At 46.7% G+C, this 72,089-nt stretch overlaps 2 protein-coding genes across 2 annotated transcripts; both read right to left on the bottom strand.

Annotated features, from left to right (window-relative positions):
- Positions 1-34,373: 34,373 nt before the first annotated feature.
- Positions 34,374-37,019, bottom strand: LOC123075969 (B3 domain-containing protein Os06g0194400-like). Its single transcript, XM_044498454.1, has 6 exons — positions 36,717-37,019; positions 36,448-36,488; positions 36,173-36,344; positions 35,849-36,055; positions 35,347-35,437; positions 34,374-34,588 (listed from the first exon to the last, which is right to left on the bottom strand). The coding sequence occupies exons 1-5, from the start codon at positions 36,957-36,959 to the stop codon at positions 35,402-35,404; spliced, it is 699 nt and encodes a 232-aa protein (XP_044354389.1). The 5' UTR covers positions 36,960-37,019; the 3' UTR covers positions 34,374-34,588; positions 35,347-35,401.
- A 5,667-nt stretch (positions 37,020-42,686) lies between these two features.
- On the bottom strand, positions 42,687-45,774 carry LOC123075968 (pectin acetylesterase 5). The gene is made up of 11 exons (XM_044498453.1): positions 45,374-45,774; positions 44,837-44,969; positions 44,630-44,709; positions 44,463-44,552; positions 44,221-44,345; positions 44,062-44,122; positions 43,744-43,797; positions 43,571-43,648; positions 43,379-43,484; positions 43,132-43,277; positions 42,687-43,010 (listed from the first exon to the last, which is right to left on the bottom strand). The coding sequence occupies exons 1-11, from the start codon at positions 45,665-45,667 to the stop codon at positions 42,900-42,902; spliced, it is 1,278 nt and encodes a 425-aa protein (XP_044354388.1). The 5' UTR covers positions 45,668-45,774; the 3' UTR covers positions 42,687-42,899.
- Positions 45,775-72,089: the final 26,315 nt, after the last annotated feature.

The following is a 72,089-nucleotide window of genomic DNA, read 5'->3' as shown; positions in this document are numbered from 1 at the left end:
AATTCATCTTCATAAATATTAGCATCATGGCCACAAGAATAGCAAGCATCATGTTCATCAAGGGATATTTCAATCAAATCATCGGAATCATCATTATCTAAAGAGTCATGCATATCATTATTTTCTTCCAAAGCAACGGTCATTCTCTCAATAAATTCTTTGACATAGACATTATGAGCATAGTTTTCATAGCAATATTTAAGTATGTCAAAATTTTCAGATTCGTAGAGAGTAATATCATACTTTTCAATCAAAGAAGCAACTTCATAAGCACCCTTAAAAGCAACAAATTCTTCAATTTGTTCGATATCATAGTAGCTATAAACACCCTTTGCATAAGAAGATAAGATTTCATTTTCATTGAACTCACATAGGTAGGGGAGGTGTTTTTTAGGGTTCTTAGAGCAACAAGTAAAATCACAAATTTCACAAAGATTCCAAGCATAGCATAGCAAACTATTTATATGATACCATAAGAGCTTCCCCTTTTCAGACAAACGATGACGCACAAAATGAGCATGCTCATCTAAAGATTTCCCATCAACTAGGCTAGTTGGGGTTTCAGCACGAGCGCATAAGGATCGAAGATGATCCAAGTAGAACACTTTAAGTGGATCCATATCAATAGATTTTCAGCAAGCGAAGATGCAAGCATATAAAAGGCACATGGCAACACGAGCAAACAAAAGGAAGAACGGAAAAGAGAGGGCAAATAAAACGGCAAGGGTGAAGTGGGGGAGAGGAAAACGAGAGGCAAATGGCAAATAATGTAATGCGAGGGAGATGAGTTTGTGATAGGTACTTGGTATGGCTTGACTTGTGCGTAGACTCCCCGGCAACGGCGCCAGATCTCGCTCATTGTCGGGAGTCCAAATCTTGACTTGACCTTGCGTAAGCCTCCCCGGCAACGGCGCCAGAAATCCTTCTTGCTACCTCTTGAGCACTGCGTTGGTTTTCCCTTGAAGAGGAAAGGGTGATGCAGTAAAGTAGCGTAAATATTTCCCTCAGTTTTTGAGAACCAAGGTATCAATCCAGTAGGTAGCCACGCACGATTCCCTCGCACCTACACAAACAAATAAATCCTCGCAACCAACGCAATAAAGGGGTTGTCAATCCCTTCATGGTCACTTACGAGAGTGAGATCTGATAGATATGATAAGATAATATTTTTGGTATTTTTATAATAAAGATGCAAAGTAAAAATAAAAGGAAATAAACAGCACAAGAAATAACTTGTTGTTGGGAGATTAATATGATGGAAAATAGACCCCGGGGCCATAGGTTTCACTAGTGTCTTCTCTCAAGAGCATAAAATATTACGGTGGGTGAACGAATTACTGTTGAGCAATTGATAGAATTGAGCATAGTTATGAGAATATCTAGGTATGATCATGTATATAGGCATCACTGATGACCCACAACTATAGGGGATCTATCGTAGTCCTTTCGATAAGTAAGAGTGTCGAACCCAACGAGGAGCAGAAGGAAATGACAAGCGGTTTTTAGTAAGGTATTCTCTGCAAGCACTGAAATTATCGGTAACAGATAGTTTTGTGATAAGGTAAATGGTAACAAGCAACAAGTGATAAAAGTAAATAAGGTGCAGCAAGATGGCCCAATCCTTTTTGTAGCAAAGGACAAGCCTGGACAATTTCTTATATAAAGGAAAACGCTCCCGAGGACACATGGGAATTATCGTCAAGCTAGTTTTCATCACATTTTTCATATGATTCGCGTTCGGTACTTTGATAATTTGATATGTGGGTGGACCGGTGTTTGGGTGCTGCCCTTACTTGGAAAAACATCCCACTTATGATTAACCTCTATTGCAAGCATCCGCAACTACAACAAAAGTATTAAGGTAAACCTAACCATAGCATGAAACATATGGATCCAAATCAGCCCCTTATGAAGCAACGCATAAACTAGGGTTTAAGCTTTTGTCACTCTAGCAACCCATCATCTACTTATTACTTCCCAATGCCTTCCTCTAGGCCCAAATAATGGTGAAGTGTTATGTAGTCGACGTTCACATAACACCACTAGAGGATAGGCAACATACATCTCTGCAAAAGTCGATCAAGGTTGCTCAAGCAATCATCAAAATAAGATCCATAGACGGAGAAGTCGTCCATGAAAACCTCACAAATCTTTTCACAAAAGTCAGAGAATATAGCCATCATGCATCTTTGAAAGGTAGCAGGTGCATTACATAAACCAAAAGGCATACGTCTATAAGCAAAAGTACCAAAATGGCAAGTAAAAGTAGTCTTTGATTGATCATTGGCTGACACAGGTATTTGAGATAAACCAGAATAACCATCTAGAAAGAAAAAATGTGTATGCTTAGATAATCTTTCTAGCATTTGATCGATAAAAGGTGAGGGGTAATGATCTTTCTTAGTAGCTTTATTTAATTTGCGGAAATCAATTACCATCCTATAACCTGTAATAATTCTTTGAGGAATCAATTCATCTTTATCATTAGGAACGACAGTAATACCTCCTTTCTTAGGGACACAATGGACAGGACTTACCCACTGACTATTAGCAACGGGATAAATTATACCTGCCTCAAGGAGCTTTAGTATTTCCTTTCTTACCACTTCTTTCATCTTAGAATTCAGCCTTCGTTGATGATCACGAACCGGTTTGGCATCTTCTTCCAAATTTATTTTATGTTGACATAGAGTGGGACTAATGCCCTTAAGATCATCAAGAGTATATCCAATAGCAGCACGGTGCTTCTTCAGAGTTTTCAATAGTCTTTCTTCTTCATGCTCTGAAAGGTTAGCACTAATAATACTAGGATATATCTTTTTCTCATCGAGATAAGCATATTTAAGAGTATCAGGTAAAGGTTTGAGCTCAAACACGGGATCACCCTTGGGTGGAGGAGGATCCCCTAGGATTGCAACAGGCAAATTGTGTTTCAGGATAGGTTCCTGTTTAAAGAATACTTCATCTATTTCCCTTCTTTCATTCATAAACGTATCATTTTCATGGTCTAGCAAATATTGTTCTAAAGGATCACTAGGAGGTACGACAATAGAAGCAAGACCAATAATTTCATCCTTACTAGGCAATTCTTCTTCACGGTGTTGTCTACTAAATTTAGAGAAATTAAACTCATGAGACATATTACCCAAGCCTATAGTAACAACATCCTTTTCGCAGTCTATCCTAGCATTGACGGTGTTCAAGAAGGGTCTACCAAATATAATGGGACAAAAGCTATCTTGTGGGGAACCAAGAACAAGAAAATCAGCAGGATATTTAGTTTTCCCACAAAAGACTTCAACATCTCTTACAATTCCCATTGGTGAAATAGTATCTCTATTGGCAAGTTTAATTGTGACATCAATATCTTCTATCTCAGCAGGTGCAATATCATGCATAATTTCTTTGTATAAGTCATACGGTATTGCACTAACACTAGCACCCATATCACACAAGCCATGATAATAATGATCTCCTATTTTAACAGAAATAACAGGCATGCCTACCACAGGTCTATGTTTATCTTTAGCACAAGGTTTGGCAATTCTAGCAGTTTCACCGCAGAAATAAATAACACGCCCATCAATATTATCAGCCAAAAGATCTTTAACGATAGCAATATTAGGTTCAACTTTAACTTGCTCAGAAGGTGTATAAGTTCTAATATTGCTTTTACGAACCACAGTTGAAGCTTTAGCATGATCCTTTATCCTAACAGGAAAAGGTGTTCTCAACATAAGAAGTAGGAACAATAGGATCATTATAAGTGATAGTCTTTTCTTCAACTTTAATAGGTGCAGCTACTTTTACTTCTATGGGAGGATGATATTTAAACCACTTCTCCTTGGGGAGATCAACATAAGTAGCAAAGGATTCACAGAAAGAAGCTGCTATCTCAGAGTCAAGTCCATATTTAGTGCTAAATTTGCGGAAAACATCGGTATCCATAAAAGATTTAACACAATCAAACTTAGGTGTCATACCTGACTCCTTACCTTCGTCGAGATCCCAATCTTCAGAGTTGCGTTTAATTCTATCCAATAAATTCCATTTGAATTCAATAGTCTTCATCATAAAAGAGCTAGCACAAGAAGTATCGAGCATGGATTGATTATTACGAGAAAGCCGACATAAAAACTTTGAAGAATTATTTCTCTTGAGAGCTCATGATTGGGGCATGAATATAACATTGATTTAAGCCTCCCCCAAGCTTGAGCGATGCTTTCTCCTTCACGAGGCCAAAAATTATATATATAATTGCGATCACGATGAACAAGATGCATAGGATAAAATTTCTGATGAAATTCCAATTTCAATCGTTTATAGTTCCATGATCTCGTATCATCACATAATCTATACCATGTCGATGCATCTCCCTTCAAAGATAAAGGGAAGACCTTCCTCTTAACAACATCATCGGGTATACCTGCAAGCTTAAATAATCCACAAACTTCATCCACATATATTAGGTGCTCATCAGGATGCTTTGTTCCATCTCCTACAAAAGGATTAGCTAACAGTTTTTCTAACATACCCGAAGGAACTTCAAAGGGAACATTTTCATTTTCAGTAGGTTCAGTAGGTTGAGGAGCAACTCTTTGCTCTACTGGTCGGGGTGAAGATACCCCGAACAAGCCCCTCAGAGGATTACTTTCCATAGTAACAAGTGACAGTAAATTTCAGCACACTATATAAATTTTTCCTTACCAAATTCCACCTACCAAAGGCGCTTCACTCCCCGGCAACGGCGCCAGAAAAGAGTCGTGATGACCCACAAGTATAGGGGATCTATCGTAGTCCTTTCGATAAGTAAGAGTGTCGAACCCAACGAGGAGCAGAAGGAAATGACAAGCGGTTTTCAGTAAGGTATTCTCTGCAAGCACTGAAATTATCGGTAACAGATAGTTTTGTGATAAGGTAAATGGTAACAAGCAACAAGTAATAAAAGTAAATAAGGTGCAGCAAGATGGCCCAATCCTTTTTGTAGCAAAGGACAAGCCTGGACAATTTCTTATATAAAGGAAAACGCTCCCGAGGACACATGGGAATTATCGTCAAGCTAGTTTTCATCACGTTCATATGATTCGCATTTGGTACTTTGATAATTTGATATGTGGGTGGACCGGTGTTTGGGTGCTGCCCTTACTTGGACAAACATCCCACTTATGATTAACCTCTATTGCAAGCATCCGCAACTACAACAAAAGTATTAAGGTAAACCTAACCATAACATGCAACATATGGATCCAAATCAGCCCCTTACGAAGCAACGCATAAACTAGGGTTTAAGCTTCTGTCACTTTAGCAACCCATCATCTACTTATTACTTCCCAATGCCTTCCTCTAGGCCCAAATAATGGTGAAGTGTTATGTAGTCGACGTTCACATAACACCACTAGAGGATAGACAACATACATCTCATCAAAATATCGAACGAATACCAAATTCACATGACTACTAATAGAAAGACTTCTCCCATGTCCTCAGGAACAAATGTAACTACTCACAAAGCATATTCATGTTCATAATCAGAGGGGTATTAATATGCATAAAGGATCTGAACATATGATCTTCCACCAAATAAACCAACTAGCATCAACTACAAGGAGTAATCAACACTACTAGCAACCTACTAGTACCAATCCCGGACTTGGAGACAAGAATTGGATACAAGAGATGAACTAGGGTTTTGAGAGGAGATGGTGCTGGTGAAGATGTTGATGGAGATTGCCCTCTCCCGATGAGAGGAGCGTTGGTGATGACGATGGCGATGATTTCCCCCTCCCGGAGGGAAGTGTCCCCGGCAGAACAGCTCTGCCGGAGCCCTAGATTGGTTCCGCCAAGGTTCCGCCTCGTGGCGGCGGAGTCTCGTCCCGAAATGTTGCTTCTTATTTTTTTCTCGGATGAAAGACTTCATATAGCAGAAGATGGGCACCGGAGGGCCAACAGGGGGCCCACGAGGCAGGGGGCGCGCCCAGGGGGTAGGGCGCGCTCCCACCCTCGTGGCCAGGGTGTGGGCCCCCTCTGGTACTTTCTTCATCCAGTATTTTTTATATTTTTCCAAAAATGACTTCCGTGGAGTTTCAGGACTTTTGGAGTTGCGCAGAATAGGTCTCTAATATTTGCTCCTTTTCTAGCCCAGAATTCCAGCTGCCGGCATTCTCCCTCCTTATGTAAACCTTGTAAAATAAGAGAGAATAGGCATAAGTATTGTGACATAACGTGTAATAACAGCCCATAATGCGATAAATATTGATATAAAAGCATGATGCAAAATGGACGTATCAACTCCCCCAAGATTAGACCTCGCTTGTCCTCAAGCGAAAGCCGAAATCGATAAATATGTCCACATGTTTAGAGATAGAGGTGTCGATAAAATAAAATACGGACATGAGGGCATCATGATTATTCTCATAACAGCAACATATATGAATATTGTCATATGATTTCTTATGCTCAAGTAATAATCTATTCACAATGTCAAGTATGAATCATAAACTTCATTGAGAATCAACAAACTATAATCTCAGTCATTGAAGCAATTGCAATTTATCATAACATCAGAAAGAGTCTATGTAAGAGCTTTCTAGCAAGTCCACATACTCAACTATCATTTAGTCTTTCACAATTGCTAACACTCACGCAATACTTGTGGTTACGGAGTTTTAAATCGGACACAGAGAAAGATAGGGGCTTATGGTATTTCCTCCCAACTTCTTACCTCAAGGGTAAATGTCAACAATAATAGTTCATGCTAGCTTACATCCAATTAGATATATATATCAGGATATTTCCAACACACTGTGCTTGCCAAAGGATAAAATGTAAAAAGGAAAGGTGAAGATCACCATGACTCTTGCATAGGTTAGGAGATAAAAGTAAAAGATAGGCCCTTCGCAGAGGGAAGCAGAGGTTGTCATGCGCTTAAGGGTTGGATGCACAAAATCTTAATGCGAAAGAACGTCACTTTATATTGCCACTTGTGATATAGACCTTTATTATGCAGTCCGTCGCTTTTATTATTTCTACATCACAATATCGTATAAAGATTATTTTCTCCCTCACTAATAAATCATACATATTTAGAGAGCAATTTTTATTGCTTGCACCGATGACAACTTACTTGAAGGATCTTACTCAATCCATAGGTAGGTATGGTGGACTCTCATGGCAAAACTGGGTTTAAGGGAATTTGGAAGCACAAGTAGTATCTCTACTTGGTGCAAGGAATTGGCTAGCATGAGGGGGAAAGGCAAGCTCAACATGTTGGATGATCCATAACAATATACTTTATCTAAGATATAAGAGAACATAACCCATTACGTTGTCTTCCTTGTCCAACATCAACTCTTTAGCATGTCATATTTTAATGAGTGCTCACAATCATAAAAGATGTCCAAGATAGTATATTTATATGTGAACCTCTCTTTCTTTATTACTTCCTATTAATTGCAACGATGACCAAAACTATGCTTGTCAACTCTCAACAACTTTTAATCATCATACTCTTTCTATGTGAAGTCATTACTATCCATAAGATCAATATGATCTCTTTGTTTCTTTTTATTATTTTTCTCTTTATTTTCTTCTCTTTATTATTCACTCAAGATCATAGCAAGATCATCAAGCCCTTGACTCAACACTAATCTTTATTATATAGCTCACGGACTCGATTACATAGAGAGATCATAAAGCAAAACTCACGACTAGATCATACTAAAACTTTATTCTACTAGATCAAGATATTGCCAAAAGGATCAAACTAAAGAAAAACGGTAAAGATAGGAGTGTGATGATGATACGATACCGGGGCATCTCCCCCAAGCTTGGCAGTTGCCAAGGGGAGTGCCCATACCCATGCGATTATGTCTCCTTCTTTGGTGATGGTGTAATATTCTTGGCGATGATGCCCCTCAGGATATGATTCTCCTCCTCGAGCTTATTGACTTGCTTCTTGAGGTCCATTATTTCCTTACGAAGCTTTCCTGTAACGGCTAAGGCTCCTTGCACCCAAGGGTGTTGCATAGCTGCGGGAGAACAAGTGACACTCCTCTTCATATTTTCATAAGAAAGGAATCTAACATTGGAAGGGATAACCGAGTTTGGAATAGCTGAGCTCTGTAGTTCCCCCATCGTGAATCCAGCTCGGAAGCGAGAAGTGACTTCTTGATCCTCCTCCATGGCATCTATCCTCATCAAGTCAGCCTCCATCTCTTCCTCCGTTGCTGGCCAAAGTGGTCAGCGTCGCTGTTTGTCCTTGGTTCCGATGCCGGATGAGACACCCGGCTCTCCCCAACTGACTCTTGAGAAGACATCTTGCTCTAATCTGCAGCAGCAACAGCTCGAAACAAGAACAGAGAATATTTGCGTGATACAGGAGTCAAAACCTTCGGGAGGTTATATAATGAATTTTTACCGACCAAAAGAAGTATCGTGCAAGAAAACGGAGTCCGGAGAGTGCACGAGGTGCCCACGAGGTAGGGGGCGCGCTGTTGGAAATATGCCCTAGAGGCAATAATAAATAGGTTATTATTATATTTCATTGTTCATGATAATCGTTTATTATCCATGCTAGAATTGTATTGATAGGAAACTCAGATGCATGTGTGGATACATAGACAACACCATGTCCCTAGTAAGCCTCTAGGAGACTAGCTCGTTGATCAATAGATGGTTACGGTTTCCTGACCATGGACATTGGATGTCGTTGATAACGGGATCACATCATTAGGAGAATGATGTGATGGACAAGACCCAATCCTAAGCCTAGCACAAGATCGTGTAGTTCGTTTGCTCAGAGCTTTTCTAATGTCAAGTATCAGTTCCTTAGACCATGAGATTGTGCAACTCCCGGATACCGTAGGAATGCTTTGGGTGTACCAAACGTCACAACGTAACTGGGTGGCTATAAAGGTGCACTACAGGTATCTCCGAAAGTGTCTGTTGGGTTGGCACGAATCGAGACTGGGATTTGTCACTCCGTGTAAACGGAGAGGTATCTCTGGGCCCACTCGGTAGGACATCATCATAATGTGCACAATGTGACCAAGGAGTTGATCACGGGATGATGTGAGTTACGGAACGAGTAAAGAGACTTGCCGGTAACGAGATTGAACAAGGTATCGGGATACCGACGATCGAATCTCGGGCAAGTAACATACCGATAGACAAAGGGAATTGTATACGGGATTGATTGAATCCTCGACATCGTGGTTCATCCGATGAGATCATCGAGGAGCATGTGGGAGCCAACATGGGTATCCAGATCCCGCTGTTGGTTATTGACCGGAGAGTCGTCTCGGTCATGTCTGCATGTCTCCCGAACCCGTAGGGTCTACACACTTAAGGTTCGGTGACGCTAGGGTTATAGAGATATTAGTATGCGGTAACCCGAAAGTTGTTCGGAGTCCCGGATGAGATCCCGGACGTCACGAGGAGTTCCGGAATGGTCCGGAGGTAAAGATTTATATATGGGAAGTCTTATTTTGGTCGCCGGAAAAGTTTCGCACTTTATCGGTATTGTACCGGGAGTGCCGAAAGGGGTCCGGGGGTCCACCAAGGGGGTCCACCAGCCCCGGGGGGCCACATGGGCTGTAGGGGGTGCGCCTTGGCCTATATGGGCCAAGGGCACCAGCCCCAAGAGGCCCATGCGCCAAGAGATAAGAAAAGGGAGAGTCCTAAAGGGGGAAGGCACCTCCGAGGTGCCTTGGGGAGGAAGGACTCCTCCCTGGCCGCACCCTTCCTTGGAGGAAGGGCCAAGGCTGCGCCCCCCCTCTCCCTTGGCCCTATATATAGTGGGGGGAGGGAGGGCAGCAAATCCTAAGCCCTGGCGCCTCCCTCTCCCTCCCGTGACACCTCTCCTCCCCGCTTGCGCTTGGCGAAGCCCTGCCGGGATCCCGCTACTTCCACCACCACGCCGTCGTGCTGCTGGATCTCCATCAACCTCTCCTCCCCCCTTGCTGGATCAAGAAGGAGGAGACGTCGCTGCTCCGTACGTGTGTTGAACGCGGAGGTGCCGTCCGTTCGGCGCTAGGATCATCGGTGATTTGGATCACGACGAGTACGACTCCATCAACCCCGTTCTCTTGAACGCTTCCGCTCGCGATCTACAAGGGTATGTAGATGCACTCCCCTTCCCCTCGTTGCTAGATTACTCCATAGATTGATCTTGGTGATGCGTAGAAAATTTTGAATTTCTGCTACGTTCCCCAACAGTGGCATCATGAGCTAGGTCTATGCGTAGTTTCTATGCACGAGTAGAACACAAAGTAGTTGTGGGCGTAGATGTTGCCAATTCTTCTTGCCGCTACTAGTCTTATCTTGTTTCGGCGGCATTGTGGGATGAAGCGGCCCGGACCGACCTTACACGTACGCTTACGTGAGACAGGTTCCACCGACTGACATGCACTAGTTGCATAAGGTGGCTAGCGGGTGTCTGTCTCTCCCACTTTAGTCGGAACGGATTCGATGAAAAGGGTCCTTATGAAGGGTAAATAGAAATTGGCATATCACGTTGTGGTTTTACGTAGGTAAGAAACGTTCTTGCTAGAAACCTATACAAGCCACGTAAAAACTTGCAACAACAATTAGAGGACGTCTAACTTGTTTTTGCAGCATGTGCTATGTGATGTGATATGGCCAGAAGATGTGATGAATGATATATGTGATGTATGAGATTGATCATATTCTTGTAATAGGAATCACGACTTGCATGTCGATGAGTATGACAACCGGCAGGAGCCATAGGAGTTGTCTTTATTTTTTGTATGACCTGCGTGTCATTGAATAACGCCATGTAAATTACTTTACTTTATTGCTAAGCGCGTTAGCCATAGAAGTAGAAGTAATCGTTGGCGTGACAACTTCATGAAGACACAATGATGGAGATCATGATGATGGAGATCATGGTGTCATGCCGGTGACAAAGATGATCATGGTGCCCCGAAGATGGAGATCAAAGGAGCAAAATGATATTGGCCATATCATGTCACTATTTGATTGCATGTGATGTTTATCATGTTATGCATCTTATTTGCTTAGAACGACGGTAGTAAGTAAGATGATCCCTCACTAAAATTTCAAGAGACGTGTTCCCCCTAACTGTGCACCGTTGCGAAGGTTCGTTGTTTCGAAGCACCACGTGATGATCGGGTGTGATAGATTCTAACGTTCGAATACAACGGGTGTTGACGAGCCTAGCATGTACAGACATGGCCTCGGAACACATGCGAAACACTTAGGTTGACTTGACGAGCCTAGCATGTACAGACATGGCCTCGGAACACAAGAGACCGAAAGGTCGAACATGAGTCGTATAGTAGATACGATCAACATGGAGATGTTCACCGATGATGACTAGTCCGTCTCACGTGATGATCGGACACGGCCTAGTTTGACTCGGATCATGTATCACTTAGATGACTAGAGGGATGTCTATCTGAGTGGGAGTTCAATAATCAGATGAACTTCATTATCATGAACATAGTCAAAAGGTCTTTGCAAATTATGTCATACTCGCTTTAGTTCTACTGTTTAAGATATGTTCCTAGAGAAAATTTAGTTGAAAGTTGGTAGTAGCAATTATGCGGACTGGGTCCGTAAACTGAGGATTGTCCTCATTGCTGCACAGAAGGCTTATGTCCTTAATGCACCGCTCGGTGTGCTGAACCTCAGCGTCGTCTGTAGATGTTGCGAAACATCTGACATACACGTTTTGATGACTACGTGATAGTTCAGTGCGTAATGCTAACGGTTTAGAATTGTGGCACCAAAGACGTTTTTGAAACGTCGCAGAACATATGAGATGTTCCGAAGACTGAAATTGGGATTTCAGACTAGTGCCCACGTCAAGAGGTATGAGACCTCTGACAAGTTTCTTAAGCCTGCAAACTAAGGGAGAAAAGCTCAATCGTTGAGCATGTGCTCAGATTGTCTGAGTACCACAATCGCTTGAATCGAGTGGGAGTTAATCTCCCAGATGAGATAGTGATGGTTCTCCATAGTCACTGCCACCAAGCTAGTAGAGCTTCGTGATGAACTATAACATATCAGGGATAGTTATGATGATCCTTGAGCTATTCGCGATGTTTGACACCGCGAAAGTAGAAATCAAGAAGGAGCATCAATTGTTGATGGTTAGTAAAACCACTAGTTTCTAGAAGGGCAAGGGCAAAAGGGATACTTCATGAAACAGCAAGTCATTTGCTGCTCTAGTGAAGAATCCCAAGGTTGAACCCAAACCCGAGACTAAGTGCTTCTGTAATGAGGGGAACGGTCACTGAAGCAGTACTACCCTAGATACTTGGTAGATGAGAAGGCAGGCAAGGTCGACAGAAGTATATTGGATATACATTATATGAATGTGTACTTTACTAGTACTCCTAGCAGCACCAGGGTATTAGATACCGGTTCGGTTGCTAAGTGTTAGTAACTCGAAATAAAAGCTGCGGAATAAACGGAGACTAGCTAAAGGTGAGATGACGATATGTGTTGGAAGTGTTTCCAAGGTTGATGTGATCAAGCATCGCATGCTCCCTCTACCATCGAGATTTGGTGTTTGCGTTGAGCATGATTGGATTATGTTTATCGCAATACGGTTATTCATTTAAGGAGAATAATGGTTACTCTGTTTATTTGAATAATACCTTCAATGGTCTTGCACCTAAAATGAATCTCGATCGTAGTGATACACATGTTCGTGCCAAAAGATATAAATAGTAATGATAGTACCACATACTTGTGGCACTGCCATTTGAGTCATATTGGTATAGAACGCATGAAGAAGCTCCATGTAGATGGATCTTTGGACTCACTCGTTTTTGAAAAGATTGAGACATGCGAACCATGTCTATTGGTATATATGCATGAAGAAACTCCATGCAGATGGATCGTTTGGACTCACTTGATTTTGAATCACTTGAGACATGCAAATCATACCACATGGGCAAGATGACTGAAAGGCCTCGTTTTCAGTAAGATGGAACAAGAGAGCAACTTATTGGAAGTAATACATTTTGATGTATGCAGTCCAATGAGTGCTGAGGCATGCAGTGGATATCGTTATGTTCTTACTTCACAGATGATTTGAGTAGATGCTGAGTGTATTTACTTGATGAAACACAAGTCTGAATTATTGAAAGGTTCAAGTAATTTCAGAGTGAAGTTGAAGATCGTCGTGACAAGAGGATAAAATGTCTGTGATATGATCATAGAGATGAGTATCTGAGTTACGAGTTTGGCACACAATTAAGACATTGTGGAAAGTGTTTCACAATTAATACCGCCTGGAACACCATAGTGTGATGGTGTGTCCGAACATCATAACTGCACCCTATTGGATATGGTGCATACCATGATGTCTCTTATCGAATTACCACTATCGTTTATGGGTTAGGCATTAGAGACAACCGCATTCACTTTAAAAGGGGCACCACGCAATTCCGTTGAGACGACACCGTTTAGAGAAACCTAAGTTGTCGTTTCTTAAAAGTTTGGGGCTGCGATGCTTATGTGAAAAAGTTTCAGGCTGATAAGCTCGAACCCAAAGCGGATAAATGCATCTTCATAGAATACCCAAAACAGTTGGGTATACCTCCTATTTCAGATCTGGAAGCAAAAGTAATTGCTTCTAGAAACGAGTCCTTTCTCGAGGAAAAGTTTCTCTCGAAAGAATTGAGTGGGAGGATGGTGGAGACTTGATAAGGTTATTTAACCGTCACTTCAACTATTGTGTAGCAGGGCACAGGAAGCTGTTCCTGTGGCACCTACACCAATTGAAGTGGAAGCTTATGATAGTGATCATGAAACTTCGGATCAAGTCACTACCAAACCTCGTAGGACGACGAGGATGCGTACTACTTCAGAGTAGTACGTGATCCTGTCTTGGAAGTCATGTTGTTGGACAACGATGAACCTACGAGCTATGGAGAAGCGATGGTGGGCCCATATTCTCACAAATGGTTAGAAGCCATGAAATCCGAGATAAATGGATCTTTAAGAAGAAGACGGACGTGGACGGTAATGTTACCGTCTATGAAGCTCGACTTGTGGCAAAGAGTATTTCCACAAGTTCAAGGAGTTGACTACGATGAGATTTTCTCATCCGTAGCGATGCTTAAGTCCGTCGGAATCATGTTAGCATTAGCTGCATTTATGAAATCTGGCAGATGGATGTCAAAACAAGTTTCCTTACCAGTTTTCGTAAGGAAAGGTTGTATGTGATACAATCAGAAAGGTTTTGTCGATCCTAAGGATGCTAAAAGGTATGCTAGCTCCAGCGATCCTTCCATGGACTAGAGCAAGCATCTCGGAGTCAGAATATACGCTTTGATGGAGTGATCAAAGTTTTTGGGTTTATACAAAGTTTGTTAGAAACTTGTATTTACAATAAAGTGAGTGGGAGCGCTACAACATTTCTGATAAGTATATGTGAATGACATATTGTTGATCCGAAATGATGTAAAATTTCTGGAAAGCATAAAGGGTTGTTTGAAAGGAGTTTTTCAAAGGAAGACCTGGATAAAGCTGCTTACATATTGGGCATCAAGATCTATAGAGATAGATCAAGACGCCTGATGATACTTTCAAAGAACGCACACCTTGACATGATTTTGAAAGAGTTCAAAATAGATCAGCAAAGAAGGAGTTCTTGGCTGTGTTACAAGGTGTGAGTATTGAGTAAGACTCAAGACCTGACCACAGCAGAAGAGAGAGAAAGGACGAAGGTCGTCCCCTATGCTTTAGACGTAGGCTCTACAGTATGCTATGCTGTGTACCGCACATGAAGTGTGCCTTGCCATGAGTTGGTCAAGGGGTACAATAGTGATCCGGGAATGGATCACATGACAGCGGTCGAACTTATCCTTAGTATCTAGTGGACTAAGGAATTTTCTCGATTATGGAGGTGAAAAGGAGTTCGTCGTAAAGGGTTACGTCGATGCGAACTTTGACACTAATCCGGATGACTCTGAGTAGTAAACCGGATTCGTATAGTAGAGCAATTATTTGAAATGGCTCCAAGTAGCGCGTGGTAGCATCCACAAGATGACATAGATATTCGTAAAGCACACACGGATCTGAAAGGTTCAGACCCGTTGACTAATAACCTCTCTCACAAGCATAACATGATCAAACCAGAACTCATTGAGTGTTAATCACATAGTGATGTGAACTAGATTGTTGACTCTAGTAAACTCTTTGGATGTTGGTCACATGGTGATGTGACCTATGAGTGTTAATCACATGGTGATGTGGACTAGATTATTGACTCTAGTGCAAGTGGGAGACTGTTGGAAATATGCCCTAGAGGCAATAATAAATAGGTTATTATTATATTTCCTTGTTCATGATAATCGTTTATTATCCATGCTAGAATTGTATTGATAGGAAACTCAGATACATGTGTGGATACATAGACAACACCATGTCCCTAGTAAGCCTCTAGTTGACTAGCTCGTTGATCAATAGATGGTTACGGTTTCCTGACCATGGACATTGGATGTCGTTGATAACGGGATCACATCATTAGGAGAATGATGTGATGGACAAGACCCAATCCTAAGCCTAGCACAAGATCGTGTAGTTCGTTTGCTCAGAGCTTTTCTAATGTCAAGTATCATTTCCTTAGACCATGAGATTGTGCAACTCCCGGATACCGTAGGAATGCTTTGGGTGTACCAAACGTCACAACGTAACTGGGTGGCTATAAAGGTGCACTACAGGTATCTCCGAAAGTGTCTGTTGGGTTGGCACGAATCGAGACTGGGATTTGTCACTCCGTGTAAACGGAGAGGTATCTCTGGGCCCACTCGGTAGGACATCATCATAATGTGCACAATGTGACCAAGGAGTTGATCACGGGATGATGTGAGTTACGGAACGAGTAAAGAGACTTGCCGGTAACGAGATTGAACAAGGTATCGGGATACCGACGATCGAATCTCGGGCAAGTAACATACCGATAGACAAAGGGAATTGTATACGGGATTGATTGAATCCTCGACATCGTGGTTCATCCGATGAGATCATCGAGGAGCATGTGGGAGCCAACATGGGTATCCAGATCCCGCTGTTGGTTATTGACCGGAGAGTCGTCTCGGTCATGTCTGCATGTCTCCCGAACCCGTAGGGTCTACACACTTAAGGTTCGGTGACGCTAGGGTTATAGAGATATTAGTATGCGGTAACCCGAAAGTTGTTCGGAGTCCCGGATGAGATCCCGGACGTCACGAGGAGTTCCGGAATGGTCCGGAGGTAAAGATTTATATATGGGAAGTCTTATTTTGGTCGCCGGAAAAGTTTCGCACTTTATCGGTATTGTACCGGGAGTGCCGAAAGGGGTCCGGGGGTCCACCAAGGGGTCCACCAGCCCCGGGGGGCCACATGGGCTGTAGGGGGTGCGCCTTGGCCTATATGGGCCAAGGGCACCAGCCCCAAGAGGCCCATGCGCCAAGAGATAAGAAAAGGGAGAGTCCTAAAGGGGGAAGGCACCTCCGAGGTGCCTTGGGGGGGAAGGACTCCTCCCTGGCCGCACCCTTCCTTGGAGGAAGGGCAAGGCTGCGCCCCCCCTCTCCCTTGGCCCTATATATAGTGGGGGAAGGGAGGGCAGCAACATCTAAGCCCTGGCGCCTCCCTCTCCCTCCCGTGACACCTCCTCCTCCCCGCTTGCGCTTGGCGAAGCCCTGCCGGGATCCCGCTACTTCCACCACCACGCCGTCGTGCTGCTGGATCTCCATCAACCTCTCCTCCCCCCTTGCTGGATCAAGAAGGAGGAGACGTCGCTGCTCCGTACGTGTGTTGAACACGGAGGTGCCGTCCGTTCGGCGCTAGGATCATCGGTGATTTGGATCACGACGAGTACAACTCCATCAACCCCGTTCTCTTGAACGCTTCCGCTCGCGATCTACAAGGGTATGTAGATGCACTCCCCTTCCCCTCGTTGCTAGATTACTCCATAGATTGATCTTGGTGATGCATAGAAAATTTTGAATTACTGCTACGTTCCCCGACACGCGCCCAGGGGGGTAGGGCGCGCCCTCCACCCTCGTGGCCTTCCCAGACTGCTTCTTATTTTTCTATTTTTCTAAATATTCCAAAACGGAGAAAAATTGCCATTAGAACTGTTTTGGAGTTGGTTTACTTACCGTACCACATACCTATTCCTTTTTGGAGTCTGAAACGTTCCGGAAAGTGTCCCTTATGTATTCCTCCGGGGTTACGGTTTCAATAACATTGGTTTCAACATTTATGGGATTACCTGAGATATAATGCTTGATTCTTTGACCGTTAACCACCTTCGGATTTGTACCTGCGAAGTTGTTGATTTTATGGCACCGGAACGATAGACTTCCTCGATAACGTATGGGCCTTCCCACTTAGAGAGAAGTTTTCCTGCAAAAAATCTTAAACGAGAGTTGTATAGCAAAACATAATCGCCTACATTAAACTCACGCTTTTGTATCGTTTTGTCATGCCATCGTTTAACCTTTTCTTTAAATAGTTTGGCATTTTCATAGGCTTGGGCTCTCCACTCATCAAGTGAGCTAATGTCAAATAACCTCTTCTCACCGGCATGTTTGAAATCATAGTTGAGCTCTTTAATGGCCCAATATGCCTTATGTTCAAGTTCGAGGGGTAAGTGACATGCTTTTCCAAATACCATTTTATACGGAGACATACCCATAGGATTCTTATATGCAGTTCTGTAAGCCCATAATGCATCATCACGTTTCTTAGACCAATTCTTTCTAGATCTATTAACAGTCTTTTGCAAAATTAATTTGAGCTCTCTATTACTCAATTCTACTTGACCGCTAGACTGTGGGTGATATGGAGATGCAATTCTATGATTAACGTCATACTTAGCAAGCATTTTACGAAAGGCACCATGAATAAAATGTGAACCACCATCAGTCATTAAATATCTAGGGACTCCAAACCTCGGAAAAATAACTTCCTTAAGCATCTTAATAGAGGTGTTATGATTAGCAATACTAGTTGGAATAGCTTCTACCCACTTAGTAACGTAATCAACAGCAACTAAAATATGAGTATATCCATTAGAGGCAGGAAACGGTCCCATATAATCAAAGCCCCAAACATCAAATGGTTCAATAACAAGTGAATAATTCATAGGCATTTCTTGACGTCTACTAATATTACCAATTCTTTGACATTCATCACAAGACAAGACAAACTTACGAGCATCCTTGAATAGAGTAGGCCAATAAAAACCAGATTGCAATACCTTATGTGCAGTTCTATCTCCAGCGTGGTGCCCTCCATAAGCCTCGGAGTGACACTTGCGTAGGATCTGTTCCTATTCATGCTCAGGTACACAACGTCTAATAACACCATTTACTCCTTCTTTATAAAGATGTGGGTCATCCCAGAAGTAATGTCTTAAATCATAGAAAAAATTTTTCTTTTGCTGATATGTGAAACTAGGTGGTATAAATTTAGCAACAATGTAATTAGCATAATCAACATACCATGGAGCAGTACGAGAAGCATTTATGACATTTAATTGTTCATCAGGAAAGCTATCGTCAATAGGTAGTGGGTCATCAAGAACATTTTCTAACCTAGACAAGTTGTCTGCAACGGGGTTCTCAGCTCCCTTTCTATCAACAATATGCAAATCAAATTCTTGTAGCAGGAGAACCCATCTAATAAGTCTAGGTTTAGCATCTTTCTTTTCCATAAGATAATTAATAGCAGCATGATCCGTGTGAATAGTTACTTTAGAATCAACAATATAAGGTCTGAACTTATCACAAGCAAATACAACTGCTAAGAATTCCTTTTCAGTAGTAGCATAATTTCTTTGAGCATTGTCTAGAGTTTTACTAGCATATTGAATAACATTTAATTTCTTATCAACTCTTTGCCCTAGAACAGCACCTACAACATAATCACTAGCATCACACATAATTTCAAAGGGTAAATTCCAATCAGGTGGCTGAACAATAGGTGCAGAGATCAATGCTTTCTTAAGTATTTCAAATGCTTTTACACAATCATCATCAAAGACAAATGGTATATCTTTTTGTAATAAATTAGTCAGAGGCCGAGAAATTTTTGAGAAGTCCTTAATGAACCTCCTATAAAAACCGGCGTGACCAAGGAAACTTCTTATACCTTTGATGTCCTTGGGACATGGCATCTTTTCAATAGCATCAACCTTGGCTTTATCAACTTCAATACCTCTTTCAGAAACCTTATGCCCCAAGACAATGCCTTCATTAACCATAAAGTGGCACTTTTCCCAATTCAAGACAAGGTTAGTTTCTTCACATCTCTGCAAAAGTCGATCAAGGTTGCTCAAGCAATCATCAAAAGAAGATCCATAGACGGAGAAGTCGTCCATGAAAACCTCACAAATCTTTTCACAAAAGTCAGAGAATATAGCCATCATGCATCTTTGAAAGGTAGCAGGTGCATTACATAAACCAAAATGCATACGTCTATAAGCAAAAGTACCAAAAGGGCAAGTAAAAGTAGTGTTTGATTGATCAGTGGCTGACACTGGTATTTGAGATAAACCAGAATAACCATCTAGAAAGAAAAAATGTGTATGTTTAGATAATCTTTCTAGCATTTGATCGATAAAAGGTGAGGGGTAATAATCTTTCTTAGTAGCTTTATTTAATTTGCGGAAATCAATTACCATCCTATAACCTGTAATAATTCTTTGAGGAATCAATTCATCTTTATCATTAGGAACGACAGTAATACCTCCTTTCTTAGGGACACAATGGACAAGACTTACCCACTGACTATTAGCAACGGGATAAATTATACCTGCCTCAAGGAGCTTTAGTATTTCCTTTCTTACCACTTCTTTCATCTTAGAATTCAGCCTTCGTTGATGATCACGAACCGGTTTGGCATCTTCTTCCAAATTTATTTTATGTTGACAGAGAGTGGGACTAATGCCCTTAAGATCATCAAGAGTATATCCAATAGCAGCACGGTGCTTCTTCAGAGTTTTCAATAGTCTTTCTTCTTCATGCTCTGAAAAGTTAGCACTAATAATACTAGGATATATCTTTTTCTCATCGAGATAAGCATATTTAAGAGTATCAGGTAAAGGTTTGAGCTCAAACACGGGATCACCCTTGGGTGGAGGAGGATCCCCTAGGATTGCAACAGGCAAATTGTGTTTCAGGATAGGTTCCTATTTAAAGAATACTTCATCTATTTCCCTTCTTTCATTCATAAACGTATCATTTTCATGGTCTAGCAAATATTGTTCTAAAGGATCACTAGGAGGTACGACAATAGAAGCAAGACCAATAATTTCATCCTTACTAGGCAATTCTTCTTCACGGTGTTGTCTACTAAATTTAGAGAAATTAAACTCATGAGACATATTACCCAAGCCTATAGTAACAACATCCTTTTCGCAGTCTATCCTAGCATTGACGGTGTTCAAGAAGGGTCTACCAAATATAATGGGACAAAAGCTATCTTGTGGGGAACCAAGAACAAGAAAATCAGCAGGATATTTAGTTTTCCCACAAAAGACTTCAACATCTCTTACAATTCCCATTGGTGAAATAGTATCTCTATTGGCAAGTTTAATTGTGACATCAATATCTTCTATCTCAGCAGGTGCAATATCATGCATAATTTCTTTGTATAAGTCATACGGTATTGCACTAACACTAGCACCCATATCACACAAGCCATGATAATAATGATCTCCTATTTTAACAGAAATAACAGGCATGCCTACCACAGGTCTATGTTTATCTTTAGCACAAGGTTTGGCAATTCTAGCAGTTTCACCGCAGAAATAAATAACACGCCCATCAATATTATCAGCCAAAAGATCTTTAACGATAGCAATATTAGGTTCAACTTTAACTTGCTCAGAAGGTGTATAAGTTCTAATATTGCTTTTACGAACCACAGTTGAAGCTTTAGCATGATCCTTTGTCCTAACAGGAAAAGGTGGTTTCTCAACATAAGAAGTAGGAACAATAGGATCATTATAAGTGATAGTCTTTTCGTCAACTTTAATAGGTGCAGCTACTTTTACTTCTATGGGAGGATGATATTTAAACCACTTCTCCTTGGGGAGATCAACATAAGTAGCAAAGGATTCACAAAAAGAAGCTGCTATCTCAGAGTCAAGTCCATATTTAGTGCTAAATTTACGGAAAAAATCGGTATCCATAAAAGATTTAACACAATCAAACTTAGGTGTCATACCTGACTCCTTACCTTCATCGAGATCCCAATCTTCAGAGTTGCGTTTAATTCTATCCAATAAATTCCATTTGAATTCAATAGTCTTCATCATAAAAGAGCTAGCACAAGAAGTATCGAGCATGGATTGATTATTACGAGAAAGCCGAGCATAAAAACTTTGAAGAATTATTTCTCTTGAGAGCTCATGATTGGGGCATGAATATAACATTGATTTAAGCCTCCCCCAAGCTTGAGCGATGCTTTCTCCTTCAGGAGGCCAAAAATTATATATATAATTGCGATCACGATGAACAAGATGTATAGGTAAAATTTCTGATGAAATTCCAATTTCAATCATTTATAGTTCCATGATCTCGTATCATCACATAATCTATACCATGTCGATGCATCTCCCTTCAAAGATAAAGGGAAGACCTTCCTCTTAACAACATCATCGGGTATACCTGCAAGCTTAAATAATCCACAAACTTCATCCACATATATTAGGTGCTCATCAGGATGCTTTGTTCCATCTCCTACAAAAGGATTAGCTAGCAGTTTTTCTAACATACCCGAAGGAACTTCAAAGGGAACATTTTCATTTTCAGTAGGTTCAGTAGGTTGAGGAGCAACTCTTCGCTCTACTGGTCGGGGTGAAGATACCCCAAACAAGCCCCTCAGAGGATTACTTTCCATAGTAACAAGTGACAGTAAATTTCAGCACACTATATAAATTTTTCCTTACCAAATTCCACCTACCAAAGGCGCTTCACTCCCCGGCAACGCCGCCAGAAAAGAGTCTTGATGACCCACAAGTATAGGGGATCTATCGTAGTCCTTTCGATAAGTAAGAGTGTCGAACCCAACGAGGAGCAGAAGGAAATGACAAACGGTTTTCAGTAAGGTATTCTCTGCAAGCACTGAAATTATCGGTAACAGATAGTTTTGTGATAAGGTAAATGGTAACAAGCAACAAGTAATAAAAGTAAATAAGGTGCAGCAAGATGGCCCAATCCTTTTTGTAGCAAAGGACAAGCCTGGACAATTTCTTATATAAAGGAAAACGCTCCCGAGGACACATGGGAATTATCGTCAAGCTAGTTTTCATCACGTTCATATGATTCGCATTCGGTACTTTGATAATTTGATATGTGGGTGGACCGGTGTTTGGGTGCTTCCCTTACTTGGACAAACATCCCACTTATGATTAATCTCTATTGCAAGCATCCGCAACTACAACAAAAGTATTAAGGTAAACCTAACCATAGCATGAAACATATGGATCCAAATCAGCCCCTTACGAAGCAACGCATAAACTAGGGTTTAAGCTTCTGTCACTCTAGCAACCCATCATCTACTTATTACTTCCCGATGCCTTCCTCTAGGCCCAAATAATGGTGAAGTGTTATGTAGTCGACATTCACATAACACCACTAGAGGATAGACAACATACATCTCATCAAAATATCGAACGAATACCAAATTCACATGACTACTAATAGCAAGACTTCTCCCATGTCCTCAGGAACAAACGTAACTACTCACAAAGCATATTCATGTTCATAATCAGAGGGGTATTAATATGCATAAAGGATCTGAACATATGATCTTCCACCAAATAAACCAACTAGCATCAACTACAAGGAGTAATCAACACTACTAGCAACCTACTAGTACCAATCCCGGACTTGGAGACAAGAATTGGATACAAGAGATGAACTAGAGTTTTGAGAGGAGATGGTGCTGGTGAAGATGTTGATGGAGATTGCCCTCTCCCGATGAGAGGAGCGTTGGTGATGACGATCGCGATGATTTCCCCCTCTCGGAGGGAAGTGTCCCCGGCAGAACAGCTCTGCCGGAGCCCTAGATTGGTTCCGCCAAGGTTCCGCCTCGTGGCGGCGGAGTCTCTTCCCGAAAGGTTGCTTCTGATTTTTTCTCGGACGAAAGACTTCATATAGCAGAAGATGGGCACTGGAGGGCCAACAGGGGGCCCACGAGGCAGGGGGGCGCGCCCAGAGGGGTAGGGCGCGCCCCCCACCCTCGTGGCCAGGGTGTAGGCCCCCTCTGGTACTTTCTTCATCCAGTATTTTTTATATTTTCCAAAAATGACTTCCGTGGAGTTTCAGGACTTTTGGAGTTGCGCAGAATAGGTCTCTAATATTTGCTCCTTTTCCAGCCCAGAATTCCAGCTGCCGGCATTCTCCCTCCTTATGTAAACCTTGTAAAATAAGAGAGAATAGGCATAAGTATTGTGACATAACGTGTAATAACAGCCCATCATGCGATAAATATCGATATAAAAGCATGATGCAAACTGGACGTATCAATCACGTCCGCGACAAGTAGACCGACTCCTGCCTGCATCTAATACTATTACTCCACACATCGACCGCTATCCAGCATGCATCTAGAGTATTAAGTTCATGAAGAACAGAGTAACGCATTAAGAAAGATGACATGATGTAGAGGGATAAATTCATGCAATATGAACTAAACGCATCTTTTTATCCTTGATGGCAACAATAAAATACGTGCCTTGCTGCCCCTACTGTCACTGGGAAAGGACACCGCAAGATTGAACCCAAAGCTAAGCACTTCTCCTATTGCAAGAAAGATCAATCTAGTAGGCCAAACCAAACTGATAATTCGAAGAGACTTGCAAAGATAACCAATCATACATAAAAGAATTCAGAGGAGATTCAAATATTGTTCATAGATAATCTTGATCATAAACCCACAATTCATCGGTCTCAACAAACACACCGCAAAAGAAGATTACATCGAATAGATCTCCACAAGAGAGGGGGAGAACATTGTATTGAGATCCAAAAAGAGAGAAGAAGCCATCTAGCTAATAACTATGGACCCGAAGGTTTGAGGTAAACTACTCACACTTCATCAGAGAGGCCTTGGAGATGATGTAGAGGCCCTCCGTGATCGATGCCCCCTCCGGCGGAGCTCCAGAAAAGGCCCCAAGATGGGATCTCACGGGTACAGAAAGTTGCGGCGGTGGAATTAGGTTTTTGGATCCGTATCTGGTAGTTTGGGGGTACGTGGGTATATGTAGGAGGGAGAAGTACGTCGGTGGAGCAACGTGGGGCCCACGAGGGTGGAGGGCGCGCCCGGGGGGGTAGGCACGCCCCCTACCTCATGCCCTCCTGGTTGATGTCTTGACGTAGGGTCCAAGTCCTCTGGATCACGTTCGTTCCGAAAATCACGTTCCCGAAGGTTTCATTCCGTTTGGACTCCGTTTGATATTCTTTTTCTGCAAAACTCTGAAATAGGCAAAAAACAGCAATTCTAGGCTGGGCCTCCGGTTAATAGGTTAGTCCCAAAAATAATATAAAAGTGTATAATAAAGCCCAATAATGTCCAAAACAGAATATAATATAGCATGGAACAATAAAAAATTATTGATACGTTGGAGACGTATCACGTACTTCCCCAAGCTTAGGATTTTGGCCTAGCTTGGTAATGACCATCCGAAGTAGCCATCCGGTCCCATGTAGAAGTGTTGTGGCGGCGGCACCTGAGCGTCCCACTCCTGAGGCTCCTGCTCTGCCGCTGCCTGGTCGTTACGGTAGGAAATAATGTCCTCTGGCAGGACCTTGTATCCGTTCCTGGCAATAGAATCAAACAAAGCAGGTGCAGGCAACGGGATAACATCACGGGTATCCACACTGAAAACTAGGTTGTAACGAATGTTATTAAAGGAATCGGCGGTGTGGATAAACTGGTGATCTTCCATCGATTTGTGATCTAGATAAACTCGGGGCAAAGGATAATCATGCTGGTGTATCTAAACATTAAAGTGATTCGCTAAGCGAGTAGCATAAATACCACCATGAATCTTGCCCCGAGTTCTATTAAAGTGCAGATGACATGCAATAATAACCCCAAGGCTAAAGGTGTGATCATTGTGTAGTGAATGGTGTAAAATGGCGAGGTCGGGTGCATTGAGTGCACCAACCTTCTCCCTGGCAGTTAAACACTTCACAATAAATAAAGCAAAATAATGCACGGAAGGAAACTGCAAACTAGTAGTAGTGGCGTTCGACATGCCTCTCTCATCCCCCACTATCAAAGTGAGGGGAAAGTCCTCAAACTCTGCCGGTCTAGGATCCCTTAATGCCCCATCAGAAGGGATCAAACATATGTCACAAAAGTCAGTGAGCGGTATCTGACGGGTTTCAACATATAAATTAAATCGCACCTCAGGAGGATTGTTCCTACTCAGAAAATGAAAACTTTGCACAAAGGAATTTGCAAGGAGGTGGTGTTGGTCACACTCAACTGCGAGGAAGTCGGTCAGCCCGACATTTGCAACAAATTGGGCAAAATCTTGATGGAACCCGGCCTCCTCCATGAAGGCATTATGCGGCCATTCGCACGGCCGCACCTCCACCGCTCTTGGAGTGTTGAGGTCATTGTACGATGATTTCCCAATGACTCCCTTAGCATTCTTTTTGGAGGAAAACTTCCTGAAGATACTCATCTTATTCCTATGAATAAAATTCTGAAAATTTTAGTTCACAAAAAATTTGTCAACAAAACTTCACAAGATTGATAGCAACTACTCATATGGATGTCTAGAGGCTATATCAAGCATTCAAACTACTTAGAACTCTAAGAATTCAACATGCAAGCCCATTTACAGTAGCACCAAGAGTAGCTAATTATTCAAAATATAGACCACTAAAGCAAAAACTAATTGGAGCAATGGAGGAGTCACATACCAAGTAGCAATCCCCCAAAACAGTTTCGGAAATGGAGCTTCGAGCAAAGAGATCGAAAGCCATGGGTTTGAGAGCAAGAACACAAGAGAGAGAGAGAGAGCTATGGTGATTTTTTTCTGGAGGTAGGAGATGACATGGGCTAAAGGGATAAGTAAGAGGGGCCACATGGGGCCCACAACCCACCAGGACGCGCCTGGGGTTGCTGGCGCGCCCTGGTGTCTTGTGGGCACTAGGGGCACCCCCTTATGATGTTATTTGTACCAGAAATTCAGAAATATTCAGAAAAAATCATATTAAAATTTCAGGGCATTCCGAGAGCTTTTATTTTTGGGTCTTTTTTTATTGCACGAAGAATTCAGAAAACATGATAAACATGGCATTTTATTTTATTTAACTAAGAAAAACAGAAAACAAAAGGTGGGAGCAGAAGGTTGTGCCTACCAGATTCATCAACTTCATACCTCTCAAAAGTGATCCATTAATAAGGTTGATCAGGTCTTATTAACAACCACTTTCGATTAGCATGAAACCGAAGAAATTTCGTAAAACACTAAGGATGTGTTTGGTTGAAGGGCTATCCTTAGAGGGACAGGGATAACCCCTTTTAAAGTGGATGCCACCTGTTTGGATCTGAAGCGAGGGAGGATAGAGGCAGCCCGATGCTTCGAATATTCGCTCAAAAAGGGGCTGCGGTCCGCCGCAAAAAACTGGCGGGTGGTGGCAACCACCCCACGCGCGCGTCGCTTCATTCGCCCGCAAAACGTTTTTTAGGCTGTTTACTCGTGCGAGACCCTCACTTCCCTATTATTCATCTTCTCTTTCTCCCCGTGCATGACGGCGACGGCGGTGGCGCATCACAGAGAGGCCTGCGAGAAGCGAGTTCTTCTGCCCTCTCTCTTCCTTTGATACCGTCTCTCACTACCTCCTGTGAATGGCGTGTTGTGGCCGGACGTTGTAGAGGGTGCGCAGAGGCAGCGGCGCGTCTGGATCTCGCGGAGGGCGGCGTCTAGATCTCGCGGAGGGCGTGTGGCCGATGATTGAGAGTGGGGGACGGCTGCATGTATCGTGGTGGATGCATGATCAAGGTTGCCTGCATGTTGTATTGCTGTTGATTCTTGGTGCTAATGTTTCGTCCGTGCTAGATGTGTGCTATGCATGCGTGTGTGCTTTGGATGGGTGCTATCTATGTATGTTCTCATGCGTGCATTGTTGCTGATGAATATTTTTTCTGGTGCAGGAGATTTGAAGGCTACCGTGAGTACAATCCTTATTCTTTATTCTTTATTCATCCTTTCAACCAAACACTTCAATGGCTATCCCCAACCATGTGTTTATCCTTCAAACCAAACAAAACATGGGTTAACCTCATCCACCCAACCAAACAAAAAATAAGGCTATCCCTAACCAACTGGTTGGGGATACCCACAACCACTCTAGCCTATCCCTCAAACCAAGCACATCCTAAGTTACCTCAACGAGGATATGCATATCCCCAACAACAAGTATGTCATATTTCTTTTTGGCAGTAGGTAGAGGTAGTTGAAAACTTCCAATAGTAAGTGTCAGAGATTTTTCAATAACATTAATACCATTGACTTTGAATTGTTTCTTCGGAAAATGCATCGTATGCTCATTACCATTGATATGAAAAGTGACTTTGCTTTTATTGCAATTAATAACAACCCCTGCAGTATTCAAAAAGGGTCTACCAAGGATAATCGACATGTTGTCGTCCTCGGGCATCTCAAGTATAACAAAGTCTGTTAAGATAGTAACATTTGCAACAACAATGGGCACATCCTCATAGATACCGATAGGTATGGCAGTTGATTTGTCAGCCATTTGCAAAGATATTTCAGTAGGTGTGAGTTTATTCAAATCAAGTCTTTTGTATAAAGAGAAAGGCATAACACTAACACCAGCCCCTAAATCACACAAAGCAGTTTTGACATAATTTCTTTCGATGGAGCACGGTATAGTTGGGATTCCCGGATCTCCAAGTTTTTTAGGTACTCCATCCTTAAAAGAATAATTAGCAAGCATGGTGGAGATTTCAGCTTTAGGTAATTTTCTTTTATTAGTGATGATGTCTTTCATATATTTTGCATAAGGGGCCATCTTTAAAATATCAGTCAAGCGAGTACGCAAAAAGACTGGCCTAAGCATTTCAGCAAAACGTTCAAATTCTTCATCATCTTTTTTCTTAGAAGGTTTAGGAGGAAAGGGCATGGGTTTCTGAACCCATGTCTCTCTTTCTTTACCACATTTTATAGCCACAAAGTCTCTTTTATCATAACATTTATTCTTAGGTTGTGGGTTATCAAGATCAACATCAGGTTCTATTTCAACATCATTATCTGGTTCTTTATCATTGTCTGGTTGGGTATCTTCATGAACATTATCATTATCATTTTCATTATCACTAGGTGAGTGTTCATTACCAGATTGAGTTTCAGCATCAGAAATAGAAACATCATTGTTATCTTCAGGAGGTTTTTCTTTCTCAGGTTCACTAGAGGTATGCAAAGTCCTATCATTTTTCTTCTTCTTTTTCTTTTTAGAAGGACTAGGTGCATCAACATTAATTCCTTGAGAGTCCTGTTCAATTCTTTTAGGGTGCCCTTCAGGGTAAAGTGGCTCCTGAGTCATTTTTCCTCCTCTAGTTGCTACTCTAACAACAAAATCATTCATATTATTATTCATTTCATTAAGCAATTCTCTTTGGGATTTAGCAACTTGTTCTAGCTGGGTTTGTACCATAGAGGCATGTTTTCCTACACCTCTAACATCATTAGTGATTCTACACAACAAGTCACTCAAGCGAGCAATCATATCAGAATTATATTTCAATTGTTTCATGACATTGGCATTGAAGTGATCTTGTTTCCTAATGTAATTATCAAATTCATATAAGCATTGACTAGGATGTTTATTGCAAGGGATGTCACCTTCATCAAACTTTAATAAAGAATTTACCTCTACCACCCATGGGGGTGATGGTATGTCAAGGCCATGTATTTCTTCAATAGGTGGTAAATTCTTAACATCCTCAGCTTTAATACCTTTTTCCTTCATGCATTTCTTTGCCTCTTGCATATCTTCACGACTGAGAAATAAGATACCCCTCTTCTTAGGAGTGGGTTTAGGCGGTGGTTCAGGAAGAGTCCAATCATCATAATTTTTCAATATATTATTTAATAATTCCTCTGCTTGTTCAACAGTTCGTTCACTGAAAACACAACCAGCACAACTATCTAGGAAGTCCCTAGAAGCATCGGTTAGTCCATTATAGAAGATATCAAGTATTTCATTTTTCTTAAGAGGATGATCATGCAAAGCATTAAGCATCTGGAGAAGCCTCCCCCCAAGCTTGTGGGAGACTCACTTCTTCAATTCGCGCAAAGTTAAATATTTCCTGTAAGGCAGCTTGTTTCTTATGAGCAGGAAAATATTTTTCAGAGAAGTAGTAGATCATGTCCTGGGGACTACGCACACAACCAGGAGCAAGTAATGAGAACGGAAATAATTTGAGAATATAATAGTAGCGAATTTTCTCATCATGAGCAAAAAGGGTGGCTATATCATTTAACTTAGTAAGACGTGCCACAACAGTTCCAGTTTCATAATCATGGAAAGGATCAGATTCAACCAGAGTAATTAACTCTGGGTCAACAGAGAATTCATAATCCTTATCAGTAACAAAGATAGGTGAAGTAGAAAACTTAGGATCACATTTCATTCTGGCATTCAAAGATTTTTCTTTCAGTTTGCATAATAATTTCTTAAGGTCATCTCTATCATTGCAAGCAAGAAAGTCTCTAGCTATCTCCTCATCCATAACATAACCCCTAGGTATCTTAGGCAATTCAATTCTAGGAGAGCTAGGTCTAATAGGTGTTTCATAATTCTCAGTTTCAAAAACTTCATCAGTTTCAGTAATTTCATTAGTTTCAGCATTCTCAATATCTTTAGCTCTAGCAATTTGTTCATCAAGAAATTCACCTAATGGCACATCATCACCAAGCAAGGCACTAGCATCATTCATAGCATAAGTTGCATCATCAATAACTTGCGACATATCAGGATAATAGCATGTGGTGGTGTTGCAAGTTTACTCAAAGCAGAAGGTGAATCAAGTGCAGCGTGTGATGGCAAATCCTTACCTCCCCTCGTCTTAGAGGGAACGATCTTGGTTTTAGTATCCTTCAAATTCTTCATAGTGATAGATAAATATAAATCCCAAGTGACTCAACAAATATAGCTATGTTCCTCGGCAACGGCGCCAGGAAAAGGTCTTGATAACCCACAAGTATAGGGGATCGCAACAATTTTCGAGGCTAGAGTATTCAACCCAAATTTATAGATTCGACACAAGGGGAGCCAAACAATATTTGCAAGTATTAACAGCAATTCAACCACACCTGGAGATTAAATATCTGCAGCAATGTGATCAGTAGTATAGTAGTACGATAGTTTTGATAATAGTGATAACAGTAGCAATGGTAACGGTAACAGTAGTAACAGTTTTGTAGCAGTTGTAACAGTAGCAATAACAATAGTAACTCAGCAAGAGCAATATGTGGAAAACTCGTAGGCATTGGACCGGTGAATACTTTGGATGATATTCATCATATAACAGTCATAACCTAGGGCGACACAGAACTAGCTCCAGTTCATAAATATAATGTAGGCATGTATTCCATAAATAGTCATACGTGCTTATGGAAAAGAACTTGCATGACATCTTTTGTCCTACCCTCCCATGGCAGCGGGGTCCATAAGGAAACTAAGGGATATTAAGGCCTCCTTTTAATAGAGAACCAGAACAAATCATTAACACATAGTGAATACATGAACTCCTCAAACTACGGACATCACCAGAAAGTATTCCAATTACTGTCAAACTGGGGTTTACGGATCATAACACGTAATAGGTGCATATGACTTGCAAGATCGCATCTAGAACATATATATATAATGGTGAAAACATAAACGGTTCAGATCTGAAATCATGGCACTCGGGCCCTAGTGACAAGCATTAAGCATAGCAAAGTCATAGCAACATCAATCTCTGAACATAGTGGATACTAGGGATCAAGCCCTAACAAAACCAACTCGATTACATGACGAATCTCATCCAACCCCTCACCGACCAGCGAGCCTACGAAGGAATTACTCACTCCCGGTGGGGAGGATCATGGAATTGGTGATGAAGGAGGGTTGGTGATGACGAAGACCGAAGATTCCCCTCTTCGGAGCCCCAAACAGGCTCCAGATCTGGCCTCCCGATGAAGAACAGGAGGCGGAGGCGGCTCCGTATCGTGAAACGTGATGAAACTTCCTCTCCTATTTTTCTCCCAAAATAGGAATTTATAGTGTTGGAATTAGGGTTAGGGGGGCCACGAGGGCCCCACAACCCGCCAGGGTGCGCCTGGAGGGGGTGTTGCGCCCTAGTGTATCGTGGCCAGCCAGGGCACCCCCTCCGGTGGTTCTTGGTTCCAGTATTTTTTATTTATTCTGAAATAAATCTCTAAAAACTTTCGTCCAAATCCGAGAAGTTTTATTTCTGCACAAAAACAACACCATGGTAGTTTTGCTTAAAACAACGTCAGTCTGGGTTAGTTTCATTCAAATCATGCAAATTAGAGTCCAAAACAAGAGCAAAAGCGTTAGGAAAAGTAGATACGACAGAGACGTATCATGCTGCCCACCAAAACGTTAATCACGCAGTCACGGTTATGCTGAACAAATCCCAATTGATTGCTTGCGCCATCGTTCTCACCACGCCTGGCGACCTCTCTGGCTCCATGCTTGCCCCCATCTCCACCTTCCCCTGCATCTTGCAATCAATTCCCGCCAGTTGCGATGGTTCACATCACTAGGCGCCACCATGGGTGTTGGCTGTGGCGTTTCGCATCAACGGGGTTACCCTTCTCGGCAGTGGCGGCAACATCAGGCGTGACCGCGCGAGCGACTCAACCAACCAGTGCCGTACCTCCTCAATTTTCCCTAGGTTTGGATCTCTTATCAACCTCGACATGCATTGTTAGATTGTATATTATTCAAATAGATCAATGATATATCATGTTTTTGCCCATTTTAGTTCAGACAAATTTGTGTGGATGAGTTAGTTTAAGATCAGAAATTTATGCACCCACATCCTAAGCGTCAACTACTCACATCTATGTACCATTTAGGATTCCTGCTAAATATGTGATCCTTCAATTTTTTGACTTATCTACCATTTCAACTAATTTTATGGGTTATTCAAATAAATCATGGGATGCTTTCATCCTTATCTAGAGATGCTTCCATATGCAAAAAAATTGAGCAAAAAATGAGTCAACACGTCGACTTATCTAATGGTATGCTTACCATCCTAATTTGATACGTTTCTTCCCTTTTTCATAAACATGCATATACCTTCCATGCTTCCAGTAATAATAATTATTGCTTCAACATTAACCCACTTGTGCTTCCAACACAACCTCAACATTGTGTTTTACATGCATAATGGAGGAAGCATGGTTTTGTATTGTTCTTTTTTCATTGGGGTATTTATATTATTTGAAGCATTCTAGAGATCTCCTACTAATTTTGTATATGTTCAACGAATTTGCTACCTATGTTGCATGATTCTGTGCTCGGATTACAAGAAGCACATAGAAGACAGTAAGGTAGCCTAACTCCCGCCGGTCGCACTAACGTGATCTCCCTACTTTCTCTCTTAATTTCTTGAAAACATATCCATGGCAGTGAATTTCTACTTCCACCATTGCCACTATCCGCTTATTTTATTGTATATATACATTCTGCTTTAGCCAATATTTGTTTCTACTTCATTCAATATTAGTGTGTGCTTCAACCACGACCAATGTAGCTTCTTTGACTAAAGTTATTGAACCATTATTGTTGTATGCTTCATCATTTCTCATCGAGGTTTCCATGCATTACAGTTGATTCTAAATTTGATTTCATATATGTTTCCATGCTAGTAGACTTTTGTTTCGACCATTGCCTGTGTATGCTTCTTTTATTATAGACATTTTGGTTCAACTAGTTGTGTTGTATGCTTCAACCATGGCTAGTGTCGCTTCTTTTACTGGTATTGTTTTTAGCAAAATTTATTAAGACCCCTAACATTTTTAATGATATTGTTGTACATACATTTTGCTTCTTGCAACAAATAAATTGTTTCAACAACTACTAGTGCATGCTTCATTGTTTGCCACTGATGTTTTCGTTGTACAGACATTTTCCGCCCAGTTTAGAATGCTTCTTCATTTCTAGCACAATGGTCACAATGTTGAGTGTGATGCAGATGCTAGGCACCATTGCATGTTGGCGGTTGCCTTGTTGATGACAAAGAAGTCCGATGCGAATGGACCTCACCCACCATGATCGGCTAGTTCAACACGTGGTGATGCTGGCTATGGAGAAGTTCAATTATTATTGTTTTGTGAAACAAAAGTAGGTGTATATTGTTCTTAAGGAATAAATTTGTGCCGGTGTATATTCTTGCTTTGCTTCCGTACAATTTATTTGCGAAATGCAAATGTTTCCACCAAATGTGAATATTGTTTCTGCTAAATCAAAATAATTTTTCAACGGATGAAATGCTACCATAGCACAGAAATAATGCTTTCGTCGATACAAAAATATTCCTATCAATGCGATCAAAAATATTTACCCCTTGCACCATAAAAGGATGCTTCAATAAATAATAATGCTCATAAAGGATGCTTTATCGGTAAACAATAATCCTTCTATGCCACCTAAGCATGTTGGGCTGCACAAAATTGTATCTCCAATAACAATTATTTTCCTATATTTGTTTGTTGGAAGCAAATCACAACTTGCCAGAATTTGTTTTGATAATAACCGATATTTGGCATGATTTATGGGAAACAATTTTTCACTAATAGCCTAGTACTGTCATTCTAATGCAAACGTTCAATCTAGGAAGCATTCGATTAGGAAGCAAATTAGCGGACGTATTAACCGGAGGCAATTACAGGAGAAATTAATTAACGACCCAAACCAACAAACATGGGCCATATTAGCATAAGCAATTAATTAGCAACCCAACAAACAAACCATGCATCGGCCATATTAGCAGTTTGGACGACTATCGTGCTTCTAATCCTACATGGGCGACTAGTCAGATGGGAAGCAAGGTATCAGTAGTCTGATTGCTAGTGCTGCCCAAAGATAATAATATTTCCTCGTACTAGCAATCAGTTTAATATTTGCATGCATGCAATCATAATGACACTCCAATCAGTTTCTTATTTCTTTTTTGCATGCATGTGGCGTATTAACGATCCCAATAAACAAAAAGTAAAATTGGTTTACAAAGCAAGGCATTAAATTTTCATCTTGGTACCTGTAATATGAGTTTGTGGCCTTGGTTTACAAAGAAAAATAGAGGGAGTATGTCTGTATGATCATAGAAGCAAAAGGAATATCCCAACTTATGTGTTCTTGCATAGTAGGTTAAATGGGAAATCACGCAAAGTCGGATAGAAACAAGGATGGGGAAACATGAATTATTTACAAATGTCATTGGTTCCCATATAAAAGTCCAAACATAACTACCATGAGAATCCATGAACTTCTCAACTTGCAAACTCGTCGTCCAATTCCTTCAAGTAGACCTAATTGTCCAAAACAAATAAAACTTGGTAAAAAGGAACAAGGTTAGGGTTAGACAATGATATGTATGATAGGCGAAAATAGTGAAGTGTGGAAGTAGATGACATCTAAGTGCTGGTGGTCATCAACAAATCGCAAACCAACACACTAAACATGTATAGAAAGCTACAAACTAGTAACCTAAAGCATTCCCCTCAGATATGACACGTTCATGGGCAGATATGAAGACTCAAAATGTAGAAAAAACTTGGTTGAGGAAATGTGGTCTTATCATTCTTTGAATCTGCAAATACAGCAAGGTGTGTGGTAGACTAGTACTGTTTCTGTGATCATCCAAGAACTTTCCTATGAAAACAAATACTGATGCACAAAACTACAGATCAACTTGTAAGAGTGGAGTACACATTTCAGAGGCCATATACCGGGCAAGGCAACAAAAGTAGAGTCTTTCATAAGGCATCTAAGACATACTATACATACCCAAAAGCACTATATCAAATTAATTTTATAAATGCTCTAGCATCCTGTAATCAACTAGTTTTGCAGAAATGAAAATTTTAGCTAACAGTTGATCTTTTCATGTTTACAACTAACCGCAGTGCAGGACACAAAGTTACGGCGGGCAAAATCATACGGAAACAGAAATTCCATGATTATACCAGCCATGTGGCTACTACACAACAAAAGGGCTTATAAATAAACTTTCAAAATACCCAATTCAAATATTCAGCAAATGCTGACAATAATATGAACAAATTACCCGCTCCCATGTGAATCTTCAAATCTCAGTATATCACACCCTCATGATTCGGCATTCATTTGTAGTAGGAACTTTGTCTGATAATGTAGACCTGCATCATTTACATAGCAGCGGCTATATCAAAGCGCCGGTGTAGTATGATTGAGCATCAATCAAATATTTATAATACTTTGTTTGGGCTTTACGCCTAAGTATATTTCTGATCATGTAGGGATTAGATTAATTTTGATGGAGGGAAATTAATCATAATACTAATTTAATATAAATAGATTATAAACAAAAATAAGAATCTAAATGGCTTATGCGAAGTTCAGGAATCAAAATAATAGATGATGAAAGTGTTGGGTGCGCATATGTGGGGTGCACCAGCCACTGTCCTAATTAATTTTGTGAAGTGCACACCCATTCTCACAGCAGGACATATATAGGGTTCCATGCATGGACAGATAAATTTCCAACAAATTAACAAGGGAACGCATAACAAATAAGAAATCTCACATACATAGAACGTATTCCACACGACCCACTCGAAGACCAAGCAATCACCATCAACCAGGTTGTGGTCCAAGGCGAACCTTCTCCATCCGGCGCTGAGGCCCGTCTTAAGCGCGAGGTAGCGCGTTTTGTACTCGACACCCTCCTCATCCTCCAAAGTGATGGTATCATCACTCCCCGGGAGATACAGGCCGCAGAACTGCGACGGGAGGCCCTGTTAGTGATGCAAATGAATGGCCCACAGTCATAAGACAGAGCGAGCGACCGAGACAGTTTGGTTTCAATAAGAGAGGGAAGCTAGTGAAGTGAATGCAAGAGTGAGCGGGCTTACGAGCCAGAAGCCTCCGGTGACATGAGACTGTTTCATGGGCTTGACAAAGCTGGGGTTGCCGCCGGGCACCAGCTTACGCAGCAGCTCTTGGGCTTTGGAGTTGGCATGGCGTCTGGCCTCATCTGTGGCGTCTACTCGATTAATTATGTCACTCCTCATGCTGCTCGCCCTCCTTAAAAACAATCAATCGATAAAGATAAACTAGCTAGAGTGGTAAGTACGTATGCATCAAATCAAATGTTTCGGTTCATGGAGAGCAATGATGGGGTACGTACCTCCTAATCTTCTTCTTCTCTACCAAGGTTGGGTAGTCATCCTACATACATTACACCAAGTTAATTACATTTGCGAGCTGTACTGAATTGCAGACTTCGTTTTGATTGGCACTTTTTAATAAGATGGACGCATGCATCGTTCTGATGCAGAGGCCGGTGGTAATCCTTCTTTTCATTTTTTTATAAAGATGCATTGTACGGTCGGTTAGTAACTGAATGAATGAATGAAGGAAGGCAAGAAGAGAAAAGTGGGAACCACGTAGGAGTACCTCGTAGCGGTACTTGGGCTGCTTGGGGAGGCTGGCCACACGGCCGGACTGCCGGACCGGGGCGTCCCGCGGCACCTGCTTCGGCTTCACAGACTTGGCTTCCGATCTGACCGGCGAGAACTTAGGGCCGGCAGCCTCCCTGACTGCTGCGGAGAGCTGGTGCAGACGCAGCTCCTCCAGCTTGCGATTGTTCTCCTCTATCTGCCTCCGGCGCTGCTCCTCGTACGCGATCGCTCCGGCCATTTCTTCTCTCGCTCTCGCTCGATGTTGTTGGGGGAGACGAACGCAACGCAACAGAATGAACGGGAGGAGATGAGATGCGGCGGCCTATAAATTGGACGAGATTCAAAACTTCAAACGTTCGAAATCACTTGCGCTTTCTCAGGGATTCTGTTGATGTGATCAGCACGCTTTATTTACGGCGAAGAAAGTTCGTCAAGCCCTGATATTCGTGGCATAATTCCAGAAACAAATCCCGCATATACAAACTCTAACGTACTCTTGCCATTTTATAATTTAGAAGAACATACAAGGCGTATCGGCCGTTCTTCCCCTTTTTTTTTGCGAAAGTATCGGCCGTTTTTCCAAACCCACGGTTTCCATAAAAAACAGGTTCGTAACCTAACACAGAAAATAGGAAACTCACGTACGTAGAAAGGGGCAACTCACACAGAAATAGGAACAGGATGGATCGTATCCAAATAAGAAACTCCACACAATACAATCATAATTTTCCGTCTACAAAAACACAACCCCTCAAAATAAAATCGAAAAAAACACAAACATATTTTTTTCTATGAAACGATTATTCACAGAAAAATAGTAAAAAAAAATTTGCGAGGAAGAAAAATAGTAAAACTTGTTTTGGCAAAAATCAGCAACATACTACTCTTTTTTTAGTTAGAAATTAGCAACATACTGGTTTCCTATTAATCGGCATTTAAAAATGTCATTAATTTTTAAATGTGTCCATGCAATTAATTATTTTATGTATTTAAAAAATATTTGCGTATATTTAAAAAGTCTTCATGTATTTGAAAACATATTCATGCATTTAATAAGATATCCATGTAGTTTATTAAAAGTGTTCACATACTTATTATTAGAACAATATTACTATGGTTTTAGTAAAGCTTCTACGCATTATAGAATGTTCATGTATTTGTCAAAAGTAGTTTACATTTTTTTCAAAGAACAAATAAACTAGAGAAACTAGATAAAAAATGGAAAAAATTAGAATAAACATATAATAAACATAAAAAGAGAGAGAGAGGTGGAAAAAAATAGAGAAAAGGGACGTAGAAAAATATAAAAATTGAAGATAAACAGAAAATCAAAAGGAAATAAAAAATAAAAAAGGAAAAGGGACATAAAATAAAAACTGGAAAACGGAAAAGAAAAAGAACAAAAATGAAACTTTAAAGAAGAAATCAGGAAAACAACAAAAAAAGGAAAATGTTGCAAAACCAAAAAAATGTCGAAACCCCATTCAAATTAACCAGACCTGGAAAACAAACTGCGCAAAACCGACGTGTACCGCGCCTCCTACTGGGTTGGAGCCAACCCCACGAGGGGCATTTTCCCTTTGCCAAGCCAAAGGGCTTGTGGACTCCTGCTCGGATAGCCTCGTAGGCCACCTATATGTACAAGGGTAGGGCTCCCAACACCACCACAGAGCTTCACCACAATGGATTGTGGCTCCTAGGTGACCTCTTCCGTCTAGGGTGCCAAAACACCCAAGAGTAACAAGATTCACAAGGGATTAGTGGGGGGAATCAAATTTCTCTTGGTGAAAGTGTAGATCGGGGCTCTCTCAACCAAACCTTAGAGAAGACCCCCTTTATATAGTGGATGAAATCCAACCATTTTTTGCCCTCTGCCGGCAGCTAAGCGGTACTACTGCTCCTAGGAGCGGTACTACCGCTTTACTACCTCACACAAGAAGTACATGGAGTACACGAGCAGCAGTGCCGCCGGAGCGGTACTACTGTCGCCCCCAACAGTACTACCGATTCGAGGTTCTGGACTGAGTTAGGTATCAGTAATAGAGGGTGCTAGGCCGGCAGTACCGCGCCAAGCGGTACTATCGTGGTAGTGCCGCTCTACTACCGCTTAAGGGAAAATGGAAACATGAAGTTGAAGCAGGGGAGAACCTGCAAGCGGTACTGGCAGCGGTAGTGGGAGCGGTTGTAGTACCACATGAGCGGTACTACCGTGCTACTACCGCGATTAAGAAAACTGACAATAGAAAGTTCCACGCGTAGGAATCCCTAAGCGGTAAACGCGCGGTAGTACCCAACGGTACTACTGTGGGAACTACTGGTACTACCGCTTGTATGCTATCTCAGTTTTCACAGAAAATAGGAAGATGGGTCCTTTTTCGATAAAGGATGGATTTTATTTGCTCAAAATGAAGCATCAAGGAGATACAAACATAAGGAGTGCACACCCGGTCTCTGCATAACTAAGATGCACACAGCCAACATAAACACACACATAAACACGCCGGCAAGTAGCAAAATCATATAAGATCAAAGCTATGCCTAAGCGTGGAAAAGGAAAAAAGAAACCCCAAAACATAGGACATTGATCGATAAGCTACAACAATGACCATATCCGCACCAAATATTTTTTGACACCACAAAGACGACGGGAAAGGTTCTTCAATAGCAACGCCTTCATGAAGGGAACGACACTGAAGCGCCGCCGTCGCCGGATCCAACCATCAAAGGCTAGATTCTAAGTTTTCACCTTGAAAAACAAGTCCATGCAGCATATCCGAGCAATGCCTTCAACAAGGTAACGATGCTTCTGCATCGCCATTGCCAGGTAAACCCATCTCGGTTTAAACCTTGGCTTTCACCACGAAGCTACAGAATGGGCACTCGAAGTACCGCCAAATCGAAGTCAACTGTGTTGTCACCACCACTTTTCCACGATCACGACAGCTACGTGCGATAGGCCAGAAATCCCAGCGCCGCCGCTGCCCACCCATACCTGTGCGTCAAGTCATTGTCCATAGATTGCATCTTGACGTCGAAGATAATCTGACCGAAGTGGATGCCGCCAAAACTTAAAGGAGCCTTTTGGCTGCATCCCGCAACCACGCCATTACTAGGCGCCAACAGGAGCCATTCTTGGGAGAGGAACCCTCATGCCGGTGCCCACCACAATTCGGCCGGTGCCACGACGCAATTCCAGTGCCAATCCTGAATCGGCCATCACCAGAGGAGCCGCTGGGCTAGGCCAAGCCGGATGGAACGCCCTCGGCAACACAACTCGGCCAGGACGGACCCGACGCAGTCCAGCCGCCTAGCAAAACCTGCCTCATGCGTCGGGTGTGGGGGATGGGCATGGCTGCACCATGGCTGATGGGTTAGCCGCCGGAGCCCTCCGAGGCGCCCAACGCGGCAGGCCCAGCCGGAGCATACCGAGTCAACGTCGTAGCAGATCGGATCGGGGCGTGCGGTGCAGATCAATGCAGACCAGTCAGCTAGATGGGGACAAGAGAGAGGGGGGATGAATGAGAATGGAAGGAACGGGCAGTACCCTGCCGCCGCCGTCAGCACCGATAGCCTCCTCCAGCGGCGGCGGGTGGGCATGGACGGTGATGGGAAGGCCGCTGGGTGTGGCGGAGGGGTGGCCTCCGGAGTCGCCCGTGCGGGCAACCCGGGAGGCAGTTTTCTCTCTGTGCCAGGAAGATGGGTCCTAGGTTGCGGAAAGGAAATGTGGGTGCAAAAGTGGTTGTGTACGTGTTGATTCCACCCATACCTTTCCAACACGGACCCCCTCTTAATAGTCCGGTTTTCCTACGACTCAAAACCACCAAAAAGAAATCATCGGAAAATAACCTTCTTTACTCTACGAGGGAAAATAAACCGTCTCGTGCCTCCTAGGATAATCTCTAAAATACTCAATGCACACGGTTAGTCCGCAAAACGCATTGTCATCAATCACCAAAACCACTAAGAGAGAAATATGCCCTAACACCTAGTCTCGTCTTTAAGATCATGTCATGTATTGCATGATGATCTTGTCCTCCTAATCATAAGTAAATATTTAAGTAACCAAGATGGCAGCAATAATGAGAACGTGTTGTTGGCAGAACAATGATCTTGGACAGACCTAACTTATGATATACTATTGAGATCCCATCGACACTTTAGTTATCAGTATTATCCTATCATGTGTGCAATAAACCACCAACAACAACTCAAGAAGGCCGCCACCACCCAACATGCCCCCGAAGAGATCGAAGGAAGGATCTTCGAAAACACCTTCAAGAAGGCAAACGACGGTTCGAGAACGCTGGCATAACCAACATTGACCCCTGTCGATCGCAAAGCTTTTGCCCAGACCCACACATGACCACCCCACCGAACCCTTTAACATTGCTTCCATTACAACCGGCCACAGCCCAGCGTGAAGAAGTACTCTTTGATAATGCCTCCAAGGAGGAGGGTGCCTACAGGTGCCAACATCATTGACACAACCCCCATCAAAGAACAAAGCTTTCGCCCAGAGCGTTATGCCTCGCCACCTCTGACCCAAGGTAGGGCCTAGGCCGCTGCGAAGCTTGCAAGATCAATCCTGGCATTCAACAGTGGAAAACATCGGGAATAAGACCAAGAGGAACAAAAGACACAATGGCCGCACCGCCATGCTGGATTACTTGCATCGATGTCGACACCACCACCACAAGTGCAACGAAGGCACAAACAAGGCACAACACTGCTCACGCACCACTGCATCGACCCGCTAATAGCAACATGCATATGCGCCATGGTTGAGGCCCATGCGACGCATATCCAAAGAGAGGAGCATGTCTTGCACGACCGGAGGCATGACCACCTGCACCATAAGGAGGCACACAACTCAAGTTGCCCGATGGTTCCAACCATGGCGCATCACGTCATCCACATTACCACTATTATTGGCCGCCGCCATCGAGAAGCCAGGGGCCGCCACCCTTCATCCCGAGCTTCACAGAGCTCCACGCGCGGGATAGCCGAGTCCATGGTGCCACCACCCGTAGAGCAGCCGGCCCCATGGCCCAAATCGAGCATGCATGAACCCAACCAACCTCGCGAGCAAACACCACGCAGTCGCCTTGCCAACCGCGTGGCAGAGAACGGCCAGCGCCACCATAGACCCGACGCATTACGGCGATGGCCGCGATCACTGGATCCGGGCGCAAGCCCCAATCCACTGCGACACAACACACCACCAAGAATCCACCACGAGGAGAAGGGAAGGATGAGGTCACCACCTTAGTGCACTGAACCCGACGAGGTCTCCGTCGCCGCCTCAACCGAGGAAGATGAAGACTGGCGTGAGCATCCCTAGCCACCATTAGGAGATGGGGACCGCCGCGGCGACGTCATATAAGCAGGCGACATCGGCAGAAGGAGGAGGCGGAGGAGGGTGGTGTGGCGGCACTAGGGCATGCGCACCCGGTGATGGTGTCCTGGACTAGTTGGTTCTCAACACGTCGTCTCCCAGCCAGTGGCCTCGGCCGAGGAGCCCCATGGTAGTTCACTAATGGGCCGCATCCAGAAGACCTGTACCAGGAGGACTCCCAAAGGCTTGGCACGCACTCCAAGATCAATAGTCGTGTGCACCACGATCTGCTAAATACGTAGCCAACATATCTGTAATCCTAGATCCCCAAGTACCTATAGAAACAGGGGGGTAGGACACGTAGAGGCCATAGACAATCTCATGGTAGAAACACCTGTACTATGTACTCCATCCACAATCAATACAATCCAATGCAGAACATAGGGGTATTATCTCTTCGAGGGAGTTCAAACCTTGGTAAAAACCTTGCGTATTTTGTTACCATCGTACTTAGGCTAACAGCTCGGGACCTCCTACCTGAGATTTACCGAAATTGACTCTAACATCCGGTGTCGCTGCTGGGGAGCGACATAAGGGGAAGGGGAGTGTGTTCCCCTGTGTGACGAAACGAATTTTAATTAGGGAGGGAGATCCATTCCAAATATTCATAACCTCAATTTTTCGCACAAATGTGAACTTTTTACTTGACGCATTGTCATTCGTCTGAGTATACTTATTTCATCCTAAATTGGCACTAGCTTTCACTATGATGGACATCACAAGATAATGCTATCTGCATTTGCTCTCATTGACATAATTAATCTTGACAGGATCTATAATAAATCATGGAGGCAACTGTCCGCTGCATGTTGGGTTGCATGGATACTCGCAGTCTATCTCTTTCTCTCCTTGGCTCCTTCCATGGTACCAATCTCCTGCGGCCTCTGCAATGCTCTGCTCGACAAAATTGTGATAATCCAAGTAACAACACGGTGAATCAGATACCACAGATTCCTCGCAAAAGAAATAGATGACATAGATAATGTGTTTTGCGTTAGAATTTTTAATTCCCTACCTTATTTCCAAGCCTCGGGGAGATTTCTGAATTCCAAGAGATGCCATATAGGGATTGGCAGTGAGTGAAGCATGAATCGATGAACAATCCCCAGTCCTCCTTATCTTCCACAACCTTGAATGCACCCACCATTGTGTTCCTGAAGGCTATTGACACGGAAGCTGAATATTCAGTGTTTCGTGGCACAGAAAAGGCATTGGAGTTGAATGAGAGAGGAAAAATAAATGGAATGACAAGCTAAGCTAACCATCAAGGACTTTGATTTGTGTGGAATTGCAGTTGCGGATATTGTCCTTGCAACTCGACCACGGCTTATCAGGAGCCGATGAAACTGGTACAAGAACATTTCGTATCTGTGGCAAAGATTTATCGATAAAACAGTAAGAACTTTAAAAGAGAAGTTGGAAGAAGAAGAAGAAGAAAAAACATTCCAAATTACCTGCCATGAATCATACGCAGAGTTGAGAATAAACATGGGGGTCCGGATGCTCTTAATAAGCTCCGCGGGGAAGAAACACTAGGAGCAACATTATTTTAGTTAACGAACTGACTGGCATAATCTATTACAGGAGCAATTGTGGCAAGAAAATCAAACTCAACAATGGAAACTACCTCGGTTGGCTCCTTGTTGGCAAGGCAGTCCTTGGGCAACACTTCTCTGACATTCTGAAATTAATTTATCAAACAAAGAAAAAAATAACTCAACAGCATTTAGTACAAAGTGGCATTAATCACATGGACGGAAAAATATTGCAGTGTTTATTGATTGTTGCACAATACTAAGCACTTGAAAAAAAATCAGAGTTTTATAAAGCCTTTTTCTGGTATTCAAATTTTAGAGAAGTGCAAAAAGGACTACAAGATGACCACAAGGCTTGATTATAAAACAAGGCATGTCTTTTAAACTTTGAAGCATGTCCAACAGCTAACCTGGAGGTGAACAACGCCATCATAGACAGACCAAAAGGACCTTTTCCCTGAAATATCCTTTCTGTCGAAGAAAAAGGTACTTTAGTTCAAGTGCACTGAAATCATCGCGGTTGGAACAGTCCTTAGCTGGTGGGTCACATTTGTTTTCAAGAGTCTTACACGTCAAGAAAAAACCCAGCATCAGCAAGGCATTTAACTGAAACATCGCGAGAAAACCGTGCACTGAAATCATCGCAATGTAGTATCGTGGCTAGACCACCAGCAGAACAGCCTGTGAGGAGGGCCTGAAATGTGTAGAAAAATGAGGAATCTCGCATGGTGTTGCTGAAATTGACAGAGTAATATGTATGTACTGCCGGTTCGTGTTGAAAACTATATGAACTTTGTAAGTTAAGCATGACCTGTGTAGCATTGTTAAGTCCTTTTTCCATGAGTTCGTCAATAACCGCTTGGTAGATGCGCAATCCTCTAAAGTGAAGTGTGCTTCCATCCTACATCATCATCGCCAACAGAACATTACTTGAAGCAACGGAGACAGCGACATGATACCAAGACTCAGAAAATTCACCTGTGCTCGACCTTCCGCGTCCCCAGAAAACGACGCCCCATCACAATACCGCACAAACACTTTGTTCCAGTTGTAGAAATCTGATTACACGCTGATCAAAGTTAGTGGGAAAGACATATCAAACAGGTAAAAGAAGTACGATTATGCAAACAAACAGGAAGATAACTAATATAACGATGGAACAAATAGATAGGCATCAGTGATTACCAGGATTTTGCAGCTGGTCACTGCCGAGGATCCCAGCGCCGGCGAACCGCATCGGTTTCATGAAGTTGGATGAACCGAGCGCGTACATTCTGCGGTTGGAACAGTCCTTGATTGTGCTGCACCAGCCACCACCCTGGGTTGTTTGTAATTCAAAATAGACAGGTCAGTCAACTAATTGCCCTACCTTGAGTCTACCTGCTTAACATCCCCATCATGTAGAAGGCATCTTTTGACAGAAAAAATAACAATGAAAAGGCATCTCGTTGGTGGCAACAGAAATTAGGGCCCGGGTCTCTATCCCGAACCATACTTTGATTATGAAAATTGTACCTTTTTCGGTTATCAAAAGTGTATCTTTCGAAAGATCATCCACTACATTTGAGCTTCTTCTTTTGTTTGGTAATTTGTGGGAGACGTGAATAAGAAAAATAAAATAGCCACACAGTATATAAGAAAACGGGTCAAGGATGGATGAATCGTGATCATAAGAAGCAACGGGTGATTCATGGGAGGGATGATAGACAGTGCGGTACGAACCTCTAGATGGATGAGCCAGCGGTTGGATCCGTCGCCGGAGCCTCTCTGCAGGTGGTAACCCGGCGGGGTCCCATCCAGGCACACTGCTCCCTTCTCCTGCGCGCCGGCGAGCAGGGTCAGCGGGACGGTCTCCGGCGGCGGCACGCGGAAAAGCGGCGGACGGAGAGGGCCGGAGGCGGACAGCAGCAGCAGTGTCAGAACCGCCGCGGGGAGCCCCCACGCGAGCCAGTCCGGCGGACGCCGGCGCTGCTCCGGGGGCTGGAGGAGGAGCGGCTCGGTTGTCCCCAGCGCCATGGCCGTCGCGTCGCGGGCACGAGAGACGGAAATGGTTTGGTTTCGGCGCCTGTTGCTTGCTCTAAAATATTGTTGCAGCAAGTTCGGTGAGGTCTCGTGCACTCCACTCACCACCCGTCCTCTCGTAAGCTGGCGCGAAGCAAAATAATTGCGGAGATACCCGCCAAATCTTGGAGCTGAAAAGAGCTTTGCTACTACCATTTGGTACAAGCAATAGTACCTTCTACGGTTTTGCTAGATCCAAGTGGCCTCGGATAGATTTTCCTTGCGTATGAATCGATGTCTTCACGTGGGTTGAGATCCTCTCCCGATGGATATCAAGCTTGACACTCGATGGATATCAAGATTAGGTCAGACGGATAGCACAACTACGTCATCCCAACTTCTTTTTATAAAAAAGTAGTACTACTCCATATCAACGTCTTTTGGGCTTTTCCCCATTTTCCATTCTCAACTTACAAAATGCCAAGTAAAAAAAAACTTACAAAATGCAGAATTGATTTTTTTACTAAGTATATGAATTAATAAAATAACACCTCTTCATTCTGGGAAATTTCTCATGCTTATTTGGTGCTTGAACTATACACTGTCCAACCAACGGACTAACATAGGTGGTTGGAGAAAGAGTGAAGCCTGCCCCCCTCCCCTCGAGCCGCCGCCCCAGGTGACTCTGAAGGCCAGCAACGCTTGCACCGAAAACGGCCCCTCCACCACCTAACCCCCTCGTTGCCACCGGAGGAGGCCGTCCGTTGGCAGACAGCGGCGGCGGGGCAACTTTCTCTAGTGTTTATTTTCTCTCCCAGCCGCGTCGTCTACTCCCTATCAGGCGTCCAACTCCTCACCGACGGATCTCGCAGCTCCGGCTCCAGATCCAACCATGGTGGTTTGCCGGCGAGCAGTTCCTTGGCTCTTGGCATCTTCAGCAGCTCTTCAGTGGCGGTTGCAACTCAGCGAGGCTGAAGGTTGCGTGGTTGTGCCCCCTCTCCAGTCTGCCTGCAAGCTAGCCAACATTTTTTACGTCAGTGCACCAAAATCTCCATGGGCTCTGAATGCTTGACGCCATTGTGCCATCCATGAATTTTCCCCAAACCGCTAGTGGTGACGCTCCTCCATGCTTCCCCGCCATCTGGAGTGAATAGCATAAAACTACCACTTTTTGCGTTAGGGTTCCAAAAAATACCAAAAAATTGTTTTTAACTGATAACTACCAAAACAACGTCGATTGTTTCAAAAAACCCAAAACATTCGTTGCTAAGAAATTAAACCGGTTTATGACTGGTCGGGCCCGAACCTAAATGAACCCTCTGTTTAACTGTTTGTTTGGCTGTTAACTGACATGTGGGGCCCACATGTCAGTGTCTTTTCCTCATTTTCTTCTTCTCCCCTCTGCCTCCCTTCTCCTTTCTCCCTATGAAGCAGACCTGAGACCGTCGTGTGGCCATGGCCACTGGTGCTCCTCCTACGCATCGCTGGATTGAGGGGGCTCGCGCTCGAGCTACGGCCAGCAACAACGCATGCTCCGAATGTGCCCTGTACGTAGGGCGTCCCCAACCACCCACCCGCCGGCGAGCATGACCTCCTGCTGCAAGCAGCAACAGCAGGGTCGCGCCCGAGCGGCAGCAGCACATGTGCACATGAGTGTTGGAAATATGCCCTAGAGGCAATAATAAAATGGTTATTATTGTATTTCCTTGTTCATGATAATTGTCTATTGTTCATGCTATAATTGTATTAACTGGAAACCGTAATACATGTGTGAATACATAGACCACAACATGTCCCTAGTAAGCCTCTAGTTGACTAGCTCGTTGATCAATAGATGGTTATGGTTTCCTGACCATGGACATTGGATGTCATTGATAACGGGATCACATCATTAGGAGAATGATGTGATGGACAAGACCCAATCCTAAGCATAGCACAAGATCGTGTAGTTCGTTTGCTAAGAGCTTTTCTAATGTCAAGTATCGTTTCCTTAGACCATGAGATTGTGCAACTCCCGGATACCGTAGGAATGCTTTGGGTGTACCAAACGTCACAACGTAACTGGGTGGCTATAAAGGTGCACTACAGGTATCTCCGAAAGTGTCTGTTGGGTTGGCACGAATCGAGACTGGGATTTGTCACTCCGTATGACGGAGAGGTATCTCTGGGCCCACTCGGTAATGCATCATTATAATGAGCTCAATGTGACTAATGAGTTAGCCATGGGATCATGCGTTATGGAACGACTAAAGAGACTTGCCAGTAACAAGATTGAACGAGGTATTGGGATACTGACGATCGAATCTCGGGCAAGTAACATACCGATAGACAAAGGGAATTGTATACGGGATTGATTGAATCCCCGACATCGTGGTTCATCCGATGAGATCATCGTGGAACATGTGGGAGCCAATATGGGTATCCAGATCCCGCTATTGGTTATTGGCCGGAGAGGTGTCTCGGTCATGTCTGCATGGTTCCCGAACCCGTAGGGTCTACACACTTAAGGTTCGGTGACGCTAGAGTTGTCATGGGGAATAGTATGTGGTTACCGAAGGTTGTTCGGAGTCCCGGATGAGATCCCTGACGTGACGAGGAACTCCGGAGTGTTCTAGAGGTGAAGATTGATATATTGGACGAAGGGTATTGGAGTCCGGAATTGTTCTGGGAGTACCGGGTGACGACCAGCGTGACCGAAAGGTGTTTCGGAGGCCCCGACAAGCGTTTGGGGGGGGGGGGGCTTATGGGCCAAGGGGAGGGGGCACACCAGCCCACTAAGGGGCTGTGCGCCCCTCCCAACCCCTCTCACGTAACGTGGAGAGGTGGGGGCGCCTCCCCTAGGGCAGCCACCCCTCCCAGCTTGGGAGGCAAGTTTCCGAGGGGTGGGGGCGCCCAAACCCAACTAGGGTTTCCCCCGTGGCCGCCACCCCTCCCCTAGGGAACCCTAGGGCGCCTCCTCCACCCCCTTTCCCCTATATATAGTGAGAGAGGGCAGCCGCACCCCTTGCCTGGCGCAACCCTCTCCTCCTCCAACTCCTCCTCCTCCTCCTCCTCCTCCGTAGTGCTTAGCGAAGCTCTGCCGGAGAACCACAGCTCCATCGCCACCACGCCGTCGTGCTGCTGGAGTTCTCCCTCAACTTCTCCTCTCCCCTTGCTGGATCAAGAAGGAGGAGACGTCCCCGGGCTGTACGTGTGTTGAACGCGGAGGCGTCGTCCGTTCGGCGCTAGATCGGATCTTCCGCGATTTGAATCGCCGCGAGTACGACTCCATCAACCGCGTTCTTGTAACGCTTCCGCTTAGCGATCTTCAAGGGTATGAAGATGCACTCCCTCTCTCTCGTTGCTAGCATCTCCTAGATTGATCTTGGTGACACGTAGGAAAATTTTGAATTATTGCTACGTTCCCCAACAGTGGCATCATGAGCTAGGTCTATGCGTAGATTTTATGCACGAGTAGAACACAAAGTAGTTGTGGGCGATGATTTGTTCAATTTGCTTGCTGTTACTAGTCTTATCTTGATTCGGCGACATTGTGGGATGAAGCGGCCCGGACCGACCTTACACGTACTCTTACGTGAGACAGGTTCCACCAACTGACATGCACTTGATGCATAAGGTGGCTAGCGGGTGTCTGTCTCTCCCACTTTAGTCGGATCGGATTCGATGAAGAGGGTCCTTATGAAGGGTAAATAGCAATTGGCATATCACCGTTGTGGTTTTGCGTAGGTAAGAAACGTTCTTGCTAGAAACCCATAGCAGCCACGTCAAACATGCAACAACAATTAGAGGACGTCTAACTTGTTTTTGCAGGGTATGCTATGTGATGTGATATGGCCAAAAGGATGTGATGAATTATATATATGTGATGTATGAGATTGATCACGTTCTTGTAATAGGAATCACGACTTGCATGTCGATGAGTATGACAACCGGCAGGAGCCATAGGAGTTGTCTTAATTTATTGTATGACCTGCGTGTCAATGAAAAACGCCATGTAATTACTTTACTTTATTGCTAACCGTTAGCCATAGTAGTAGAAGTAATAGTTGGCGAGACAACTTCATGAAGACACGATGATGGAGATCATGGTGTCATGCCGGTGACGAAGGTGATCATGCCGCGCCTCGAAGATGGAGATCAAAAGGCGCAAGATGATATTGGCCATATCATGTCACTTTATGATTTGCATGTGATGTTTGTCATGTTTACATCTTATTTGCTTAGAACGACGGTAGCATAAATAAGATGATCCCTCACTAAAATTTCAAGAGATGTGTTCCCCCTAACTGTGCACCGTTGCGAAGTTCGTTGTTTCGAAGCACCACATGATGATCGGGTGTGATAGATTCTAACGTTCGCATACAACGGGTGTAAGCCAGATTTACACATGCGAAACACTTAGGTTGACTTGATGAGCCTAGCATGTACAGACATGGCCTCGGAACACAAGAGACCGAAAGGTCGAACATGAGTCGTATAGTAGATACGATCAACATGAAGATGTTCACCGATGATAACTAGTCCGTCTCACGTGATGATCGGACACGGCCTAGTTGACTCGGATCATGTATCACTTAGATGACTAGAGGGATGTCTATCTAAGTGGGAGTTCATTAAATAATCAGATGAACTTAATTATAATGAACATAGTCAAAAGGTCTTTGCAAATTATGTCATAGCTTACGCTTTGGTTCTACTGTTTAAGATATGTTCATAGAGAAAATTTAGTTGAAAGTTGATAGTAGAAATTATGCGGACTGGGTCCGTAAACTGAGGATTATTCTCATTGCTGCGCAGAAGGCTTATGTCTTTAATGCACCGCTCGGTGTGTGAACCTCAAGCGTCGTCTGTGGATGTTGCGAACATCTGACATACACGTTTTGATGACTACGTGATAGTTCAGTGCGTAATGCTAACGATTTAAAATTGTGGCACCAAAGACGTTTTGAAACGTCGCAGAATATATGAGATGTTCCAAAGACTGAAATTGGGATTTCAGACTAGTGCCCATGTCAAGAGGTATGAGACCTCGGACAAGTTTCTTAAGCCTGCAAACTAAGGGAGAAAAGCTCAATCGTTGAGCATGTGCTCAGATTGTCTGAGTACTACAATCGCTTGAATCGAGTGGGAGTTAATCTTCCAGATGAGATAGTGATGGTTCTCCATAGTGACTGCCACCAAGCTATTAGAGCTTCGTGATGAACTATAACATATCAGGGATAGACATGATGATCCTTGAGCAACTCGTGATGTTTGACACCGCGAAAGTAGAAATCAAGTAGGAGCATCAATTGTTGATGGTTAGTAAAACCACTAGTTTCAAGAAGGGCAAGGGAAAGAAGGGATACTTCATGAAACGACAAATCAGTTGTTGCTCTAGTAAAGAAACCCAAGGTTGAACCCAAACCCGAGACTAAGTGCTTCTGTAATGAGGGGAACGGTCATTGAAGCAAAACTACCATAGATACTTGGTAGATGAGAAGGCAGGCAAGGTCGACAGAAGTATATTGGATATACATTATATTAATGTGTACTTTACTAGTACTCCTAGTAGCACCAGGGTATTAGATACCGGTTCGGTTGCTAAGTGTTGGTAACTCGAAATAAAAGGCTACGGAATAAACGGAGACTAGCTAACGGTGAGATGACGATATGTGTTGGAAGTGTTTCCAAGGTTGATGTGATCAAGCATCGCATGCTCCCTCTACCATCGAGATTGGTGTTAAACCTAAATAATTTTTATTTGGTGTTTGCGTTGAGCATAGACATGATTGGATTATGTTTATTGCAATACGGTTATTCATTTAAGGAGAATAATGGTTACTCTGTCTATTTGAATAATACCTTCAATGATCTTGCACTTAAAATGAATGGTTTGTTGAATCTCGATCGTAGTGATACACATGTTCATGCCAAAAGATATAAGATAGTACCACATACTTGTGGCACTGCCACTTGAGTCATATTGGTATAAAACGCATGAAGAAGCTCCATGTTGATGGATCTTTGGACTCACTCATTTTTGAAAAGATTGAGACATGCAAACCATGTCCATTAGTATATATGCATGAAGAAAGTCCATACAGATGGATCGTTTGGACTCACTTGATTTTGAATCACTTGAGACATGCAAATCATACCACATGGGCAAGATGACTGAAAGGCCTCGTTTTCAGTAAGATAGAACAAGAAAGCAACTTGTTGGAGGGATACATTTTGATGTGTGCAGTCCAATGAGTGCTGAGGCACGCAGTGGATATTGTTATGCTCTTACTTCACAGATGATTTGAGTAGATGCTGAGAATATTTACTTGATGGAACACAAGTCTGAATTATTGAAAGGTTCAAGTAATTTCAGAGTGAAGTTGAAGATTGTCGTGACAAGAGGATAAAATGTCTATGATATGATCATAGAGATGAATATCTGAGTTACGAGTTTGGCACACAATTAAGACATTGTGGAAATCATTTCACAACTAATACTGACTGGAACACCATAGTGTGATGGTGTGTCCGAACTGTTGGGTAACGTAGCAGAAATTCAAAATTTTCTACGCATCACCAAGATCAATCTATGGAGTAATCTAGCACCGAGGGGAAGGGGAGTGCATCTTCATACCCTTGAAGATCGCGATGCGGAAGCGTTGCAAGAACGCGGATGAAGGAGTCGTACTCGTAGCGATTCAGATCGCGGTTGATTCCGATCTAAGCGCCGAACCACGGCGCCTCCGCGTTCAACACACGTGCAGCCCGGTGACGTCTCCCACGCCTTGATCCAGCAAGGAGAGAGGGAGAGGTTGGGGAAGACTCCGTCCAGCAGCAGTACAACAGCGTAGTGGTGGTGGAGGAGCGTGGCACTCCAGCAGGGCTTCGCCAAGCACCGCAAGAGACGAGGAGGGAGAGGGGTAGGGCTGCGCCATGAGGGAGATGTTCTCGTGTCTATGGCAGCCCCAAACCCCCACTATATATAGGGGAAAGGGAGGGGCTGCGCCCCCACCTAGGTTTCCACCTCTAGGGGTGGCGGCCAGCCCTAGATGGGACTTGGAGGGGCGGCCAAGGGGGGAGAGAGGGGGGCGCACCACTAGATGGGCCTTAGGCCCATCCGAGCCTAGGGTTTCCCCTTTTCCCTTCTCTCTTCGCCTTGGGCCCTGGTGGGGGACGCACCAGCTCACCTGGGGCTGGTCCCCTCCCACACTTGGCCTACGCAGCCCTCTGGGGCCGGTGGCCCCACCTGGTGGACCCCCGGGACCCTCCCGGTGGTCCCGGTACGTTACCGATAGCACCCGAAACTTTTCCGGTGACCAAAACAGGACTTCCCATATATAAATCTTTACCTCCGGACCATTCCGGAACTCCTCGTGATGTCCGGGATCTCATCCGGGACTCTGAACAACATTCGGTAACCACGTATATCTATTCCCTATAACCCTAGCGTCATCGAACCTTAAGTGTGTAGACCCTACGGGTTCGGGAACCATGCAGACATGACCGAGACGTTCTCCGGCCAATAACCAACAGCGGGATCTGGATACCCATGTTGGCTCCCACATGTTCCACGATGATCTCATCGGATGAACCACAATGTCAAGGATTCAATCAATCCCGTATACAATTCCCTTTGTCTACCGGTATAGTACTTGCCCGAGATTCGATCGTCGGTATCCCGATACCTTGTTCAATCTCGTTACCGGCAATTCTCTTTACTCGTTCCGTAACACATCATCCCGTGATCAACTCCTTGGTCACATTGTGCACATTATGACGATGTCCTACCGAGTGGGCCCAGAGATACCTCTCCGTTTACACGGAGTGACAAATCCCAGTCTCGATTCGTGCCAACCCAACAGACACTTTCAGAGATACCTGTAGTGCACCTTTATAGCCACCCAGTTACGTTGTGACGTTTGGTACACCCAAAGCATTCCTACGGTATCCGGGAGTTGCACAATCTCATGGTCTAAGGAAATGATACTTGACATTAGAAAAGCTCTTAGCAAACGAACTACACGATCTTGTGCTAGGCTTAGGATTGGGTCTTGTCCATCACATCATTCTCCTAATGATGTGATCCCGTTATCAACGACATCCAATGTCCATGTCCAGGAAACCGTAACCATCTATTGATCAACGAGCTAGTGAACTAGAGGCTTACTAGGGACATGGTGTGGTCTATGTATCCACACATGTATCCGAGTTTCCTATCAATACAATTTTAGGATGGATAATAAACGATTATCATGAACAAGGAAATATAATAATAACCAATTTATTATTGCCTCTAGGGCATATTTCTAACAGTCTCCCACTTGCACTAGAGTCAATAATGTAGTTCACATCGCCATGTGATTAATACCCAAGAGTTTACTAGAGTCAATAATCTAGTTCACATTACCATGTGATTGTAATGATTCCAACACCCATGGGGTTTGTTCATATCTCGCTTGTGAGAGAGGTTATTAGTCAACGGGTCTGAACCTTTCAGATCCGTGTGTGCTTTACGAATATCTATGTCATCTTGTAGATGCAGCTACCACACGCTACTTGGAGCTATTCCAAATAACTGCTCTACTATACGAATCCGTTTTACTACTCAGAGTCATCCGGATTAGTGTCAAAGTTTGCATCGACGTAACCCTTTATGACGAACTCCTTTTCCACCTCCATAATCGAGAAAATTCCTTAGTCCACTAGATACTAAGGATAAGTTCGACCGCTGTCATGTGATCCATTCCCGGATCACTATTGTATCCCTTGACTAACTCATGGCAAGGCACACTACATGTGCGGTACACAGCATAGCATACTATAGAGCCTACGTCTAAAGCATAGGGGACGACCTTCGTCCTTTCTCTCTCTTCTGCTGTGGTCAGGTCTTGAGTCTTACTCAATACTCACACCTTGTAACACAGCCAAGAACTCCTTCTTTGCTGATCTATTTTGAACTCCTTCAAAAACTTGTCACGGTATGTATTCATTTGAAAGTACTATTAAGCGTTTTTTGATCTATCCTTATAGATCTTGATGCTTAATGTTCAAGTAGCTTAATCCAGGTTTTCCATTGAAAAACACTTTTCAAATAACCCTGTATGCTTTCCAGAAATTCCACATCATCTCTGATCAACAATATGTCAACAACATATACTCATCAAAAATTCTATAGTGCTCCCACTCACTTCTTTGGAAATACAAGTTTCTCATAAACTCTGTATAAACCCAAAATCTTTGATCATCTCATCAAAGCGTACATTCCAACTCCGAGATGCTTACTCCAGTCCTTAGAAGGATTGCTGGAGCATTGGATACTTGTTAGCATCTTTCAGGATTGACAAAACCTTCTGGTTGTATCACATACAACCTTTCCTCTAGAAAATCGTCGAGGAAACAATGTTTTGACATCCTATCTGCAAGATTTCATAAATAATGCAGTAACTGCTAATACAATTCCAACAGACTCTTAGCATCGCTACGAGTGAGAAAAATCTCATCGTAGTCAACTCCTTGAACTTGTCGGAAAACATCTTAACGACAAGTCGAGCTTTCTTAATGGTGACACTTACCATTATTGTCTGTCTTCCTTTTAAAATCCGTCTGCACCCAACAGCCTTACGACCATCAAGTAGTTCTTCCAAAGTCTATACCTTGTTTTATACATGGATCCTCTCTCGGATTTTGTGGCCTCGAGCCATTCGTCGGAATCCGGGCCCACCATCGCTTCTCCATAGCTCGCAGGTTCATTGTTGTCTAGCAACATGACTTCCAAGACAGGATTACGTACCACTCTGAAGTAGTACGCATCCTTATCGACCTACGAGGTTTGGTAGTGACTTGATCCGAAGTTTCATGATCACTATCATAAGCTTCCACTTCAATTGTTGTAGGTGCCACAGGAACAACTTCCTGTGCCCTGCTACACACTAGTTGAAGTCATGGTTCAATAACCTCATCAAGTCTCCACCATCCTCCCACTCAATTCTTTCGAGAGAAACTTTTTCTCGAGGAAGGACCTGTTTACTTCCAGATCTGAAACAGGAGGTATACCCAACTGTTTTGGGTATTCTATGAAGATGCATTTATCCGCTTTGGGTTCGAGCTTATCAGTCTGAAACTTTTCACATAAGCATCGCAGCCCCAAACTTTTAAGAAACGACAACTTAGGTTTCTCTAAACGGTGTCGTCTCAACGGAATTGCGTGGTGCCCTATTTAAAGTGAATGCGGTTGTCTCTAATGCCTAACCCATAAACGATAGTGGTAATTCGATAAGAGACATCATGGTATGCACCATATCCAATAGGGTGCAGTTATGATGTTCGGACACACCATCACATTGTGGTGTTCCAGGCGGTATTAATTGTGAAACACTTTCCACAATGTCTTAATTGTGTGCCAAACTCGTAACTCAGATATCTCTATGATCATATCATAGACATTTTATCCTCTTGTCACGACGATCTTTCAACTTCACTCTGAAATTACTTGAACCTTTCAATAATTCAGACTTGTGTTTCATCAAGTAAATATTCCCAGCATCTACTCAAATCATCTGTGAAGTAAGAACATATCGATATCCACTGCGTGCCTCAGCACTCATTGGGCTGCACACATCAAATGTATTACTTCCAACAAGTTGCTCTCTTGTTCCATCTTACTGAAAACGAGGCCTTTCAGTCATCTTGCCCATGTGGTATGATTTGCATGTCTCAAGTGATTCAAATCAAGTGAGTCCAAACGATCCATCTACATGGAGTTTCTTCATGCATATATAGCAATAGACATGGTTCGCATGTCTCAATCTTTTCAAAAACGAGTGAGTCCAAAGATCCATCTACATGGAGCTTCTTCATGCGTTCTATACCAATATGATTCAAATGGCAGTGCCACAAGTATGTGGTACTATCATTGCTATCTTATATCTTTTGGCACGAACATGTGTATCACTGCGATCGAGATTCATTTTAGGTGCAAGACCATTGAAGGTATTATTCAAATAAACAGAGTAACCATTATTCTCCTTAAATGAATAACCGTATTGCGATAAACATAATCCAATCATGTTTATGCTCAACACAAACACCAAATAACAATTATTTAGGTTTAACACCAATCTCGATGGTAGAGGGAGCATGCGATGCTTGATCACATCAACCTTGGAAACACTTCCAACACATATCGTCATCTCACCTTTAGCTAGTCTCCGTTTATTCCGCAGCTTTTATTTCGAGTTACTAACACTTAGCAACCGAACCGGTATCTAATACCCTGGTGCTGCTAGGAGTACTAGTAAAGTACACATTCATATAATGTATATCCAATATACTTCTATCGACCTTGCCTGCCTTCTCATCTACCAAGTATCTAGGGTAGTTCTGCTTCAGTGACCGTTCCCCTCATTACAGAAGCACTTAGTCTCGGGTTTGGGTTCAACCTTGGGATTCTTCACTAGAGCAACAAATGATTTGCTGTTTCATGAAGTATCCCTTTTGCCCTTGCCCTTCTTGAAGCTAGTGGTTTTACTAACCATCAACAATCGATGCTCCTATTTGATTTCTACTTTCGCGGTGTCAAACATCGCGAATAGCTCAAGGATCATCATATCTATCCCTGATATGTTATAGTTCATCACGAAGCTCTAATAGCTTGGTGGCAGTGACTATGGAGAACCATCACTATCTCATCTGGAAGATTAACTCCCACTCGATTCAAGCGATTGTGGTACTCAGACAATCTGAGCACATGCTCAACGATTGAGCTTTTCTCCCTTAGTTTGCAGGCTTAAGAAACTTGTCAGGGGTCTCATACCTCTTGACGTGGGCACTAGTCTGAAATCCCAATTTCAGTCCTCGGAACATCTCATATGTTTTGTGACGTTTCAAAATGTCTTTGGTGCCACCATTCTAAACCGTTAGCATTACGCACTGAACTATCACGTAGTCATCAAAACGTGTATGCCAGATGTTTCGCAACATCTACAGACGACGCTGAGGTTCAGCACACCGAGCGGTGCATTAAGGACATAAGCCTTCTGTGCAGCAATGAGGACAATCCTCAGTTTACGGACCCAGCCCGCATAATTGCTACTATCAACTTTCAACTAAATTTTCTCTAGGAACATATCTTAAACAGTAGAACTAAAGCGTAAGCTATGACATAATTTGCAAAGACCTTTTGACTATGTTCATGATAATTAAGTTCATCTGATTATTTAATGAACTCCCACTCAGATAGACATCCCTCTTGTCGGAGTAATTGGCCACGGGTAGCCTCACCGACTACCCCTGGCTCTTCAGAAAATTTATCAGGCCTTTGGGCCTTCAAGCACTCCAAGCGTTTGGGCCGCCTTCCCCGGCCGGCTTCCACTAAAGCCGGCTCCTGGAAGGCGACCCAGCCTCACCGACTCCAAGAAGCCGGCCAAGAAGGACGCCGACTCCTAGAAGCCGGCCAAGACCACAACCACTCCTACATAACAGCGACAAGACGGGGTGTGGCCACAGTGCGACCCACGACCCCCTAAGCCCGAGGCGGGCATGGCTACAGGAGGCCGTACGGGGGGGATGTCCCCCGTGCGGCCGGGCACTGTAGCCACGCCGGCTACGACGTCATCCACGACCCACTCCTGTACGGCACAAGGACTGCGGGCCCCATCAGCCAGAGAGAGGCGTGAAGGCGGCCCGGCTTTTTCTAGTCGGCCAGGAGCATAGCCGGCCTCCAGAAGCCGGCGACTCCCTTCCTCGAAGCAGGAGCCCCATTAAGGAGACAAGACGAGGTGAGGCTACAGTGATAGCCCCCGATGCGGATCACTGTAGCCACGCTTACCTCGACAAAGCCCTCATCATCAGAGGCGCGGCTACAGTAAGCAGCCGCCGACAAGACCCTAGGCAGTGGGGCCGGCCTGTCGATCGAGGAGCCGGCAGCCGGCGGGACCCAGCAGCCGGCGGAGAAGCCGGCAGGCGAAGACACTGGCGGCTGGGGCCAGGTCCCAGTCGGATTACCATTGTACCCCCAGGGGGTAGGCCTATATAAACCCCCCGGAGCACCCATGCAAAGGGTTCGCACCTCTGCACGTTTGGCTTCCAAGCATAGCACACACACACGCATAGATAGAGAGAAGCAAGAGCTAGCCTTGTTCTTCTTCTCCCTTGATCCCAACAGCTCTAGGAGCGATTGTAGCTACTCTTTATCGATCTAGTGATCATGCGGAGACCCCGCAGAGCAGGACTAGGGGTGTTATCTCCTCGGAGAGCCCCGAACCTGGGTAAGATTCGTCGGCGTGCATGTCTTCGCCTCATCCCGTTTCCAGGCACCGGCGACGTTTTATTGGCTCCCACAATGATAAGCCATCCCTTGGCATATGTCGCACCAACCACCCGACATTTGGCGCCCACCGTGGGGCCAAGTGCACCGTTGTCCGGAGACCTGTTCTGGACGGGAACCCTCTTCCTTCCCCGCGAGCGCAGCCAGCCTGCTGCGCCCGATGGCGTTTGCCCCGACGCGCTGCAAAGCGTCGACGACGCCTGCGCAGCGAGCCGCCTCGCCGATCTGCTCGGCGAGACTCGCATCTCCGACGAGCCTGCGTCCGACGCAGGCACCGATTACCCCGAGAGCCGCCTCGTCAGCCTCCTCGACCAACTCCACGTCTCCAGCGAGCCTGCTGCGGACATGGAGTCTGTCGGCTCCACCGACCCGATGCTCATCGACTCCGACACCGCGTCGCTCGACGCCTACCCCTCCGACGTGGCGGTCTTCGACGACCCACTCCCTCGAGCTGACAGCGGCAGCAGCGCTGTCACCGAAGTGCTGGTCATCAGCCACATCTCCAACTCGGGCGGGAGCGCCCGCGACGCTCAGCAAGCGGCGATGCACGACCTCTCCATCCCTATTCCAGCCGACGCCGACGCCGAGACCTTGGAGGCACGCCGTCTTGCCCTCATCACGGAGAGCAAGAAGATAGCCTCGATGAGACGCCTCGCCGAGGCCCACCAGCGCGAAGTCGACCGCGCCGCCTTCGGGCCGCCGCCGCCTAGCGGCCCGAGCCGAGCTGGCTTCGTCCAGAAGCGCGGCGCAGCCGTTGCCAGCATGCTGGGCGCAGATCGCCCCGTCTACGCCACCCCGCTCGAGAATCTGCGAGCCGCTCAGGCGGCTGCAGAGGAGCTCAATGGGCTAGGAGCCGATGAGCTCCCCTACATGACAAGACGGATCCAGCAGCTGATCGACGCGGCTGCAGAACGGCACGAAGCCGGCACCCGAGCTGATAACCATCCCCCGCACCGGGAGCACGCCGCGACGTCCCGCTCGCCGACTACGAGCGGCACGCGCCAGAGGAAAGACAAGGAGCCGGCTGTCAGCCGCAGCCGGACTCGCATCACTATCGAGCGCGACGCGGATGGCCGCCCTCGGGTGGTCGAACACCAAGGAAACCTGCCGCCTCCCCCGCCTCGAAGAGAAAGACGCCTCACTCCGCCGCCCATCACGCATCCGACTCTTGGCAACCGACTTGGCCGCCGAGAAGGAGTCGGCGAGAGTGACGCCCGCCACAGGATCGACCGCCTCGCTCGGTCCTTGGCATTAGAAGAAGAAGACGATGTCGGCCCGCCATGCTTTGGCCCCCGCATCCGCGACGAGCCCTTCCCCAAAGGGTTCTCGCTCCCCAGAGACACACCCAAGTACAACGGCTCGGTGAAGCCGGAAGATTGGCTCATCAACTACTCCACAGCCGTCAGCATCGCCAACGGCAATCGGCGCGTCGCCGTGAAGTACGTCCCCTTGATGCTGCAAGGGACGGCGCGCACGTGGCTCAACAGCCTCAAGCCGTACAGCATCAACAGCTGGCTGGACTTCACCGAGGTTTTCGTCCGCAACTTCACCAGCACCTACAAGCGGCCTCCCAAGCCTCGCCAGCTCTCCCTCTGCGTCCAAGGGCCCAACGAGTCGACCCGCGACTACCTCACGCGATGGGCCGAGCTCCGCAACTCCTGCGAGGGAGTGCACGAGGTCCAGGCCATCGAGTACTTCACTGCCGGGTGCCGAGAGGGCACCCTCCTCAAGCACCGATTCCACTGCGACGAACCGGCTACCCTCGATGAGCTGCTGATCACCGCCGACAAGTACGCCACCGCCGACTCCTCCATGAAGACCGAGCTCCGAGTGGATGCCTCAGGGAAAGTAATTGCTCCGGCTCCCAAGACGCCGGCTGGCGACCCAAACCGGCGCCCCTACCAGAACGACCACAAGCGCAAGGGCCCCATGCCGACTTCCTCCAGTCGGCAGGTGGCCATAGTTGAAGACGAGCAGCCCGAGGAGCGGCCCGCTCCCAAGAAGAAGGGAGGCCGGTCGCCCTGGCAGCCGTCCTTCTCCTACGAGCAAGCACTCGATGCTCCCTGCAAGTTCCACAGCGGCGCGAAGCCGTCCAACCATACAACACGAAAATGCCACTGGCTCACCCGCATCACCAAGGGCGAAGGGATGGTGCCGCCTCCGCCTCCCGGCCCGCCGCCTCCAGCTCCCCAGCAGCCGGCGGCCCGGCCTGTAGTCGGCGCCATCCAAGACGAGTTCCCCGAAGCGAACGACGCCTACGTCGTCTTCACAAGTCAAGTCGACGACAAGCGCAGCCGACGCTGGCAACACCAAGAAGTAAACGCAGTCGCCTCTAGCACCGCCGAGTTCATGCACTGGTCGGAAAAGCCCATCAGCTGGAGCCAGGCCGACCACCCAGAGGTGATGCCCTCGCCTGGCTCCTATGCTATGGTCCTAGACATCACCCTCGCGACGGAGAGGCGAGCTGCCAGATTTTCCCGCGCCCTGATAGACGGCGGAAGCAGTATCAACATACTGTACCGCGACACCATGGACAAGATGAACATCAAAGCGAAGCAGCTCATGCCGAGCCGCACTGTCTTCCATGGTATCGTACCCGGCCTATCTTGCTCTCCAATCGGCAAGATCAAAATGGATGTTCTCTTCGGAGACAAAGATCACTTTCGCCGGGAAGCAATATGGTTCGAGGTGGTGGATCTGGAGAGCCCCTATCATGCACTGCTTGGCCGACCTGCTTTGGCCAAGTTCATGGCTGTGCCCCACTATGCCTACCTGAAGATGAAGATGCCGAGCTCGAAGGGGATCATCACGGTAGCCGGCGACTACAAGAAGTCCATCGAGTGCGCCATGGCCAGCAGCCGGCTGGCCGAGTCCCTCGTGGTGGCCGAAGAGAAGAAGATGTTGGAGCGGGTTGTGGCCATGGCCGGCAAGCAGCTGGCCTTGTCCCCCAACCCCAAGGACTGTGATGCGCAGGGCTCCTTCCAGCCTGCGAAAGAGACAAAGAAGATACCTCTAGACCCAGAGCACCCGGAGAGGTTCGCCGTGATTGGGGCGAACTTGGACAGTAAATAGGAAGGCGAGCTCGCCGACTTCCTCCGTGAGAATCGAGACATCTTTGCATGGTCCCCAAAGGACATGCCGGGTGTCCTGAAGGATTTCGCCGAGCACAAGTTACATGTCCGAGCTGATGCGAAGCCAGTCAGGCAACCCCTCCGCCGACTATCAGAAGAGAAGCGAAGAATCGTGGGAGAAGAGATAGCCCGGCTCCTTGCAGCCGGCTTCATCATGGAAGTGTTCTTTCCAGAATGGCTTGCCAATCCAGTTCTGGTTTTGAAGAAGAATAACAAGTGGCGCATGTGTATAGACTACACAAGTTTGAACAAGGCCTGCCCAAAGGATCCGTTTGCTTTGCCACGGATTGACCAAGAGATAGACTCCACAGCCGGATGCGAGCTGTTGTGTTTTTTGGATGCATACTCAGGGTATCATCAGATCAAGTTGGACCCGGCTGACCGCCTGAAGACTGCCTTCATCACACCCTTTGGAGCTTTCTGCTACCTGACAATGACATTCGGCTTGAGAAACGCCGGTGCCACTTTTCAGCGTTGCATGCAGAAATGTCTCTTGAAACAACTCGGCAGAAATGCCCACGTCTACATAGACGACATTGTGGTGAAGACAGAGAAGCGCGGTACCTTGCTGGAAGACCTGAAGGAAACATTCGCCAACTTGCGCCGATTCCAGATCAAGCTCAACCCCGAGAAGTGCGTGTTCGGAGTGCCAGCCGGCCAGCTGCTAGGCTTCCTGGTCTCCGAACGCGGCATTGAGTGCAACCCTATCAAGATCAAAGCCATCGAGAGGATGGAGATTCCCACCAAACTGCGAGATGTGCAGAAGTTCACTGGCTGCTTAGCCTCCCTGAACCGTTTTATCAGCCGACTAGGAGAGAAGGCCCTCCCCCTGTACTGACTCATGAAGAAGTCCTCTCACTTTGAGTGGAATGATCAAGCCGACCAAGCCTTCCATGAGTTGAAGAAAATGTTGACCACTCCGCCTGTCCTGGCCGCGCCGACTGAGAAGGAGCCCATGCTCCTCTACATCGCCGCGAGAAGCCGAGTCGTCAGCACTGTTGTTGTGGTCCAGCGCCCGGAGGAAGGCCGAGCCCAGCTGGTCCAGAGGCCGGTCTACTATCTCAGCGAAGTACTATCTAGCTCGAAGCAAAACTACCCGCACTACCAGAAGATGTGCTATGGGGTGTACTTCGCTGCCAAGAAATTGAAGCCCTACTTCCAAGAGCACCCCATCACGGTCGTGTGCACTGCCCCGCTCGCCGAGATCATAGGCAGCCGGGATGCGTCCGGCCGGGTGGCCAAATGGGCCATTGCCTTGGCGCCCTACACGATCTTCTATCAACCCCGCACCGCCATCAAGTCGCAAGCATTGGCCGACTTCCTCGTCGACTGGGCCGAGACCCAGTACTTACCGCCAGCTCCCGACTCCACCCATTGGCGGATGCACTTTGACGGGTCCAAGATGCGCATCGGCTTGGGAGCCGGCATCGTCCTCACCTCTCCCAAAGGCGACAAGCTCAAGTACACGCTGCAGATCCACTTCGCCGCCTCCAACAACGTGGCCGAGTATGAGGCGCTCGTACATGGGCTCCGGCTAGCCAAAGAACTCGGCATACGCCGGATCCTGTGCTACGGCGACTCAGACTTAGTGGTCCAGCAATCATCTGGCGACTGGGACGCCAAGGACGCAAACATGGCAAGCTACCGATTCCTCGTCCAGCAGATGAGCGGATACTTCGAAGGGTGTGAGTTCCTTCACGTGCCAAGGGCCGACAACGACCAAGCAGATGCCCTAGCACGGATCGGCTCCACCCGACAAGCCATACCGACTGGCGTCTCCCTCCAGCGCCTCCTCAAGCCGTCCATCAAGCCGTCTCCAGAGTCGGATTCCATCTTCGTACCGCCTGCGCCAGAAACAGTCGGATCCGGCTCAAGAAATCCCGCAGGCGGCGCGGGGACTTCGACGACTGCCCCGGGGACTGACGTAGTCGCACCCGGCCCAGGGACTTCAGAACCCGGCCCGGGGACTGCAGCAGTCGGCCCGGGGACTGCAACAACACAAGAAGCGGTGGACGACTCCAACGCAACACCCAACCCACCCACCCGAGTCATGGTGGCTACGTTAACAGCAGAAGAAGTCACAGCTCCCTCATGGGCCCAGCCCATCCTCAAGTTCCTAGTCAGCAGAGAGCTGCCGGCTGATGAGATCGCAGCAAGACTAGTGCAACGACGAGCCGCAGCATACACAATAATCAACAGGGAGCTTGTGAAGCGCAGCGTCACTGGAATCTTCCAGCGTCGCGTCGAGCCAGAAAAAGGAGTGGCAATCCTCAAAGACATCCACCAAGGCGAATGCGGCCATCAAGCCGCCTCAAGATCCCTCGTGGCCAAGGCTTTCCGCCATGGGTTCTTCTGGCCGATTGCCTTGGAGGATGCTAAAGAAATAGTCAAGACCTGCAGAGGATGTCAAGTCTTCAGTTCCAAACAGCACCTGCCGGCTTCTGCCCTCAAGACCATTCCCCTCACCTGGCCTTTTGCCGTCTGGGGACTGGACATGGTGGGCCCTTTCAAGACGGTCCGCGGTGGCTTGACACATCTACTCGTTGCTGTGGACAAGTTCACAAAGTGGATCGAAGCAAAGCCGATTAAGAAGCTGAACGGGCCGACTGCCGTGACATTCATCACCGACATCACTACTCGGTACGGCGTGCCGCACAGCATCATCACCGACAACGGCACGAACTTCGCCAAGGCGCACTGGCGCGTTTCTGCGCGACACAGGGCATCCGACTGGACTTAGCGTCCGTTGCCCACCCGCAGTCAAACGGCCAAGTCGAGCGAGCAAATGGACTTATCCTCTCCGGCATCAAGCCCCGATTGGTTGTACCACTGGAGCGATCGGCCGGCTGCTGGCTCGAAGAGCTGCCGGCTGTCCTCTGGAGTCTGCGAACTACACCCAACAAGTCAACCGGCTTCACTCCATTCTTCCTTGTGTACGGTGCCGAGGCTGTCATCCCAACAAACATCGAGTTCAACTCGCCTCGGCTCACCATGTACACGGAGGAGGAAGCCAAAGAAGCAAGAGAAGACGGCGTCGACCTACTGGAAGAAGGCCGGCTGTTAGCCCTCAGCCGGTCCGCCATCTACCAGCAAGGCCTGCGCCGCTACTACAACCGCAAGGTCAAGCCAAGATCCTTCCAAGAGGGCGACCTTGTGCTCCGGCTGATCCAGCGAACAGCCGGCCAGCACAAGCTCTCGGCCCCTTGGGAAGCCCCCTTCGTCGTCAGCAAGGCACTCGGCAACGACTCCTACTACTTGATCGACGCGCAAAAGCCAAGAGCACGCAAGAGAGACGACTCCGGCAAGGAGTCGGAGCGACCATGGAACGCAAACCTCCTAAGACGATTTTACAGCTGAAAATCAGTATGTATCACGCTACCCCTTTTGTATTAAGTTGCAAACCAACAGGCCCCCCGAACAATACTCGGGGACTGCCTTTTATTTATCTATCAATGACGAGTGTCATATCCATGAATGTATTATTACATTTTGAATTCTTTTCCGGCACCGGGTCCGACTAGTCGGCCCGGGGACTGGCCGCCTTGAGCTATATTCTAAGTTGTTCCCGAAGTCAGCAAAGTAGTGTGCCGGCTCCCAAGTCCTCCCTTGTTGAAAGTCGCAGCTCAAAGAACTGACTGTCCGACTAGCAAGAGGAAAGACAGAAAAGACGCCCACACAAAAAATGGCTAAGGAACAACTAACCTATATAGCAAAGAGACGGCCTCGACATACGCCTGCCGGCTGTCACTGCAGCCGGCTGGCCGGCTTCCTAAAAAACTTAGCTTAAGTCCAGCAGAGCTAAAAGTACTTCCCCCTCCCCAATCGGCCAGGCACTCCCCGGCTACAGATTGCAGAGCAACTGTTGACTAGGGAGGCGGCAACCAAGGGAGGGCGGCAAAGGAAAAAAGCAGAAGGACAAAAAGCGAAAGTACAAGGAAAAGCCGATTGCATAACTTATATACATAAAGCCGCCTAAAGGCTAGCAACAGACTTGAGTTTCAATACACCCAGTGGGTGAAATTGTGCAGACTTAACCAAACATTGTTCAAAAGCAACAAGACAGGAAAACAAAAGAACGAAGACTAAGGTGCGACTTGGAGGTCGAGCTGATCGGTGAAGGCAGCTCGCCGGCTGAAGGAGTAGCCGCCTAGTTGGTCCCGGCCTGACCACCTCCCGCGGCAGGAGACGCACTCGCACGCGACGTAGTGCTGGAGGCGCGGTCAGGCTGACCGGCTTCTCCACCAGCCGGCTCGGCGTCTTCACCTTCCTCCTCCTCCTCCTCCTCGCCCTCGTCGCTGGAGTCGATCTCCTCCGCCGAGTCCTCGCCATGCGCCGGGTCCAGCCCGAACCAATCTTCCGGCTGGGCGACTCCATTGTCGTCCACCTCGGGGGCGAAGACGTTGGTGTCCGTATACTCGGCGATCGCCGAAGCCCGCCGAATGATGGCCGGCCGCGCCGGCTCCAGCTCCGCGTCGGCTTGCTGCCGCCAGGTAGCCAGCTGGTCCAGATTCAGGCCTGGGTACCAGGCCTTGACGAACTCCAGTGCCCGCCCGGCTCCGGAGCGAGCCGCCGACGCCTTCCAAGCCTCGAAGCGGCCGACGGCCACCTCCAGCCAGTCGGCGGTCCGACTGGGAGTGCGCGGGATCACTTGGCCGGGCCAGAGGGCGGCCAAGACCTGCGACCCGGCACGCTGAAGCCGGCGGAGCAGCCTGTGAGCCGGCTGGATACGAGCCCGGATCGCCAGGAGCTGCTCCTCCAGCGAGCGGCCGGCGGTCGGCGAGATCTCGAAGCCGGCTTGCCTCTTCGCCTGGCGACGAGCTTCGATGGCCTGGTTGGCGGCAGTGGAATAGCCGGGGAAGTACTCTGCACGAAGAAGAAAAGAAAAGAAGAACCCCAAATCAGAAAAGCAAGTCGAAATGACAGATGGCAAGAAAAGACAAAGGGGTAGATGACTTACCGTCAACCAGATCCTCAATCTGGCCATAGCCGGAGACCAGAGTCTGCCTGGCCTCGTCCCAGCCAGCCGCCTCCGTCTCGAACTCGGCCTGGAGGGTGGCTTCGTGATCCTACGCAGCCTTCAGCGCAGCCTTGTGGCTTTCCTCCTGGTCGGCCAGCTTCTTGACCAGGCGGTCGCGCTCCTGCACCAAGGCGGCAAGCTCCGCGTCCTTGGCACGAAGAGCAGTCTGGGACTCCCCCAGTTATGCCCTCAGACTGGCGTTGGCCGCTGCAGAGATAGAAGAACAAGAAGAACGATGAGAAATCATCAAGGAAGATCCGAGCCGACTGCTCAGCAGTCGGCCCGAATCTCGGGGACTACACCCAGTGGGTGCGCTGACGCGCCCCCACATGAGATAAAGATCAAGTCACATACCTCGGCTTTCAGTGAGATCGGCGGTCTTCTGCGTCAGCTCCCGAGCCTGGGAGTTGAAGGCGGCTGCTCGGAGGTTGTGATAGTCCTGCAAGATGGACAGAAGACCGACGTAAGAACAAAAGCAACGATGAGAAATCATCAAGGAAGATCCGAGCTGACTGCTCAGCAGTCGACCCGAATCTCGGGGACTACACCCAGTGGGTGCGCTCACGCGCCCCCACGAGAGAAATCAAGAAGAAGATGAGAATACTAACCCGGATGGCAGCCCGCGTGGCGAGGAATTCGTCGGTGAACTGCCTCAGCGCCGCGGCTTGGCCCTGAAGCCGGGTCCGGACGTCCTGTGCAGCGATGTTCACCACGGCTGTCCCTCCGCCTGGCGTCCACCCTGAGGTAGCGCTGGCCGCCTCCGCGTCTCGGGCCGACGAGCTGGAGCCCACGACCGGCCGTGGCTCCGACGCCGCTTTCTGCGGCTCCGACGTGGCCTTCCCTGCGCGCCGGCTTGGCGGAACCCGGACCGCCACCTCAGCTCCCGCGGCCGGCTCGCCTTCCGCCGACTGTGCGGGCGTAGGCTCAGTCTGGCCGCCCCAGTCGGAGGAGTCGGCCCCGGCGCCTCCCTCAAGAAGATGACGTCGTCGCCGCTCCCTCCCAGATCCAGCTGGGAACCGCTGGCTCCCCCTGGCGAGGGATCCGCGCCCCCGGGCGCCATGGTGCGCAGGGGGGTGACCATCAAGGCCTCCCCTGCCGCCGCTTCGGCCTCGGCCTCTGCCTGGGCTTTGGCTGCAGCCTCGGCGAGCGCCTTCGCCGCCTCCTCCTACCGAGCTGCCCGCTCCTCCCGCGCCTCCGCCTCCCGTGCCTCCTGCTCCTCCCGCGCCTCCCGCGCATTCCTTTCCGTCACTTCCAGGAGGGCGGCGCGGGGATCTACGCGGCGGGTGGTGCTCCCAGAGCCCCCTGGCGACTCGACAACGGAGCCGGCAGCCGCCCGCTCGAGTGACAGTGGAGCTCTGATCAAAGAAAAGAAGACAAAGGTTCAGAAAACCACCCAAGAAAAGAAAGAAGGAGAATACACAGAAAGAGAGAAAGCTTACGCTGACACAGCCTGCGGCTGCTTCACCACTTTGCGGAAGCGAGCCGCCTTCGCGGCCGCCTCTTCCTGCCTGGTGGCCGCCGCCCCACCCCTGGGCTTCTTCGTCCGGCTACCGAACATGCCCTGGGTGGCGCGACGTTTCTGGCCTCTACCCCGAGCAGGCTGCGCGCCGGAGGAGCCCGCGCCGCGTCCGGACGCCGGCTGGCGATGCGGGACGGCTTCGGCTTCGTCCTCATCCGGCCAGTCCTCAAAGGTAGCGGAGAGCCCGGCGCCGCCTGCCTCACCGCCAGCCGGCTCGGTGGCGTCCTCCATATGGACTGCCCCCAGGTCGGGGTCCTCCTGGTCGTGCTCGGTCCGGTCGGGGACGAAACGGCGCTCCGCGTTCGCCCCGCCGGCCGGTCGAAGCAGAGGACTCTGTCAAAAAGAGCGAGCCGACGGAGTTAGAGTCGGCCCGAAGGAACTCGGCGACAAAGCTGAGAGAGAGAAAGAGAAAAAGAGAAAGGGAGCGTACCATAGGCGGAGGAATAGCGCGGCTGTATGGCTCCTTGCCGAATTTCCAGTCGTCGGGAAGCTGGCAGTTGGCGAGGTAGTTCACCATGTCGGCCGCGTCGGCCTGCGGCATCTCCTTGGTGCACATCCGGCTCGGATCGAGCTGGCCGCTCATCTGACAGATCAGATGAGGCCGGCTCTGGAGCGGGAGGACCCGGCGCGTGACGAACGCGGCCAGAAGGTCGGGCCCCGTCAGGCCCTCCGACTGGACCATCACCCGCAGGCGGGCGATGGCGGCGTTTCCTCCCGGCGACAGCGTTACCGCCCGGAAGGACCACTGGGGCAGCCTCCCCGCCGGCGGGCCGGCTACGTAAGCCGGCAGGTTGAGGTAGTCGCCTCGGGGAGCGATGTTACGCACGTAGAAGTATGACTTCTGCCACTTCTTCACCGATTGGATCAGCGTGATGACGGGGAAGGGGTTGTCGGCGCCTGATCTCCGTGACGCGATGAAGGCGCCGGTCTGAGCCGGCACGCCCCTCACACGCGTGCCCAGCTTCGACTGGAAGAACTCCCCCCAGAGCTCGAGGGTGGGGAGGACGCCGAGATAGCCCTCGCACAGGGTGACGAAGGCCGACAGCAGCACCACCGCGTTGGGGGTGAGGTGATGCGGCTGGAGTTGATAGAAGTCCAGCCAGGAGCGGAAGAAAGCGCTCACTGGCAGACCGAAACCGCGCAGGAAGTGCGAGCGGAAGACCACCCGCTCGCCCTCCTACGGCGCCGGCCTGACCTCCTTCTCCGGCGCGAGGCGGACGTCCACTTTGTCTGCGCTGGGCAGACGCCGGGTGTCGCGGAGGAAGTCGATGTGGTCCTGGTGAACAATGGAGCCATCCCAATCCCCGCCAAGCTGCTCAACGTGGGGAGGCATGGCGGAAGCTGGCACGGCGGCGGAGAAGCGTGCGGAGGAAGAGCGTGGCGGCGAGGCGCTGACGCAAGAACGAGCAAGGCGAGAAGACGAAGGGAGTAGGAGGAGCGTGCGAGGGTCTGCCGCCTTCCACCTCCCCCTACTTATAACCTCACGCGGCCGAAGAGGCCGGACGTGGGGGGAGACATGGGATTAACCGCGCCCACTTCCCCCACGCCTCGCGTTTATTACGCATAAGTGCGAGCCGAAACTGCCGCACGGATCGTGCGGGCGGTTTCGGGATACAAAGGATCCGCGCCTGGCCGGGGCGCGGACGTGGAGGGCCCCCTCCCTGCGGTGATGTCCCGTCACGCGCGTGGGCTGGCAGGCTTTCCGGCCACGTGGCACGCCAACGGCCCGAGGCCGGCCCGCGGCCCGGTGCACGAGCCAGCGGGTTCCCGCCCCCGACTCCAGAAGAATTCGACTAAGGGCGGCGCGCCTGCACCAAGGCCGGCTCCTAGCTGCCGGATTGTCACGATAGGAAGCTGATCGAGCTTCTCGAACCCCACTCCACCTCGAAGCCCAATCAGCTTCGGGGACTACTGTCGGAGTAATTGGCCACGGGTAGCCTCACCGACTACCCCTGGCTCTTCAGAAAATTTATCAGGCCTTTGGGCCTTCAAGCACTCCAAGCGTTTGGGCCGCCTTCCCCGGCCGGCTTCCACTAAAGTCGACTCCTGGAAGGCGACCCAGCCTCACCGACTCCAAGAAGCCGGCCAAGACCACAACCACTCCTACATAACGGCGACATGACGGGGTGTGGCCACAGTGCGGCCCACGACCCCCTAAGCCCGAGGCGGGCACGGCTATAGGAGGTCGTACGGGGGGGATGTCCCCCGTGCGGCCAGGCACTGTAGCCACGCCGGCTACGACGTCATCCACGACCCACTCCTGTACGGCCCAAGGACTGCGGGCCCCTTCAGCCAGAGAGAGGCGTGAAGGCGGCCCGGCTTTTTCTAGTCAGCCAGGAGCATAGCCGGCCTCCAGAAGCCGGCGACTCCCTTCCTCGAAGCAGGAGCCCCATTAAGGAGACAAGACGAGGTGAGGCTACAGTGATAGCCCCCGATGCGGATCACTGTAGCCACGCTTACCTCGACAAAGCCCTCATCATCAGAGGCGCGGCTACAGTAAGAAGCCGCCGACAAGACCCTAGGCAGTGGGGCCGGCCTGTCGACCGAGGAGCCGGCAGCCGGCGGGACCCACCAGCCGGCGGGACCCAGCAGCCGGCGGAGAAGCCGGCAGGCGAAGACACTGGCGGCTGGGGCCAGGTCCCAGTCGGATTACCATTGTACCCCCAGGGGGTAGGCCTATATAAACCCCCCGGAGCACCCATGCAAAGGGTTCGCACCTCTGCACGTTTGGCTTCCAAGCATAGCACACACACACACACGCATAGATAGAGAGAAGCAAGAGCTAGCCTTGTTCTTCTTCTCCCTTGATCCCAACAGCTCTAGGAGCGATTGTAGCTACTCTTTATCGATCTAGTGATCATGCGGAGACCCCGCAGAGCAGGACTAGGGGTGTTATCTCCTCGGAGAGCCCCGAACCTGGGTAAGATTCGCCGGCGTGCATGTCTTCGCCTCATCCCGTTTCCAGGCACCGGCGACGTTTTATTGGCTCCCACAATGATAAGCCATCCCTTGGCATATGTCGCACCAACCACCCGACACCTCTAGTCACCTAAGTGATACATGATCCGAGTCAAACTAGGCCATGTCCGATCATCACGTGAGACGGACTAGTCATCATCGGTGAACATCTCCATGTTGATCGCATCTACTATACGACTCATGTTCGACCTTTCGATCTCTTGTGTTCCGAGGCCATGTCTGTACATGCTAGGCTCGTCATGTCAACCTAAGTGTTTCGCATGTGTTCCGAGGCCATGTCTATACATGCTAGGCTCGTCAACACTCGTTGTATGTGAACGTTAGAATCTATCACACCCGATCATCACGTGGTGCTTCGAAACAACGAACCTTCGCAACGGTGCACAGTTAGGGGGAACACGTCTCTTGAAATTTTAGTGAGGGATCATCTTATTTATGCTACCGTCGTTCTAAGCAAATAAGATGTAAACATGACAAACATC

The sequence above is a fragment of the Triticum aestivum genome, chromosome 3D (genome assembly GCF_018294505.1).
Source record: "Triticum aestivum cultivar Chinese Spring chromosome 3D, IWGSC CS RefSeq v2.1, whole genome shotgun sequence".
Taxonomy (NCBI): domain Eukaryota; kingdom Viridiplantae; phylum Streptophyta; class Magnoliopsida; order Poales; family Poaceae; genus Triticum; species Triticum aestivum.
This window is presented reverse-complemented; position numbering and strand designations above follow the sequence as displayed.

What these genes read in the sequence shown, in the direction of transcription:
- LOC123075969 (XM_044498454.1), bottom strand. Translation starts at nt 36,959, where the DNA reads ATGGCCGGAGCGATCGCGTACGAGGAGCAGCGCCGGAGGCAGATAGAG. An exon ending in AGCCCAAGTACCGCTACGAG is followed by an intron (nt 36,489 to 36,716) that starts GTACTCCTACGT and finishes TAATGTATGTAG; the next exon opens with GATGACTACCCAACCTTGGT. An exon ending in TCGTGTGGAATACGTTCTAT is followed by an intron (nt 35,438 to 35,848) that starts GTATGTGAGATT and finishes TAAATGATGCAG; the next exon opens with GTCTACATTATCAGACAAAG.
- LOC123075968 (XM_044498453.1), bottom strand. Translation starts at nt 45,667, where the DNA reads ATGGCGCTGGGGACAACCGAGCCGCTCCTCCTCCAGCCCCCGGAGCAG. An exon ending in GCTGGCTCATCCATCTAGAG is followed by an intron (nt 44,970 to 45,373) that starts GTTCGTACCGCA and finishes CAAACAACCCAG; the next exon opens with GGTGGTGGCTGGTGCAGCAC. An exon ending in ATGGCGTTGTTCACCTCCAG is followed by an intron (nt 43,798 to 44,061) that starts GTTAGCTGTTGG and finishes AATTAATTTCAG; the next exon opens with AATGTCAGAGAAGTGTTGCC.